This window comes from Gobio gobio, assembly GCF_949357685.1.
Source record: "Gobio gobio genome assembly, chromosome: 24".
Classification (NCBI taxonomy): domain Eukaryota; kingdom Metazoa; phylum Chordata; class Actinopteri; order Cypriniformes; family Gobionidae; genus Gobio; species Gobio gobio.
Genome location: NC_137120.1, coordinates 4421726 through 4493814, shown reverse-complemented (window position 1 = coordinate 4493814; position 72089 = coordinate 4421726). Strand labels below are relative to the sequence as shown.

Here is a 72089-nt window from a genome sequence, read left to right as displayed (position 1 = left end):
ATAATATTTCAAATATTAGAATTATTTTAAATCTCAATTTTATGTTTTTAATCTTAGAATTGGCTTACTTCTAGTTTTAAAGTAGTTTATAAGTATTTTAACATAAAAGTCTCTTTTTAAAGCTTCTCCAAAACAGAAAAAGGAACAATAAAACGAGGGTGTCATTGTTATATATTTATATATTTATGCCTTTTGGCAGACGCATTTATCCAAATCCAAATCCAAAGCGACCTTATTACAGGGACAATCCCCCTGGAGCAACATGGAGTAAAGTGCCTTGCTCAAGGACACACTGGTGGAGACCACTGGGATCGAACCAGCAACCTTCTGTGTATCAGTTCCATGGTTTAATCCACTGGTCTGGACCACCATCTCACAGTGTAAATATATATTTAAGTACTGGGTAATATTGATTATAGGGTTAGGGAAGGATTAGGGTTTGGTCGAGGGTTAGTTGCACACAATTATGCATAAATGGAGTGAACTAGTTAACTGAGGTTCGGGAGCGGGACTTCTCAAAACCTTCTTATTTCGGGCCGCCACTTACAGCACTGTTTGTCTCTCTCTCTCTCTCGAACCCTCCCTTCCCCTCCCTCTCTCATCCATTCAACCATATTTACCATCTTCCATTCGTATCGGGGGGGGGGGGGTCCTAATCACTCGGCCTACATTTAACTGAGATGATGCCCCCTCTCTGAGTCTCGCGGCCGCCTACACCAGACGATCCCTTTCTCTCTTCCCCTTCACCCTCTCCCTATTCATCCCTAACTTCTTCAAGAAATCGCATTCATGGTTGTGGCGTGGTCCTCGCTTGTGAATTCACTGTTATTACTATGGTAAGTACATCATATGTTACAAAGTGTTACCAGCTAGCCATGCTAGTGTCTCCCCATCTCTGAATATAATGTAGCGACCGCAGCCGGTGACCCTGACTGACCCGGCAGCTGTGATCCGAGCGCGCTCACGTTCTGCCACCGTTTCTGGAAGTGAGCATCGGTGTGTGGCGGCCTCGTATATACATCCAAGCCCCCTCGAGCGGCTGCGAGCGAGCGCCAGGTTTTAACCTGCCCTCGAGACACGAGGCTCTGCCGCACACCAGGTGGCCTGGAAAAGCGCCAGTGCGCCGATGTTACAGCCGAACACCCGGGGAAAGAGAGCGAGAGTGTGTGTCTTCGTCTGCGATGCAAAAAGCCACGAACTCTCTCCGCCACCAAACATGGCTGCCACCAAAACTCCACTAATTAGTCCCTTAATGACTTCCAGGCTTGGCATACACGCTGCTACAACTTCATCATAAATAAATTAGCAGATAAATAGTTAAGGAACTCATTATAGCTCAATAACATGATGTCGGGGCATCGCGGTCAGGCGGCCCAGCAGCCCCCCCTGGTGGTCAGTCAACGCACACCTGATCTGCATGCTAACTAACAGTTAAATGTCTGAAACCACAACTTTTACACCATCTTGGTGGATAAAATCAAGTCATCCAGACTTTATGTATAATATACAGAAATAGAGTGGTGCAGGTAAGACATCACTTTGTAGGCTGAAACGCGGAAGCGTTAGCATTTTAACACTTCCGGTTCCCTCGTCCCGAAGTCAATGGGTTTTGGTTAAATGGCTGAAATAAGACCTGTGGTGAACACAAGCTCGAGACACTTTCACGTTTTATTCTACGACATAAAAAACATCAGTATTGTCCCAGTTGTCATTTTTTTTAAGCTGTTTTTGAAAAAGGCGGTTGCTAGCAAGTGGTTAATGGGACTACAGAGGCTGCCATTAAACGCCATCACACCGAAGAGGAAACCGCTTTTACAGCCGCATTATGCTCATAAATGTGCTCTTATAAACTAGTCTAACTCAACCGTTCTGGGAAAATGTAGAGTTGTCGAAAGCTTAGTGATGTGACGTTGAAGTCTAGCGACCGCGGTGTAGTTTTGCGTTTCCCATATGAAACTTTACATTCGCTCAGAAGTTTTGTGTTCCCATTTGAAACTTTACGTTCGCTCAGAAGTTTTGCGTTCCCACATGAAACTTTACATTCTCTCGCAAGTTTTGCGTTCCCACAAGAAACTTTACGTTCTCTCACAAGTTTTGCATTCCCCCGAGAAACTTTGTTCGCTCAGAAGTTTTGCGTTCCCACAAGAAACTTTAAGTTCGCTCAGAAGTTTTGTGTTCCCACAAGAAACTTTACGTTCGCTCAGAAGTTTTGCGTTCCCACAAGAAACTTTACATTCTCTCGCAAGTTTTGCGTTCCCACAAGAAACTTTACGTTTGCTCAGAAGTTTTGCGTTCCCACAAGAAACTTTACGTTCGCTCAGAAGTTTTGCGTTCCCACAAGAAACTTTACGTTCGCTAAGAAGTTTTGCGTTCCTACATGAAACTTTACGTTCTCTCGCAAGTTTTGCCTTCCCACAAGAAACTTTACGTTTGCTCAGAAGTTTTGCGTTCCCACAAGAAACTTTACGTTCGCTCAGAAGTTTTGCGTTCCCACAAGAAACTTTACGTTCGCTCAGAAGTTTTGCGTTCCTACATGAAACTTTACGTTCTCTCGCAAGTTTTGCCTTCCCACAAGAAACTTTACGTTTGCTCAGAAGTTTTGCGTTCCCACAAGAAACTTTACGTTCGCTCAGAAGTTTTGCGTTCCCACAAGAAACTTTACGTTCGCTCAGAAGTTTTGCGTTCCTACATGAAACTTTACGTTCTCTCGCAAGTTTTGCGTTCCCTGAGAAACTTTACGTTCTCTCGCAAGTTTTGCGTTCCTACATGAAACTTTACGTTCTCTCGCAAGTTTTGCCTTCCCACAAGAAACTTTACGTTTGCTCAGAAGTTTTGCGTTCCCACAAGAAACTTTACGTTCGCTCAGAAGTTTTGCGTTCCCACAAGAAACTTTACGTTCGCTCAGAAGTTTTGCGTTCCTACATGAAACTTTACCTTCTCTCGCAAGTTTTGCGTTCCCTGAGAAACTTTACGTTCTCTCGCAAGTTTTGCGTTCCCACAAGAAGCTTTACGTTTGCTCAGAAGTTTTGCATTCCCACAAGAAACTTTACGTTCTCTTGCAAGTTTTGCGTTCCCACAAGAAACTTTACGTTCTCTCGCAAGTTTTGCATTCCCACAAGAAACTTTACGTTCGCTCAGAAGTTTTGCATTCCCACTTGAAACTTTACGTTCTCTCGCAAGTTTTGCGTTCCCACAATTTGATTTCTTGATTGACAAACCTGTAAGTATCATAAACTTGTGTTGATCATAGAGCTAGTTTTTAACGATAATCCAAAAGCCTATGGGAAAATCCTATTGGGGTTTTCTCAAGGGAACTAGGATGATGCTAACCGCCAGTTGGCCAACCAAGTGACGTCAAATGGGTTTTGATCACTACATCATGACTTTAATGAGAAAATACTGCATGATTTTGTTAGATTAGCATGATAGCAAGTAGCTAGCCGCCTTGTTGCGAACTCCAAGTCATCTTGGGACTAGCTGGCTTGACTAGTGTTGGGGTTTTATTAGCGCTAAACCCGTACACAAACCGCATGAACAACATAAACAGGCATCGCTGAGGCCATTTAGCGAACAGCTAAACACACCACTCGAAATGTTGGTGCTTGGAAATTGGATTGTTTTTTGAATGCTAATGCTAACTATAATCATTACGATTGATAGCAAGGAAGGGGACTAAGCTAATGCACTGATTAGCCTACGCTAACAATCGAAAACGGATGCTACATGCTAATGAGGTCAAAAAGAGTCTACAAGAAACGGCATTCGCAACTCAAACGCAAGAGGATTGTTAATTAGAAATCAAATGTAGACTTGATTTTTGATTTTTTTATGTTAAAATAATGCCTACTTGGCTAATTAGTTACTGGCTAACATTAACCATTAGCCTATCATCTTGACATAAACATGTAAAAACAAGTTAGCATTTGTACTTGTTAGCATAATAAGATAGCGGTGAGAACAAGTGTCTTAGAGAAGGTGTTTCAGCTGCTATGGGAGGTTTGATAAGCGTAGACTTTAATAACACACACGCTCATGGAACGGAGGACTGAGTGAGCGCTACATAATCATGATAGTCATTTACAGGCCAGACATGATGGGAGAAAAACGTTCCATGAACGATATATAGCCTAAATAATGTTTTTGCGCTAATGTTATTTACGCCAGATAACTTTGAACGCATGTTCTATTAATGTTACTGGAAGAACGTTTATTTATAACATTGAAAGAACCTTGCCACAATGTTAGCTAAAGACGTTCTGAGAACGTTCCCTGTTAGCTGGGAAGCCGCCACAATGCTAGGTCATCCAGAATAGTTGCTAATACATTGCTATGCTAACGTGCTCAAAGTGATTTTTATTAGCATGTTGCTATGTTGTAGATAGTTGTGAATTTATTACTTGCATGTTTTATCATCCACAAACTCTCAACTAATATGCGCATAAGCGATGCTAATCTAAGCAAGCACTTAGCACTTTGCTAACTTCCTGTCTGTGGAGTGAAATGACATCAGAGCTGATGATCAACATCAGAGCTAAACCCATCACGACAACATTCAAACGCACAGCTCCAGAATAAAAACCATCAGGTTTGTGTTTTCCTGGAAACAGGTCTGATTCTTTCGCACGGCGCTAACGTGATTATCTCGCGACTGCACGCTAGCATCACTGATTACTTTAGCATGACTATCACTCTGCTGCAGCTCAGACATCCTTTACAGATAACGCTAGTTCACATTCATCATGTGTATAATGTGATTGTACGCATTCTGAAGGCACACCATGTTTGTTTTAGTTTAGCAAGTGCGATAAGCTAATTTTTATGTTACACATGGCGGCTAACTTCCTGTTTTCCTGGTTAAGGCTTGTTGGTGGCTAACAAACAAATGACTTACTTCTTGAGAATATTCATTCACACGGATAGTTTAAAGATCACTTCCTCCATACAGGCTAGCAAAACAAACTGCTACTCGCAGATGAAACAGTAGCGGGAGATGCTAACACTAGCCTGGGCTAGAAAAACAAACTGTTACTCGCAGATGAAACCGTAGCGGGAGATGCTAACACTAGCCTGGGCTAGCAAAACAAACTGCTACTCGCAGATGAAACAGTAGCGGGGGATGCTAACACTAGCCTGGGCTAGCAAAACAAACGGCTACTCACAGATGAAACAGTAGCGGGAGATGCTAACACTAGCCTGGGCTAGAAAAACAAACTGCTACTCGCAGATGAAACAGTAGCGGGAGATGCTAACACTAGCCTGGGCTAGCAAAACAAACTGCTACTCGCAGATGAAACAGTAGCGGGAGATGCTAACACTAGCCTGGGCTAGCAAAACAAACTGCTACTCGCAGATGAAACAGTAGCGGGAGATGCTAACACTAGCCTGGGCTAACAAAACAAACTGCTACTCACAGATGAAACAGTAGCGGGAGATGCTAACACTAGCTTGGGCTAGCAAAACAAACTGCTACTCGCAGATGAAACAGTAGCGGGAGATGCTAACATTAGCCTGGGAAACCACCTTAAAAACAGTACGGTCAGTCAGTACATAAATTGTTATGTCACAACAAGCATAATTTATGGCTAATTGCAGTTAGCATCGAAGACGGCTACAGTGACTAGCATATGAGTTAGCAATTTTGGTAGCTAACTAAAACGGCAAATAGATTCTATCAAGAGTGTTTTAATTCCTAAACATTTTACCCTTGAGTTAATTTGTAGGTTCTGCTGTGTACTACATTGTGATTATAAAAGAGAGCGGCGCTGTAATTATTTTTCCCAGTTTCATTTCGTTCGCCGCGGGAGACGCGGATCATTTCACACAAGCAAAGCGCTTGAAAGGGAGTCTTGAAAGACTTTCTCTGCAAACTTTCAATGAAACGGCGGCAACAAGTGTTTATCAGCGCACAGCCGGGTTCAAAGGAAACCCTGTGTAATGTTTCCTCGCTTCTTCTGCTGAAATTATACACGATCGCTAACTGAACAAACAAGCTAATGCTGAGAAAAACTGACAGACGCTAGATAAACTACAGGCACGATAAATATGTGGATATCCTTATAAACAATGGAATAACATGGTCAAAAATACATGGTATTACTATTTTTGTACTCTCTCTCTCCCTGTCTCTCTCGGTGTGTGTGTGTGTGTGTGTGTGTTTGAAATTGACTCGTTTTCCAGATCGATACTGTGGCTTCCCTAATTGGACACTTTTTCTCAACCGAAACCAAATACCCACAACAGAGCAAAGCTGCCTCCCAAAAGCTCCTGCAGTAAAGCGTTCAGAGCGGCTGCTCGATCCACCGGAGGAAACACTCGCCCCAGGAAAGACAGTCTGGCTCGGACACCGCCAGCAATGTCAAACCGCTGCAGAAACGCTGCCAGAGCTATTTCAACGCCAAAGTCACCTGCTTGTGTGTGTGTGTGTGTGTGTGTGAGTGTCAAAGTCACCCGTGTGAGTTTCTCCCCCTGTGATGAACAGCACCTCCTGCTGTCGTCTGCCTACAGACACCAGACAGTCCTGTAATGATAGGAGCATGAAATGGGGAAGATTAGATTCGTCCATTTAATTTGAGTCGACTTCCACATATTAACCCTTAAACGCATCTCGTCACACACTCTCCTCCCGCTCTTCATTCAACCTTCTCAGTGTTCCTCAATCTGTTCATTATAAACAATATAACAAGAAAACAAAATAAATAAAAGAATGCATGTTTTCTGAAAAAAAGTTTTTGTAAAAAAAGTGTTTAGGGTCGCTGGTGACCCGAGGAATGTAATAGTGTATTTTTTTTTTCTGCATAACAATCATTTAATTTATATGAAAACTTGTTTCTGGCACGGATTAAAAATATTTTAAAGATAATTCTGACTTTGTATCTCACAATTCTGACTTTATATCTCACAATTCTGACTTTATAACACAAATCCTGACTTTATATCACACAATTCTGACTTTATATCACACAATTCTGACTTTATATCACACAAATTTGACTTTATATCTCACAATTCTGACTTTATATCACACAATTCTGACTTTATATCTCACAATTCTGACTTTATATCACACAATTCTGACTTTATATCTCACAATTCTGACTTTATATCTCACAATTCTGACTTTATATCACACAATTCTGACTTTATATCACACAAATTTGACTTTATATCTCACAATTCTGACTTTATATCACACAATTCTGACTTTATATCACATAATTCAGACTTTACATCACACAATTCTGACTTTATATCACACAATTCTGACTTTATATCACATAATTCTGACTTTATATCTCACAATTCTGACTTTATATCACACAAATCCTGACTTTATATCACACAATTCTGACTTTATATCTCACAATTCTGACTTTATATCTCACAATTCTGACTTTATATCTCACAATTCTGACTTTATATCTCTCAATTCTGACTTTATATCACACAAATTTGACTTTATATCTCACAATTCTGACTTTATATCTCACAATTCTGACTTTATATCTCACAATTCTGACTTTATATCACACAAATTTGACTTTATATCTCACAATTCTGACTTTATATCTCTCAATTCTGACTTTATATCTCACAATTCTGACTTTATATCTCTCAATTCTGACTTTATAACACAAATCCTGACCTTATATCACAAATCCTGACTTTATATCACACAATTCTGACTTTATATCTCTCAATTCTGACTTTATATCTCTCAATTCTGACTTTATATCTCACAATTCTGACTTTATATCTCTCAATTCTGACTTTATATCTCTCAATTCTGACTTTATATCACACAATTCTGACTTTATATCTCACAAATTTGACTTTATATCTCACAATTCTGACTTTATATCACACAATTCTGACTTTATATCTCACAATTCTGACTTTATATCTCACAATTCTGACTTTATATCACACAATTCTGACTTTATATCTCTCAATTCTGACTTTATATCACACAAATTTGACTTTATATCTCACAATTCTGACTTTATATCTCTCAATTCTGACTTTATATCTCTCAATTCTGACTTTATATCACACAAATTTGACTTTATATCTCACAATTCTGACTTTATATCTCACAAATTTGACTTTATATCTCACAATTCTGACTTTATATCTCTCAATTCTGACTTTATATCTCTCAATTCTGACTTTATATCTCACAATTCTGACTTTATATCTCTCAATTCTGACTTTATATCTCTCAATTCTGACTTTATATCTCTCAATTCTGACTTTATATCTCTCAATTCTGACTTTATATCACACAATTCTGACTTTATATCTCACAAATTTGACTTTATATCTCACAATCCTGACTTTATATCACACAATTCTGACTTTATATCTCACAATTCTGACTTTATATCTCACAATTCTGACTTTATATCACACAATTCTGACTTTATATCTCTCAATTCTGACTTTATATCACACAAATTTGACTTTATATCTCACAATTCTGACTTTATATCTCACAATTCTGACTTTATATCTCACAATTCTGACTTTATATCTCACAATTCTGACTTTATATCTCTCAATTCTGACTTTATATCTCACAATTCTGACTTTATATCTCACAATTCTGACTTTATAACACAAATCCTGACCTTATATCACAAATCCTGACTTTATATCACACAATTCTGACTTTATATCTCTCAATTCTGACTTTATATCTCTCAATTCTGACTTTATATCTCACAATTCTGACTTTATATCTCTCAATTCTGACTTTATATCTCTCAATTCTGACTTTATATCACACAATTCTGACTTTATATCTCACAAATTTGACTTTATATCTCGATTCTGACTTTATATCTCTCAATTCTGACTTTATATCTCTCAATTCTGACTTTATATCACACAATTCTGACTTTATATCTCACAAATTTTGACTTTATATCTCAATTCTGACTTTATATCTCTCAATTCTGACTTTATATCTCTCAATTCTGACTTTATATCTCACAATTCTGACTTTATATCTCACAAATTTGACTTTATATCTCTCAATTCTGACTTTATATCACACAATTCTGACTTTATAACACAAATCCTGACTTTATATCACAAATCCTGACTTTATATCACACAATTCTGACTTTATATCTCTCAATTCTGACTTTATATCACACAATTCTGACTTTATATCACACAATTCTGACTTTATATCACAAATCCTGACTTTATATCACACAATTCTGACTTTATATCTCTCAATTCTGACTTTATATCTCACAATTCTGACTTTATATCTCACAAATTTGACTTTATATCTCTCAATTCTGACTTTATATCACACAATTCTGACTTTATATCACACAATTCTGACTTTATATCACACAATTCTGACTTTATATCTCACAAATTTGACTTTATATCACACAATTCTGACTTTATATCACACAATTCTGACTTTATAACACAAATCCTGACTTTATATCACAAATCCTGACTTTATATCTCACAATTCTGACTTTATATCTCACAAATTTGACTTTATATCTCTCAATTCTGACTTTATATCACACAATTCTGACTTTATATCTCACAATTCTTACTTAAATCACAATTCTGACTTTATATCTCACAATTCTGACTTTATATCTCACAATTCTGACTTTATATCTTGCTATAGCGTTTAAATCACGCAATTCCGGCTTTAAAACACAATTGTGAGATAAAAAGTTGCAATTACCTTTTTTTTTATTCTGTGGCGGAAACAAGCTTTCATACTGATGACAAGTGTAATTCACCTTTATTCCTCAAGGTGGCGATGTGTGATGTTTCCCTCATAATTACCGCAGGCATAAAACAAAACAAAAACATATCTGCAAAACTTGCGATTTATTTCGTATGCATTCGAATATTAGTGTCGCTGTCACTTGATGATGGATCTGGAAAAGACATGCAAGATATTTTTTATGCATCTATGATGGTAGGGACTATTTCAGATAAACTCCACCCCTAAATGACATGTACAAACAAAGCTAACTCTGATTGGATGTTTTATATGTCATTCAAACTTTCCATTCTTGTCTAAGTTGGTATTTCTTTTCTGGAAAAAGCTGCAAAGTGAACCAGACTTTACTAGAACAAACAACAGCGCTGATGTAATGTTGATGTACAGTATGTGCTTAATTTGACTGAATTAATGAACTACATGATATGCAGATAAGTGTATTGATTGACAGCCCAAACTGTCGATGATGCTCATGTGTTCTGGTTTGGATCACCTGGATGACATTGATGATATTTCCCGTATGATTTCTGCTGGATTAATTGCTTTTAATGGTGATGAATGAATATTCAAAGGCCTCTTATATGCGAATCACATCTTAGAAACGGTGTGAAATAGTAGCAGAAAAACATCTGGCAAATATTACAGTCATAGATTTCAGATCAGTGTCGTCTCACATGAGCTTTAGTAAATCGCATTAGCATTAACATTAGCGTTTATTTAGTGTATATGTAGGTGTCGTAATTACAGTGCTAATTTATGTTTAGAGCCTTGTGTGGCTTTAATAAAAACAGCAATTAGATAAAACACACAAATTATTAATAATTAGACACATTTATGATGTTATTATTAAACAAAACGATGATAAAAATAAATATTATAGGAAATATATATTTTTAATTATTACAAATTATAAAAACTTAATTAGGTTTAATTATTGTTTTAATTAATATAGTATAATTTATATAATTATTAATTGTATTTATTATCTTCATATTTTTTATTTATCAATATTACTTATGTAAACAAAAATATTGATGAGTAAAATGATTAAAAAGACACAAATGATGAATACATATTTTCATAATTGTAAAGAAAAGGCAAAAATACAAAAAATAAATGCAAAAATATTATATTTGTATATTTTTTTATATTTATTTATATATTTGTCTATTTTGATTATTAAGTTACTGCTGTATATATAAATATATATATATACACCGATCAGGCATAACATTATGACGAATAACGTTCGTTATGATTATGAAGTGAATAACACTGATGATCTCTTCATCTCCTGTTAGTGGGTGGGATATATTAGGCAGCAAGTGAACATTTTGTCCTCAGAGCTGATGTGTTAGAAGCAGGAAAAATGGGCAAGCGTAAGGATTTGAGCGAGTTTGACAAGGGCCAGATTGTGACGGCTAGACGACTGGGTCAGAACTGGACCACGGAGCAATGGAAGAAGGTGGCCTGGTCTCAAAAGGGGGACCAACACAATATCATAATGTTCTGCCTAATCAGTATATATATATATTTTTTTCCATTTAGATTTGTATTTATATGGATGTAGCTTTGTATCTGTTTGAGCGTTAAGTTTAAACTGAACACTTTTTCCTGTTGAGCGTCTCACCGGAGCTCTAATGGCTTCAGCCATTATTGGAGGAAAGACACAAGTGGATTTGGCCTCATTAGTCGGTGGCCAGTTTGTTTTCCTAATGAGGGTTTTCTCTCGTTTGCCCTGAGGTGTTTGGCGGCGGCTTGGGGTCAGACGACGACGGACGAAACACAGACCTTCACCGGTCAGGCCGTGACCTCAACACAACAGACGAACGCTCGGCAACTACGTCGAAAACCAAACCAAGCACAGATATTTAACAGAGTTTATAAAAACAGAGAAAGAGAGAGAGAGATTGGAGGTGCTCTAATCCTATAATCTCACATACTAACCCGCACAGACAGGAAGTCTCTTAACCTGTTCATCTGTCCTCTCATCTTCTCTCTCACTGTTGCTCGCCCTCGTCTCGTGCTCGTCTCGTCCTCGCGTCTTCGCGTCTTCCTCGTCTCGCCCTCGTCTCGCCCTCGTCTCGCCCTCGTCTCGCCCTCGTCTCACGCTCGTCTCGCCCTCGTCTCGCCCTCATCTCGCCCTCGTCTCACGCTCGTCTCACGCTCGTCTCGCCCTCGTCTCGCCCTCGTCTCGCCCTCGTCTCGCCCTCGTCTCGCCCTCGTCTCGCGCTCGTCTCGCCCTCGTCTCGCCCTCATCTCGCCCTCGTCTCACGCTCGTCTCACGCTCGTCTCGCCCTCATCTCGCCCTCGTCTCGCCCTCGTCTCGCCCTCGTCTCGCCCTCGTCTCGCCCTCGTCTCGCCCTCGTCTCGCCCTCGTCTCGCCCTCGTCTCGCCCTCGTCTCGCCCTCGTCTCGCCCTCATCTCGTGCTCGTCTCATCCTCGCGTCTTCGCGTCTTCGCGTCTTCCTCGTCTCGCCCTCGTCTCGCCCTTATCTCGCCCTCGTCTCGCCCTCACCTCGCCCTCGTCTCGTCCTCGCGTCTTCCTCGTCTCGCCCTCATCTCGCCCTCGTCTCGCCCTCATCTCGCCCTCGTCTCGCCCTCGTCTCGCCCTCGTCTCGCCCTCATCTCGTGCTCGTCTCGTCCTCGCGTCTTCGCGTCTTCCTCATCTCGCCCTCGTCTCGCCCTCGTCTCGCCCTCGTCTCACGCTCGTCTCGCCCTCATCTCGCCCTCGTCTCGCCCTCGTCTCGCCCTCACCTCGCCCTCGTCTTGTCCTCGCGTCTTCCTCGTCTCGCCCTCATCTCGCCCTCGTCTCGCCCTCGTCTCGCCCTCGTCTCGCCCTCGTCTCGCCCTCGTCTCGCCCTCATCTCGTGCTCGTCTCGTCCTCGCGTCTTCGCGTCTTCCTCATCTCGCCCTCGTCTCGCCCTCGTCTCACGCTCGTCTCGCCCTCATCTCGCCCTCGTCTCGCCCTCACCTCGCCCTCGTCTCGTCCTCGCGTCTTCCTCATCTCGCCCTCGTCTCGCCCTCATCTCGCCCTCATCTCGCCCTCATCTCGCCCTCGTCTTGCCCTCGTCTCGCCCTCGTCTCGCCCTCGTCCTGCCCTCGTCTCTCGTCTCGCCCTTGCCTCGCCCTGCCCTCGTCTCTCGTCTCACCTCGTCCTGCCCTCGTCCTGCCCTCATCTCTCGTCTCGCCCTTGCCCTGCCCTCGTCTCGCCCTTGCCTCGCCCTCGTCCTGCCCTCATCTCTCGTCTCGCCCTTGCCCTGCCCTCGTCTCGCCCTTGCCTCGCCCTCGCCCTGCCCTCGTCTCTCATCTCACCGCGTCCTGCCCTCGTCCTGCCCTCATCTCTCGTCTCGCCCTTGCCCTGCCATCGTCTCTCGTCTCGCCCTCGCCCCATGCCCTCGCCCTCGTCTTCGCCTCGCCTCGCCTCGCCTCGCCTCTCCTCTCCTCTCGCCCTCGTCTCTCGTCTCACCTCGTCCTGCCCTCGCCTCGCCCTCGTCTTGCCCTCGTCTCTCGTCTCGCCCTCACCTCGCCTTGCCCTCGTCTCTCGCCTCGCCCTCATCCTGCCCTCGTCTCTCGTCTCGCCCTCACCTCGCCTTGCCCTCGTCTCTCGCCTCGCCCTCATCCTGCCCTCGTCTCTCGTCTCGCCCTCGCCCTCGTCTTCGCCTCGCCCTCATCCTGCCCTCGTCTCGCCCTCGTCTTCGCCTCGCCCTCGTCCTGCCCTCATCTCTCGTTTCGCCCTCGCCCTGCCCTCATCTCTCATCTCGCCCTGCCTTCGTCTCTCATCTCGCCCTCGCCCTGCCTTCGTCTCTCATCTCGCACTCGTCCTGCCCTCGTCTCTCATCTCGCCCTCGTCCTGCCCTCGTCTCTCGTCTCACCCTCACCCTCGCCTACTAAGCAATTGGGTTGTTTTAAGCAAACATTTAACCCAACTGCTGGGTTAAAACAACCCATTCACTGGGTTAAAACAACCCATACGCTGCATTTTTTAGAGTGTGAATAAAATGAAATGAAATAATTGGCTTCCAGTCGAGCTCAAAGTGAGCAGTGTTTTTGAACAACATGGCCGTCCTCTCCTCTGCTGAAGTTGGTTTGTTCAGTGTTGGTTTGACAAATACCTCTATATCTACAAATATACTACATTTATTGGAACTGTGATATATTTCCTTTCACCATTACACTCTAATTTAGGAAAAAAAAGACAAAAGGCTCATGAGAAGCGACCTCACAGATGAGCACGGCTATACGGGACGACACGTCCACTTCATCTTAAGCTCCACAGGGAGAGAAAGCTAGCAGAGGTCGACGTTTACCCGATAGATACGTTCCTCTCTCCCGCGCGCCGGATCCCAGCTCGGCAAACGCGGCCAGTCAGCGGGAGTTAAGCTCAAATGAACACCGAACCGTTTCTGAAAGGCGCCAAATCATAAAGAATGGAGGAGCCGCTGGCCAGGCGGGAAACAAACCCACAGTTAGAGCGCGTTCCCGATTTTGAAGGAATTGTTCACAATGAGTCATTATTTACTCGCCCTCGTGTGTTTTAAAAGTGTTCTGTGCTTGCTGGGATGTAATTGACTGAGTCTTTCTTCACCAGATAATCTTACCCCGTGTGTGTCATGTTTAAAACTCATAAATACAATCATCTGTACAGCAGAGACAGCGAAAGCCCATTTGTCTGTGAATTCATAATACATGGTGTGTGGTAAAAATCTATATATACCAGCCGTTGGCACGATTCTGCCACTCCTCTTCACGTATCATCTCTCGTCTTCTTCACAAATGCCTTTTGACGGCGGTTTACGGCCTGTTCACAGGCTCCTAGGTGCTAAAATGATAACTCAAATGAATCAAATCCACCCACCTTAGAGGAGCTAGAGATCCTTCGCCATCCTCTCGTTCTCTCTGGTCGTTTACGCGACACTCGAGATGTTCTCATTAGTTGTTAAGAGTCATTTGTGGTTTATACCCAATATAAAATATTCTGAAACTGTCAAAATCGGCAAAAAAATTGCTTTAAAAAACATCACTATTGTAATTTGACGACAAAAAACAAACGGCAACGTTTCTGGAACGTTTTGGTTGAAATTTAAATAAAATCTGTAGAATGAAATGCAATATTTAATAAAATGCACACTGAAAAGTATAGAAGTAGTTAAAGATGTTTTAAAACATTGCAAGAGGATGGGCTGACAACATTATAACGTTTCTGCAACGTTACAAACATTTTACATTAACTTGTGTATTTAAAATAGTGCTGTCAAATCGATGAATTGCGATTACATCGCATCTAACATAAAAGTGTTTGAAGGCACTAATATTTTTTTTAATTTTTTATAGCATTAAAACCAAGTGGGCCGCACACGAACTGAAACCAACACATTTCGATCGCCCCCTGGTGGCTGCAGTATAGGTCATAAGCCCCGCCCTCTCCTTGTAATCGAATAAGACCAAGCGGCAACCTCCCCCAGTTTATCTTGAAGCCGATACAGAAGTGACTTAAACTGCAATTCCTCAACTGGCCACTAGAGACAGACTCCAGAAGGAGCAGAATCTCATTGAGCTTATGTTAAAATGCCCAACTTAACAGCAGAAGAACACATGTTTACAGTCTGGGACAAATTGTGGTTTTGGTCTATACGGCTAATTTTGCCCTTCATGACAACTGTGAGGGGGGTGAATATTTTACATTATATAAAGCCTCTCTGCATAATTAAGGGTGTGGCCACTTTGAGTGACAGGTGGATTGCCGTTTGTCTGCTGTCAATTAGTCATCACGTCACCTCAGCTCCGCCCACGTCCCGAGTCTTTGCCCATTTTCTGTTATCCAGGAGTGACGCGCGATGACGTGCTGACAAGATGGCGACGGCCGACTTTTACGCTTCAAAAGTGAGTATGTCACGGACACTACATCCATATTTTTTACAGTCTATGAATAGGACACAAGCCAAACAAAAAAAATACATTGTTTTCGGTCATTTTAGGTAGTTCTTATCACGCCGAAGTATGTTCAAGTGTTAATTTTTCCAATAAGTTTCGTTTTCGTTAATTATTCAATGGTATAAAAACAAGGTGTGGCATCATGATTGACAGCTCTGTTGGTGATTGAGTTTGCGGGAGCAGAAATTTGGGCGGGGCCTTGATGCTCAGGAGGAGGAGCCATTCAAAGAGCCATTTCGGGGGTCATTTCACTACAGTGGAAGGAAATGGAGCCCCACCATCTTGTATCTAGTCCAATGTAACACACACAGTGTCATCTTACATTTCACACCCTTATCAAGTTCTTCATTAAGAGTCTTGAGTTCCTCTTCATGTTAAAACTCTACAGGTGCTGACAGCAAATCAACGGCAATTAACCTTCTTAAGTCCGGATGTGTTAAAAAACACTTCACTCCCAATCAAATTACGGCTGTGAGACGACATGAGAGCAGTTTGAGTTCAGCTAGTTGTTTTATATTGCCATCATTGTGAGGTGTTTCAAAATGACTACATTTAAGTTAAACTAAATTTGTTTATTACACTTTGGCTCACCATTTGAGCCACAGAAATGAATGAACACCCTGAAATGAACAGAAATCAACAGAAATGAAAGCAACTGCCTAGCAACGCCCTAGTAACCGTACAGAGCATTGTAGCAACTGCAAAGCAGCGCCTAGCAAACAACTATAAAACTCTACTGACTAGATAGCATTTCCTAGGCAACACCTTAGAAAGCACATAGTGATGCCCTAGCAATCATGCAGAATACTGTAGAAATCACACAGCAACACCCTAGCAACTGCATAGTCACGTGATGACAATCACCCAGAACTTCCAAACAACTTCTTAGCACCACCCAACTGCAAACCAATGCCTAGCAACCACCCATAAAACCCTAATAATTGCATAATTCATTAGCAACAGCACAGAATACCTTACAAACCACCTATGGTAGTGATACCCTAGCAACCACCCCAAACACCCTGCCAACTGCATAACAAAAAAATAATGCCCTGACAATACAGAACACACTGGCAACACCCTAGTTACCATGCCAAACATCACAGCAATCACATAGCAAAATACTCGCAACCATCCCAAACACCCCAGCAATCACTTAGCAACACTACATAAACACTAACTGCTTAGCAATTACTTGGCAACTATCCAGAACACCTTAGAAACCACCTAGTAATGCCATCGAAACCATGCAGAACAACATAGTAAACTCAAAGCAACCCCCTAACCCTAACAATGCCCTGACAACTAAAATACCCTAGCAACATCCTAACCATCATGCCAAATACAGTAGCTATCACAAAGCAACATCTTAGCAACCAACCTTGCAATCGCCTAGCAACCACGCACAAAACCCTACTCAGCAAATCCTTGGAAACAACCCAGAACCGCCTATGAATACTCTAACAACCATGCCGAACACCCTAGCAAACACTTCTAACACCTGCATAGCAGTGCCCTAGTAACTGCATAGCAATGCCCTGACAACAATAGAGAAGGCCCTAGCAACGCCCTAGCCATCATGCCAAACATTGCAGCCATCACATAACAGCAACTTTCCTGGCAGCCCCCTAGCAACCACCCATAAAACCTTACTGATTGCATAGCTATTCCATGGCAACAAGCAGAACACCTTGTAAATCTATTAGTAACACCTTAACAACTACTTTTAACACCCTACCAACTGATTATGCCCTGACAACTAAGAACACCCTAGCAACACCCTACCCTCAATGTAGCACTTGCACCCTAGCAACGTAATCGCTTAGAGACTGTTAAAAAACTGCCAACTGCATAGCAACACCAAACAATAGAAGAGAATCTAGCGACCACCTATGTAACAATACCCAAGAAACCAAACAGAACACCATAGCAATTGTATAGTAACACCTAATAAGTGCCCTGACAACAATGCAGAAGTTCCTAGCAACACCTTAGCCATCATGCCAAAAATTGCAGCAATCACATAACAGCAACCTCTCTGGAAGCCCCCTAGCAACCACCCTTAAAACTGATTGCATAGCTGTTCCATGGTGGCAAGCCAGAACACCTCAGAAATATCCTAGTAACACCTTAGGAACTACTTTAACACCCTAGCAACTGAATAGAAATGCCCTGACAACTAAGAACACCCTAGCCACAATTTAGTAATTACACCATAGCAACGACCCTAGTAATCGTCTAGTGGCCATTATAACAATTGCCAACTTTATAGCAACTACTTAGAAATCACCTAGTAGCACCTTAGCAACTACTTTTAACACCCTAGCAACTGAATAGCAATGCCCTGACAACTAAGAACACCCTAGCAACACCCTAGCCACAATTTAGCAATTACACCCTAGCAACGACCCTGGTAATCGTCTAGTGGCCATTATAACAATTGCCAACTTTATAGCAACTACTCAGAAATCACCTAGTAGCACCGTAGCAACTACTTTTAACACCCTAGCAACTGAATAGCAATGCCCTGACAACTAAGAACACCCTATCCACAATTTATAGCAACGACCCTAGTAATCGTCAAGTGACCATTATAACAATTGCCAACTTTATAGCAACTATTTAGAAATCACCTAGTAGCACCTTAGCAACTACTTTTAACACCCTAGCAACTGAATAGCAATGCCGTGACAATGAAGAACACCCTAGCAACAGCCAAGCCACAATGTAGCAACCACCTATGTAATAATAGCCTATAAACCAATCAAAACACCATAGCAATCCCTTGCAAAAATTAACCATTTTATTAGAGTAAAAATGTAGTAACCATAGTTTTTCAACAATACCATGTTTAAACTGTGGTTATTGTAGTAAAACACAAATGGTTAATTTGTGATTAACATTTTTTTTTGCAGTAAAACCATGGTTATGGCATAGCAACACCCTGGCAACCAAAGTTTAAATAGACGGGGGGAAATTCTACATATTAAATCTAGTTTCTATCTAAAATAAGTGCAGTAAATAGTAAATTTAACAGCTAAAACTGTGGCGTTTGAGGCAGAACACGTGCGGTGCATAAGTGGTTCTTCTCCAGAGGTCAGAGATGACAATGTGAACCTCCTGATGAGAGAAACTGAAGATGTGATTTGGGCTGGGAAATCTTCAGGATTTCTCAGGAACTGTTGGCCCGTGGCGAGCAGCGGGGAGTGTGTGTGTGTTTACTCGCCAGCGTGTTCATCTTCCCTACCTCTCGTCGAGCTAATGGCCGCTGGAATCCCGCTGCAAGCACTCAGGCCTCCGAGAGCGAGGAATAATCCTGCTGGGAGGAAAGACGAGGAGAGAGAGGGACCCTCGCTGTTTGAAACAAGAGGGCAAAGGAGGTGAGCCAAAACACGCCGGCAAAACCTGTTTATATTCCTCCCGAAGCGCCACGGTGTCACACAGCCAAAAAGAGCCTTACGTGCTGGAATCTCTCTTCATTTTCATTACCAAGAACAATATTTCAGCGGCGCTCACACCGGCCCCATGAGGTGGAAAATTACGCGATTTAGTTTTATCATCTGAAACACAAGTTTAATTTTCTGAGAGACAGTGAAGCGATGGAGGGAGACCTTTAAAAGACACAACGCCTATTTTTTTCGGCTTTACATTGTCTTGCATACTGTTAGGACAAAAGAGAACTGCAAGTGTTATTTCATTTTTTAATGTTTACACATTTAAACTTATAAAAGCTTTTACACTAGTAATTAGTGGAGTTACAACTTGAAAAAAATGCATGAAAATGTATATTTATAGGACATTTTCTTCTAAAATAAAAGCATGTTTTGGTCACACAAGCAGCTGGTGTGGCCAAATATGGAGAAAGGCAGTTGATTGGAGGAAACTCTTCAAAGATTTTTGTCACTGTAGCTCCGCTCATTTCAACAGATTGTCTGCTCAAACTTTAGTTTCTGCAAAGTAATGTCATAAAGATTAAGTGAGAACAATATGTATGGCCACTGAAACAGCATGTGACCAATCCCAAATCCCAAATTCATGGAATTATACATTGAAATTGTAAAAACAGCTAATTCTGCAAATCTCTTCATCTAAAATGTTGCTTGAAGACAAACATTTGGCTTTGACTGTTTTTGAACATATAGCTTTTAAAGCGTACACTCAAATTCGTTAACTATTGTCAGTTGCCTTAAATCAGTCAATTATTAACAATATGTCGATTGAAGACATTTTGGAGCAAGTTAACACTAGCAAGTTTATCATCAAAAGTTTTTCATCAGCCAGAAATGTATCATCAGTCAGAGATTGTGGAATGCGTTACCCTTAAGTATTAGGTCTGCACCGTCCATATCTGTTTTTAAATCTAGGCTAAAAACTTACCTTTTTGAACAAGCATATAGCCAATAGTATATTGTATTGTATTTGGGATTCTATTGTGTTGGTACTACGTATGTGATTATGTACATTGTTGTAAAGCACACTGTTTAGTTGCGCTATAGAAATAAACGTGACATTGACATGTAGCTGCAGTAATTCAGTAGTTCGGAATCATTTCCAGTTGTGATTTTAACATTAGTGAGGCATTGACTCTATTTAGGCTTTCCTGTAGCTCAAACAATAGAGCAATGGCGCTAGCAATGCCAAGGTCATGGGTTCGATTCCCAGGGAAAGCAAGAACTGACAAAATGTAAAAAATGTGTACCTTGAATGCAATCTAAGTCACTTTGGATAAAAGCGTCTGCCAAATGCATAGATGTAAATGTAAATTTAAGTCCACCTTACTGGAATTTCAATCAAATGCGTTAAAATAATCACTGTAAAACAAAACTTGTGAATGATTGTGTCATTACTCAGCACATTCCTATACGGAGCCCTAAAGGGACATGATCAAAATATGAGATAGGAGGAAAACGTTTATTTCAATGTTTTATGTTTCCCCGAGAAACGTTACATTCTCTTGCAAGTTTTGTGTTCCCACAAGAAACGTTACGCTCACTCGCAAGTTTTGCGTTCCCCTGAAAAACATTATGTTCACTTGCAAGTTTTGCATTCCCCGAGAAACTTTACGTTCGCTCAGAAGTTTTGTGTTCCCCGAGAAACTTTACGTTCTCTCGCAAATTTTGCGTTCCCACAAGAAACTTTATGTTCGCTCAAAGTTTTGCGTTTCCACAAGAAACTTTACGTTCTCTCACAAGTTTTGCGTTCCCACAAGAAACTTTACGTTCGCTCAGAAGTTTTGCGTCCCCACAAGAAACTTTACGTTCTCTCGCAAGTTTTGCGTTCCCACAAGAAACTTTACGTTCTCTCGCAAGTTTTGCGTTCCCCGAGAAACTTTACGTTCGCTCAGAAGTTTTGCGTTCCCACATGAAACTTTACGTTCGCTCAGAAGTTTTGCGTTCCCACAAGAAACTTTACGTTCGTTCAGAAGTTTTGCGTTCCCACAAGAAACTTTACATTCTCTCGCAAGTTTTGCGTTCCCCGAGAAACGTTACGTTCTCTCACAAGTTTTGCGTTCCCACAAGAAACTTTGTTCGCTCAGAAGTTTTGCATTCCCCAAGAAACTTTACGTTCTCTCGCAAGTTTTGCGTTCCCACAAGAAACTTTACGTTCGCTCAGAAGTTTTGCGTTCCCCGAGAAACTTTACGTTCGCTCAGAAGTTTTGCGTTCTCACATGAAACTTTACGCTCTCTCGCAAGTGTTGCATTCCCAGAAGAAACTTTACATTCGCTCGCAAGATTTGCGCCGTTCTTTAACAAGCATCCTCCCATATGTTTTCCTATCACCATGCCCCTTTAGGTGCCCCTTACATTCCCAACATACTTCAGCTGATGGAGCCACTAGAATGAAAAATAAGAGCAGTTCAGAGAAAAGAAATGTCAGCGTATACTTACTTGCTTCATACGGACTACAGTGCAAAAATGAATACTCCCATCACACACAGAAGTATATGTATGATTCTGAAGGTCCTTAAAATACAAAAAAATGTTAGATTGAATCAATTAAAAAAATGAATATTAAATTACAAACAATCTAAATGATAGTTACAAATATTGTCTTGGCACCTACAGTAACTGAAATAGGTTTAAGTTATTCCACCAATGTCCACTCATTACATTCATGAGAACAAACACTGCAATGAATAACAAATAAATGAATTACAACTAAAATTTTGGTCTGTCTCTCAAACAAAGCTATCATTTGATTTCGGAAGACTAAAAATACGCTGTAGGGCATCCATAGCATCCAAAACATCCATAGGACTGCAGCACAGGAAGAAGGTAAACCAAAATAAGTTAACAAAATGCAAATGAAACATGAAAACACTTAATATAGAAAAAAAGTGCATTCATAATCTGGGCTCATTTGTTCGCCTGTATATTGTATGCATCATAAATAAGTTATTGAATTTGATCTTTTAATATCACAGTCTTCTACATTAGGACTTGGTACAAACTTGGTTTGTTGACTGGCGGTGGAAGGAAAGCCTAGTTTTGTCCACCGGGTGGGCAGTCCTATATGAGTGGGATGTCAGGTGAAAACCATGTTAAAATGGCATAACCATAAAAACATTATACTGTACTATTGAACAACTTACTGTAATTAGTCTTGATCTCATAGTCAGTCAGAATCTTCCGGATGGTTTTATCCTGGTGCTTCACCACACAAGCATACCGGTTCTGCTTCCATTCGCCTGGAGTAACACGAAGGGTAGATGTCTTCTGGAAGGTCCCATCCTCATTTGGCAGTGTCTCTCCAAGATCCACATCCCTTATAGTGACTCCATTTCTTAACCAGGTGATAATCACTTCTGATGGGTAGAAACCTGTGGCACGACACGTTACTGGAGAGGAGGGATCCTTCTGTAACAGATACACTTCAGGAGCTAAAAAAGATAGAGAGAAACATGAGGAAAATATTGAATACTTCAGATCAGATAAATGTACGCATAAAACTACATTTTGTTTTAATGAAGCCACCTTGAGAAAACAGAGAGAAACAATGACTCATTATTAGAGATGCACAGATGTATCAGCTGCCGATATGGAGTGATATAAAACCGTCAGCTAATCGGCTATAGCATGAAAAAGGTCAATATAAAACGATGCAAAGGTTTTGCAAGAGAACGCAAGAGCATTGACATATTTTTTCCTCATGTTTCTCAGTAAAATGTATTCAATGAAAATTATTTGATGATCAAAATTTTGATGAATGAATCAAAAGCAGGTCAGCACTTTTAAATCAAATCGCAATATAGACTAGTGTCTGTGAATATTAAACCACTTTTTTTTAAATATGAATCCTGCATTTTCTGAGTGTCTCTGTGTGGATGAATGGTGCAGATGCGCTGTTTCATTTACCACACACACAAACACTAAAGCATGCATGACACTCGCAGTGTTTTCAGCCTCTGCCGTGTCACTATATGATGTCATGAACGATGAACTAGTGGTGTCCCATTTCTTAGGGGAATATTTTTCACCCCTATCTCTTGAAACTTTACATTCGCTTAGAAGTTTTGCGTTCCCACAAGAAACTTTACGTTCGCTCAGAAGTTTTGCATTCCCCGAGAAACTTTACGTTCGCTCAGAAGTTTTGCATTCCCACATGAAACTTTACGTTCTCTCACAAGTTTTGCGTTCCCACATGAAACTTTACGTTCGCTCAGAAGTTTTGCGTTCCCACATAAAACTTTACGTTCTCTCACAAGCTTTGCGTTCCCACAAGAAACTTTACGTTCGCTCAGAAGTATTGTGTTCCCCGAGAAACTTTACGTTCGCTCAGAAGTTTTGCGTTCCCACAAGAAACTTTACATTCTCTCGCAAGTTATGCGTTCCCACAAGAAACTTTACGTTCTCTCACAAGCTTTGCCTTCCCACAAGAAACTTTACGTTTGCTCAGAAGTTTTGTGTTCCCCGAGAAACTTTACGTTCGCTCAGAAGTTTTGCATTCCCCGAGAAACTTTACATTCTCTCTCAAGTTTTGCGTTCCCACAAGAAACTTTACGTTCGCTCAGAAGTTTTGTTCCCACAAGAAACTTTACGTTCTCTCGCAAGTTTTGCGTTCCCACAAGAAACTTTACGTTCGCTCAGAAGTTTTGTTCCCACATGAAACTTTACGTTCGCTCAGAAGTTTTGCGTTCCCACATGAAACTTAATGTTCTCTCACAAGCTTTACGTTCCCACAAGAAACGTTACATTCACTCAGAAGTTTTGCATTCCCACATGAAACTCTACGTTCGCTCAGAAGTTTTGCGTTCCCACATGAAACTTTACGTTCTCTCACAAGCTTTGCGTTCCCAGAAGAAACTTTACGTTCGCTCAGAAGTTTTGCATTCCCACATGAAACTTTACGTTCTCTTAGAAGTTTTGCGTTCCCACATGAAACTTTACGTTCTCTCGCAAGTTTTGCGTTCCCACAAGAAACTTTATGTTGGCTCAGAAGTTTTGTGTTTCCCCAAAAGAAACTTTACGTTCGCTCAGAAGTTTTGCGTTCCCACAAGAAACTTTATGATGTCATGAACGGTGTACTAGTGGTGTCCCATTTCTTAGGGGAATATTTTCACCCCTATCTCTTGCCACTCTCATTCAAAAGGCAAGGGGATGGGGAAGGATGTAAAATAGAATTGGGATTGGGCCTAAAAGATCTACTTGTTGAACAAAGCAAATGTTTGAGCCACAAAGTACCTATTCTCTGTACTTCTGCTTTCCTTAAGGCCAGGAACTTATTCAGCCAGTAAACGCACTCGTGATTGTAGTATTGGTTCAGAAATTTAAGCTGATCTTGGTCATTATTCCACTTCCTCATTAGGGGAAATCCCTGTGCTACAGCTGTGATGTATCTGAGCTCCTTCAGGTCCAGTGAGATGAAGTTCTCTCCATCATAAGCGTGCTGATCAAACCCATGTGAGTCTTCAGTCTCATCATCATAATTACATCCATACATCCTCTGATACGTGTGAACACCTGAGGAGAAAAGAGGCGCCATAAGATCTGCTCTTTTTTATTGTGCACGAGGTCATCTTTGACATGTAGTATGTAGTATCAAGCATTTTAACTCACCATATGTGTGATGGAATTGCTCCATTAGAACATGAACGTTGATTTTGTAGATCTGCTGAACTTGTTTTCTGATCTCAGTGTATTTCTTCCACAGTTCTTCCGATGCAAACTCCTCCATCCAGTCCTGTTTGGGAATCAGCTTCATTGTGTCACTGTCATAATAATCGATCTGTTGTCCATCCAGTGAAGTTACAGCAGAAAACTCTGGGGTTTCTTCAGTCATCTTTCCATTTATTTCAGTGTATTCGGTGATGAAGGTGTGCAACTCTGACAACACAAAGACATAAAGCTCTCAAACACGGTTAAACACCACATACAGTGTCCTGAATGAAATTACTGTTCAAGTCATTCGGTTTGTTTTCTTTTAATTTTGAATCAGATATTTTAGTAATCATCATAAATAGGAAACTTTTCGGACAAAAGAGATTTGGTTTTGGAGGGACAAAATCAATAATGAAACTACGCTAGCTCTGGATTGACAATATGAATTACTTGATTTGAATCTGTAATGGTATGTTTTCTTGAATCTAAAATCTTTATAGTTTGTGCTGGTTTCTTTTGATGCGTGAACAAATGATCACTAAACATTTGAAGCGCCTGCCATTCAAAAAGCTTTGATACTTCAACTTTAAAATTCTGTCGATTTTATTACAAAATTCAAACAATACTTGTGGTTTTGGCGCTCTTTAATGCACTCGGACAGATTAGCATATGGATAAAGCACAGATCTTCTCTTCCTCTTTACTAGTTACAGCAGGACCGTTGAAAGAAGGCTCTATTTAACCTAACATTTACCTCAGGAAAGCTATTCAATGTCCATAAACTCAATAGATAACTCTAAAGAGTATTTTGCTACATATATGCACTGTATTACATATTCATTAGGGCCCGAACACTGATGGTGTGAGGACACTATTGTAATTTTTCAGTCTATTCTTCTTCTTCTCCCAAATGAATTGCAATTTTTGAGGGGCTAAACATACTCGAAAAATTTGCACACGCGTCAGAAGATTTACGTCTGTTATGGGTTTCAGAATTAGGAGTGGCAAAATTGCTCGATTGCGCCACCTACAAAATTTAAATTAAGCGTCATTCACGCTACTTTTCACGTACAAGTATGAAATTCGGTACACACATGTAACAGCCCAATACCTACAAAAAAAGTCCCTGGGAGCAAAATCTGAAACCCAACAGGAAGTGAGATATTTCGAATTTTCACTGCAACATTTTTTTCCGTTTTTGCCATTTCCAGACATTGTATTTTAACGAACTCCTCCTAGAGATTTAATCAGATCATCATTATATTTGTTCAGTCTAATCTTAAGGCCTTGGTGATGTTAAATTGAGAAGATCTTGAGTTTTCGCTGAAGGCCGTGTCCGTGGCGGCCTCACAAAGTTCGATGTTTTGCCATGAAACAGGAAGTTGTTGTAACTCAAGCATACAATGTCCGATCTGCCCCAAACGTCACATGTTTGATAAGTGCCCTGGCCTGAACACATCTATATGCCAAAATTGAGTTATAGTCATAATACCACCAGCTGGCAGCAGGAAGTGCAGCATATACAAATGACTGATATAGTCCTCCTTTTTTTATATACTTAAATGCATATTGCCCACGAGCTTGCAGCTTTATTTGTATTTCTACTTTTACATAATTAGTTTTCATGACAGATTTATTCAAACATCCTTCCAGAGAAATTTTAACCAGGACAGAGGTGTTTTATTAGATGGTGAGCGACTGTTTGGATACATTCATCGAAATTCATCGAAAACTAATCATTGTTATACAGCTCAACACAGTAAGTCTTATTGTTTAAATCTGGTTTTCTTGATTTACCGTAGGTTTTACATGCCTAATATCAATCTAGCTCACTGCAGTGTGCAACACGTATCTCATAGCATCCGCCGTTAATACATTCGCTCATCCATGAATATGATTTCTGCCCGAGTCCCGTCGGATATTTTTCCACCGGCTGTAGAGGTGAAGACAACAACTCCCATGATTCCACAAAATCAAGGCGTCATCAAGCTATGCCTATTGAATAAGCGACATCTAGTGGCGAAAATTACATATTGTGCCTTTAAATGTTTGTAGAACTCAGTTTTAGCTTTTATGAGAGTTGATCATAATATTATAAATTTTAACATTTTAGCGGCTCAATTTTTGTGATGTCAACTTCAAATTTGGAACAAAACACGTGGCTTTGATTTTATAGCAATTTTAGAGTAAAAATTCTATTGTAAAACATTTTGTATAAAATATTTTTGTTTTAGTTCAGTACGTTTGCTTTACAGTAAATATAAATTTAAACTTTTCACAATGGAAATAGCAAGCACTAAATCTAACTAGTTAACTAATTTAGCCTGGATGTTACAAAAAATAAAAGGAAATATTACATCAGATTAAAAATGCCTCATGATTTTCTGTCAATTCAACAACTAGTTGAAGTAACTGAACTAAATAAAATGTAAATATTAATTGAACAACTTAGACTAAACGAAAGTTAGAAATGTTGTCTTGGCAATAAACTAAATTAAGTGTATGTTGCTAAAATGATTACCTAAATAAAAAAATAAAAAAAAGATCTGAAATAAAAATAAATCAAACCTAAACAGAAATATCAAAAAAGCAATAAATGACAAAAACAAACAAACACATAAACTAAAAAATATAAAAATAAAAGCCAATTCAAAATAGAGTAACACAGAGTTCAACATACGGAAGTAGCTGAGCAAGCAAGGCCTTGCAGAGAATTCATCGTTTAAATGACTTTACAAAATTAATCTCACCTGAGCAAACCAAAGGTACATAGATGAAGAAAATGATGAACTTCATTGTGGACGGAAATCCTTGTATTTGACTGATTATGTGTAGTCGTCGAAGAGCGCTGTAAAAACTCTTTAATCTTCACATCTGAATGGACAGGAAGAAGCGGTTTCTAAAGGAAACCACAGAACAGAAGTCACTGATGCTTTAGATAAACACTTTCACTAGGGAAGTTGGACAAGCTTTTACTCAAATCAATGCACACAGCCAGCTAGCGTTGGGTCCCCGAACTCTGTACTTTTTAAGGGCACCCACCGAATTATGTCGGTACTACAGAGTACCGATTCACATGAAATCAATCGGTGCCAAATTTCTGTACATGAGAACACATCTGGTGATATAGTGTCTGTGAATATTAAACCACCCCCCCCACACCCCACCACACACACACACACTGAAGCGTGATGCTCGCCAATGTCCGAATATGGTGCTAATTTGGAGCGCGTTAAGTAGAGCCGCGATATCAAAACCCCGCCCACACTCCCGCAGTATCTGGTAAGGAATAATTGACGTTGGGCCGTTGAATTATTCGAAATATAATGCACACCCAAGGTGGTGAAGCGGTCAGGATGCCAACACGTTTCTGTGCGAGTGTGTGTCCATAGCCTGTATGTGTGTGTGTTTGAGTGGGAGAGCAGAGAGAGCGGGAGAAAGAGTATGCATTTTGTACACAATTACACATAATTTTGTGGGGAAAACATGGACATATTAATTGGTGTTTTTTTATCCTGTTGTTTACTATATTAATTTGCTTGGTCAGTGTCGCTGTGGGTTTTGGTTTTTTTTTGCTGTTGAATTTTAAAAAATGATTGTGATTTTAACGGTAAAATACTGTAAAAATGTTACAGTTGAAACCGGTTAACTGGTGAACAGAAAGTGTCCATACTATATACAGTGAATAACTGTAATAGATCTAACCTTATTAAATGTAATTTTACGGTAAAATACTGTTACATTTACAGTTTTTGGAAGTGAAAAATAACGTAATTGTGTGATTTACAGTGAAAACCCGTAAATTGACATTCCCAGAATTCCCAGCGTGTAACGGTTTCTTCTTAGTTTTTTCTAATCAGTTATGTACATTAGGGTTTTATGTTACATCTAATGTTGTTAAACTAATGTTATTATTCATGACGTGTTACCGTGATTGTGTGAATGACTACATATGAGTATTGTCCTCCATAAAGCTTTGATTGATCATGTGACTCTCATTTCCGCTGTGATTGGTGGTTGTCAGTATATATCAAAGGCACACAGATATTAGTATTTCAATAGGGTGGTAATTTAACATTATTTCAGTTAATGAAATACGTTTTATTACCGTAATTTTTTTTATAGTGTACACGTAAATTATTACAATATAAACCTTTAAATTATACGGTTTTGAACTGTAAAATAAACGTTTTTTAAACCTTTAAATTATATGGTGCTGTCCCGTAAAACCTAAAACATTACTGTCGTATTTTTTTACGGTAAAGTTCTGGCAACCACAGCTGCCGTTTTTTTACCGTAAAGTTTACTGTGACGTTTTTTACAGTGTGACATGCATCCAATTTAATTTGTCAACTGCTTACATTCGGTTAAGACACAGCCGACTGTGTTATTTATAATACTCGCTATTTTTTGGCATACATTTATGCGTATTTGTCAGTTCAAGTGCAAGACGAGCTCTCTGTACGCGCGCTATGGATGAAACGCCATATGCCGCACATTTGTTCAATGCAAAACAGTGAATCTAATCACCATACAAGCAAAAATGTTCAGTTCAAGAATGAAAAAAGGGTTTTGCTGTAAGACTGCACAAATGTAAACAGAAAGGGCAATCTATATCTTTCCATAAGCACAGATTTTACACAGAAAGAAAAATACTGAAAAATGCCTATACACACTCTTCAGTTTAGGGTGAAGTCATTATACATTAACGTTTTGAAACAAATTGTGTCGTTTAACGGAAAACAATGTGAATGGCGTGCCAAGATTTTGAACAACTCTGCGCTCATGCACGACCCCCTTTATTCTTAACCGTCTGTTTGGCAACTAATGTTAATATTCTCTTTATATTCATGATACATGAACAATGTCAAAATAAATGCTTATTTCAATAGGAGGTGAAATGGAAGTAGCAATCTAAATTTTGGGGTGGCACACCCTGACTGCACCTGACCAGCAATTGGGTTGTTTTAACCCAGCGGTTGGGTTAAATGTTTGCTTAAAACAACCCAATTACTGGGTTAGTCCATTTAGAGTGTGGTCAGTGGCTATGCCGCCCCGTACACAACAAACTGAGATGCTCTGTGTATTTTGACACTTTTCTATCAGAACCAGCATTAACTTCATGAGCAGTTTGAGCTCTAGTAGCTCGTCTGTTTGATCGGACCACACGGGCCAGCCTTCGCTCCCCACATGCATCAATGAGCCTTGGCTGCCCATGACCCTGTGGCCGGTTCTCCACTGTTCCTTCCTTGGAGCACCAACAAATGCATTATGTGGTGTCGTGTAGATATTATTTATGTCAGTCCAGTTTGGATTTTTAAAAGTTTTCTACAACCCCAAATCAGAAAAAGTTGGGACAGTATGGAAAACGCAAATAAATAAAAAAAGAAGTGATTTCTAAATTTACTTTGACTTGTATTTCAAGGCAGACAATATGAACACAAAATATTTCATGTTTTGTCTGGTCAACTTCATGTCATTTGTAAATATGCATCCTTTCCTATCATTCAGACCTGCAACACATTTAAAAAAAAGTTGGGACAGGAGCAATTTAGGGCTAGTAATGAGGTACAATGGTTAAATAATGATGTGATTTGAAACAGGTGATGTCAACAGGTGATTGTAATTATGATTTGGTACAAAAGCAGCATCCAAGAAAGGTCTAATCCTTTAGGAGCAAAGATGGGCAGAGGATCGCCAGTTTGCCAACAAATACGTGAGAAAATGATTGAAATGTTTAAAAACAATGTTCCTCAAAGAAAGTTAGGAAGAGATTTGGATATTTCACATTCAACAGTGCATAACATAATTAAAAGATTCAAGGAATCTGGAGGAATTTCAGTGCGTAAAGGACAAGGGCGCAAGCCTAAGCTGAACAACCGTGATCTCCGATCCCTCAGGCGGCACTGCATCAAGAATCGTCATTCATCTAGAAGCGATATCACCACATGGGCTCAGGACTACTTTGGCAAACCTTTGTCAAGTACCACAATACGTAGTTACATCCACAAATGCCAGTTAAAACTGTACTGTGCCAAAAGGAAGCCCTATGTTAACAGTGTCCAGAAGCGCCGTCAACTTCTCTGGGCTCGGAGGAATCTGGGATGGACCATCACACAGTGGAAACGTGTACTGTGGTCAGATGAATCAGTATTTCAGGTATTTTTTGGGAGGAATGGATGCCGTGCCTCCGGACCAAAGAAGAAAAGGATCATCCAGACTGTTACCAGCAACAAGTCCAAAAGCCAGGGTCTGTCATGGTATGGGGTTGTGTCAGTGCCCTTGGCAAAGGTAACTTGCACTTCTGTGAAGGCTCCATTAATGCTGAAAAGTACATTTTGGAGCATAATATGCTGCCTTCAAGAAGACATCTTTTCCAGGGACGTCCATGCATATTTCAACAAGACAATGCAAAAGCACATTCTGCACACATTACAAAGTCCTGGCTGCGGAGGAAGAGGGTTCGGGTACTTGACTGGCCTGCCTGCAGTCCCGACCTGTCTCCAATAGAGAATGTGTGGCAACGAAGACCCCGTACTGTTGCCCAACTTAAGACTTGTTTGCAGGAAGAATGGGACAAAATTACACCTGAAACACTTCATCACTTGGTGTCTTCAGTCCCTAAACGTCTTTTAAGTGTTGTGAAAAGGAATGGCAACATTACAAAGTGGTAAATGCTTTACTGTCCCAACTTTTTTTTAAATGTGTTGCAGGTCTGAATGACAGGAAAGGATGCATATTTACAAATGACATGAAGTTGACCAGACAAAACATGAAATATTTTGTGTTCATATTGTCTGCAATGAAATACAAGTCAAAGTAAATGTAGATATCACTTCTTTTTTTCTTTTTCTTTTGCGTTTTCCATACTGTCCCAACCTTTTCTGATTTGGGGTTGTAGGTAAAAGGCAAATACAACAATATATCTGACATTATCAACAAGAAAACTATAACACCATATTTTTAATAAATACAACTTTAAGTGCATGGAAAAGACTTGGGACTCGTATAAACCCAGTATAAATAACAGTATATACCCATAAACCGTAATCTGCATAATACATTCATGCCGTGGTGCATTCTGGGAATTGTCTGGCTATCACCAAACCAAGCTCAATTTAAGATTGAACATTGGTCTGGGGAGTCTGCTCTGTATTTTCTACTGCACAAGAGGCGTGATAAACGAGCATAATTCAAATGACTTTATAAGCAATTGGATAGTCCTTCAACCAATCAGACCCCAAGAGGCGTGATCAACGGGCAACAACCTATCACTTCTCTATCCGTCATCGTGATAAACCCGCCAATAGCGCGCCAGGTGGATAAGCCAGTCTGTGATTGGTTCCCGTTAAAGTGTAACAGAAGCAGTAGAAATTAATGTACAGGTTTCCAGACTGAGTTGCAGGGCGAAATCAAATCGCTGGCAGATCAGGCTGGATTTACCCAGTCTATTCTGGGAACTTTTCTATTCTGGAAACCCATTTATTGCACCTGTCACAAGATAAGACTAATAACGAACTCACATACTGAAAACATAGGCCTACTTGAAAAATTTTTGTAAATGCACACTATTTACAACTTTGTTTATAAAAGGAGAACTGCACGTTTTCTTTAACGTTCGGTTGTTAATTCCAATTTGAAACTCACAAAAATGCTATAGCTGTCAAACTATTAGTAATCAGTGAACTTACAACTTGAAAATAAATAGTGTATTTACAAAAAAGAAGTGACTTTTCATTTAAAGTACATACAAATCACACGCAGCAGAACATCCAAGATGCCCATTACAGCTGATATTAACATTAGTTTCATATTCAGACAGTCTCTGGATGTTTTGAGCTGATTTGCATTCGCACTAATACATCAGTGTGTTTTTATAGACTCAACACCACACTGTTAGAAAGTGTTCTTTTTCTTTGTTTGCTTGGGCATGTCGTATCTTGTTTGGGAAAACAGGTCCATGACGTCCATACTCGTGAATATTATTCAACATTAAACATGTTTTGGTCACACAAGCATGCTGGAAATCATCTGATCTCCCACATCCTGAAGATCAACAACCAGACTGAAATCTGGAGGAAGTCCAGACGATTGGAGAAACTCTTCAAGAACCTTTGTTGATGTAAATATTCTCTTTACTTTCACTGGGTACCGGCTCATGCTTTGGTTTCTGCAAAGTAATGTAATAAAGATAAATTAAATAAGGTTATTTTAATTACACTATATGACCACTGAAATTTTTGCTAATAATAATTGTTGTTAGTTGCATCAAATGCCCAATTGACATGGTTAGACTCTTTTTATTTAGACTAGCCTGAATAAGAGTGGACTATTGTTGTCCATATAATTTCAATTACTGAAAACTAGATTAAGCATCCAAGTGCTTGGTTGAATTAACAATGTCTAATTTCTTGACATTTGAAGACGTTTTGGAGTCAGTTCACACTAGCTTTCTAAAGTCTGTTATCACATGTAAGTTTGATAGTGATGGCTATTGATGATAAGGCTGTGCAGTTCATAACATTCAAAAATAATAGTCATTTTTTAATATTAGTGAAGCATTAGCTCTGTTTCTATCAAACACATTAAAATGTCGGTGTAAATCCAAACGTTTGAATGCTTGTCATTGCTCAGGACATTCTCATCATCCTACAGCTGATAAAAAAACACCTGAATGAGAAATAAGAGCAGAAAAAAAAGACATGTAATCATATACTTACTTTGTAAATAATAAAGAATACAGTACCAATAGCCAGGGCTATGACTAATCCCATCAAACACCACAGTGTAATACGCAAGTATGCGTTTATAGGTCCTTCATAAACAACAACAAAAAAAAAACACATAAAAAATACAATAATATACAGAAACAGTGATACAAGGCTTAAACAGCTAACTGATGAAATAATAACCAATATTAATAACAAGTTATTAATTAGTTAGGTCCAGGATTAATATCATTAACAAAAAAGGTTAATTGAAATCAATCTGAAATCAAATAAAATATAAATATATGATGAAAAACAAACTAACAAACTTTTTGCTGTATGCTATGCTTTATGATCTACAGAAGAGAGTCGCACAGATTTAGACCGACATGAGGGTGATTAAATGATGACAGAATGATCATTTTCAGGAGCACTATCCCGTTCAACCTGTTAAAGGGTTAGTTCAGCAAAAACTAAAAAAGTTCTATCATCATGTACTCACCCTCATCTCATTCCAAACCGGTAAGACTTTCCTTCATCTTTGAAACACATTATATTTTTTAAGGAAATCGGAGAAATATCTGTCCCTCCATTCAGATCAAATGACCTATTAGCTAAATGTGGTAAAGATAAGATCAACTTTGTAGCAAGTATATTTTAAAACCATAAACACTACACTTAACAACTTACTGTAGTTAGTCTTGATCTCATCTTCAGTCAGAATCTTCTGGATGGTTTTTCCCATGTGCTCCACCTCACAAGCGTACTGGCTCTGCTTCCATTCGTCTGGAAGTTTGAGGCTAAGGTTCCTCTGGAAGGTCCCGTCCTCATTTGGCAGTGTCTCTCCAAGATCCACATTCCTTATATTGACTCCATTTCTTAACCAGGTGATAGTCACTCCTGATGGGTAGAAACCTGTGGCAAGACACGTTACTGGAGAGGAGGGATGCTTCTGTAACAGAGACACTTCAGGAGCTAAAAAAGATGGAGAGAAACATGAGAACATTTTTTAATACTTCAGATCAGTGATTGAGTTATGCTAATTTGTTATGTTTTATGTTTAATGAAGCAATGCATAAGAAAAGAAAGAGTTGCATTTGTATAATAATATACTCAATATAATAATAATAATAATAATAAAAAATGATCTACTTGTTGAACAAAGTGAACTTCTCAAAGCCAACATACCTCTCCTTTCTAAATCATATTTCCTTAACTTCATGAGCTCTTTCAGCCAGTAAACGCACTCATGTTTGTAGTATTGTTTCAGATATTCTAGCTGTGTTTTGTCATTATTCCACATCTCCACTGTTTGCATTGCCTGTACTACAGGTGTGATGTATCTGAGCTCCTTCAGGTCCAGTGAGATGAAGTTCTCTCCATCATAAGCGTACAGATCAAACCCTCGTGATTCTCCAGTCACATCATCCCAATCACATCCATACATCCTCTGATACGTGTGAACACCTGAGGAGAAAAGAGGGTGCCATAAGATCTGCTCTTTTTTATTGTGCACAAGGTAATCTTTTGACATTTAAAATGTAGTATAAAGCATTTTAACTCACCGTGTGACTGATTGAATCGCTCCATTAGAAGAGGAATGTTGATGTTGTAGATCTTCTGCACATATTGTCTAATATCGTTGTCTTCTGTCCACAGTTCTTCAGATACAAACTCCTCCATCCAGTCCTGTTTGGGAATCAGCTTCATTGTGATACTGTCATAATAATCGATCTGTTGTCCATCCAGTGAAGTTACAGCAACAAACTCTGGGATTCCTGCAATCGTCCGGCCTCTTATTCCAGTGTATGTGGTCATAAATCTGTGTAACTCTGAAAAAAAACATAACCAACAACACAAAGACATCAAGCACTCAAACATGATTAAGCATTTTATAGTGTCAAATCAAATAACAATGAAATACCACTATCCAAATTAATATGAATTGAATTTGAGACACTTATCCCACTGAAATTCATAGTTTACTTTTTTTTAATCTATTCTACTAAAAAATCTCGTGATTTTCTGTCTGTTGAACACACGGAAGAAGCCAAAGGCCTTGCTGACAGAGAATTCATCATTTAAATGACTTTACAAAATGAGTCTCACCTGAGTAAACCAAAGGTACATAGATGAAGAAAATGATGAACTTCATTGCAGATGAAAATCCATGTATATGACACAAATCTTTGTGCAGTTGTCAAAGAGCGATATAAAACTCTTTAGCTTTAGCCACATCTGAATGGACAGGAAGAACCGGTTACTGAACTAAAGTTACGTCAACTTGTGAGTAAAAGGTTCCGCCCTAAACTTCCGTATTGAGGCGGTTTCTCTAGAGCTCTGTTTTGTGACCTGTGGCTAAAGCTAAAGAGTTTTACAGCGCTCTTTGACGACTACACAAATAATTGTGTGTGTCATATTCATGGATTTTCATCTGCAATGAAGTTCTTCATTTTCTTCATCTACATACCTTTGGTTTCCTCAGGTGAGATTTATTTCGTAACGTCGTTTAAAAGATGAATTCTCTGTCAACAAGGCCTTCGGCTACTTCCGTGAGTTCAACACAGAAAATAAAACGTTTCAAATCTGATACGTAATATTTTCTCAAACATCTTTTATAATAGCCAGGATAACAGAACTAGTTGTTGCCGTTTTTTTTGTGGGCTGAAAAGCAGGATTCAGTTTTGTTGAAGCTGCACTGAAATCCTTTCAGTATTTCCCAATGATGTGCTTTTGCCTCAGTCAGGCAGGTCTATTTAAAACATAAAACTATAACACGACTGAGAATAGTCCTATATGAATGACTAAAGTTATGCACATTTTAATGTAAATGAAAGAATATGATTCCTGTGCAGGTGTGTATGATTTGAAATGAAAGGTGCGCTAATCTTTTCTTCCCTGTTGTTGGTATGTACACAAGTATATCTGGAACAAGAACTAATGTAGGGTGATTAAAGATTATGAGGCATTATGTTTTGAGATGTGAAAAGATACATTATTAATTTATAACAAATACTGCAATATTCCACTAAAAAAAGTTTTGATTTTCATGGTGATTTAAAAAAAAACTGAATGATTTGTCTTGGTATCGAATAGTAATTTGATTTATGACACTACATTTATATGTATTTGCCAGTTTAAGAGCTTTGTTTTTGTGTTGTTTGTGTTGTTGAATGTGTGTTTAATATTTCATGACCACATACAATAGATTGAAAGATGACTAAAATATCTGTGTAAAAGTACTGATTTGAAATTAAAAGAAAACAAACTGAATGACTAGAACAGTAATTTGATTTATGACACTGTATGCCAGGGGTCGGATTCCCAAAAATTTGCCACTAGATGGGGGGTCAGAACATAGTCAAGGGATAATTTGATAAATTAATTGATGAAAAATGCGAGGCATGGTACCTTTTTTTTGCTGGTTGTCTTGTCAATATTTTTGATAATAAGGAAGCTGAATTTGATTTGTTATTGTTCACGTGTTGGTGCTGAGGCCCCGTGTTATAAGCAAACATTTCAATGGTTCACTGTTCGTTTTTTTCATACCGCACATTTCATGACGGCTATTAGAGGTGTGTCTAGCGATCCATTCCACAAACTCTTTTGAATGTCTTTCAGAACGTTTACAATTTAAAGCTCTCAATTTATTCCAAAATAAAACATTGCTGCAAAAACATTCTCATACTTTTTTTGAAGGCAAAATAACTAAAGACAAATGTATTATGAGCAACTGTTGTTGTTGTAATCTCTCCGTTTCGCACCACCCGCTCCAAGCGGTGCTCGAACCCGAGTAGGACGCTCTAACAAGGAGGCTAAAGGCTGTGACTTCTAGTGCCAGTCACTAGAGCGTCTCTTGACATCAGGGGATTAACCTGCACAGCTCTCAGCTCTCCGTTACACTATCATGACAGATCTATTTCAGAAAAAGCCGCTATTAAAATAGCTATCAAAATTTTGGCCCGCAGGCCGCCAGTTGCCGACCACTGCTGTATGTTTGAGAACTTTATGTCTTTGTGTTGTTTGTTCAGAGTTGCACACCTTCATCACCACATACACTGGAATACATGGAAAGACGGCTGCAGAAACCCCAGAGTTTGTTGCTGTATCTTCACTAGATGGTCATCAGATTGATTATTATGACAGTAACACAATGAAGCTGATTCCCAAACAGCCCTGGATGGAGGAGTTTGCATCTGAAGAACTGTGGAAAGAAGACACTGAGATTAGACAATATGTGCAGAAGATCTACAACATCAACATTCCTCTTCTAATGCAGAGATTGAGCCAGACATATGGTGAGTTAAAATACAGTATAACATGGATCTCTGAAATGCTTGATTCTGATTGGTCAGTCGTGACATTCCGAGGTCAATTATACCCCGATAACAACGCTGTAAAGAACGCAACAGTCGCAGGATGTTATTCAATGATATTTGCTTATGTTGAAGACGTCAGCACGCATTATTTCATCTTATTTTCAGCTTAAAATATTTGTATAAAGTCGCCCTGTAGTCAATAATTTTATCCCTTAAAACTCATGAAATGACATATTTAAAAAAAATTATATATAAATTGTATATGCGGATTCATGAATATGCACATTCTCTAGCTCAGAGTTACACTCGCTCAACTTTTCAACATTGGACACATAACGGTAATTAATATGATTAGCCTTTGGCTTGACTAAGTTATCAAACAGCTAATAATGTGTTGCTAATGTTACACAAAGTCTCGGTTACATATGTAACCCTCGTTCCCTGAAGGAAGGGAACGGAGGCATTACGTCAGTTACTGACGGAATGGGGGTTTCGTTTAGAAGCCAATTGCCTTCGAGATCTACAAAATGAGCCAATGCCATGACAATGCCATGGGTCTGCGGCCTGCTGAGGAGCCGAGGCGGAGCGTCCCGACCGTATCAGCTATACAGTGGTTGTGGCATGTGGGGATGTGGGGATGCATGGGGGTTACATACGTAACCGAGACGTTCCCTTTCAGTCAGTACACTACGAGTTACGTCAGTTACTGATGGAATGGGGGTCCCAATTCAATCTCGCCACAGCGGCTGTCTTCCAGCGTCCTGCGCTGACCTGATATCCCTGCCGTGAGTCTTAGCACAAACGAGGGGCTAGGCTAAACGCCAATACCAAGGCACACTGGGAAGCATATCCCACGTGGAGACATGCAACACAATGCCTGCCCGAAGGGAGGACTTAAGAATACACATATGACCCCTGTAGGGACTGCATATGGAGCACTCTGGGGTATCCAGCCGCAGGTGGAATGTTTCAACCTAAGGAGTGGCTAGGTGTCTTGCCAAGGGAAGGCACATGCTCGAAGAGACTTACCGTGGAATACACATGTGGGGGTTGCCCAACGGGGAACCATGCACATGGAGGCACCTAGCCTAACACGAGGGCTGACCAATCGGGCATGCACTCTGGTGTCGGCATCAACAGTGCTAAAGGAGCTTAGGGCTTACTGAGAATCTCACCTGAGTAAAATGCGCATGCATCCAGTTCTTGGAGTGGAAAGGCACAGCAAGTGATGACACCTGAGCCTGTCCAGTTACTGGCCACTTGGGGTGAGTACACGAGAGGATATTCTGAGATTATGAAATCGTGCGAATGTGTTGGGTGTTTTGCCAGCCTGCAGCTCTACAAATGTCTGTTAGCGAGGCGCCATGCGCTAAATCCTCACACTTCTTAGGAACCTGTGGACCAGGTTGTGCTGTCCTATCGTTTTTGAGTCCACCAGGTCCTGGTGAGCCGATATTGCAGTCACATAAACCTTCAGGGTGGAGGGAGACAGCCTTCGCTCCAACCCTTCTTGGAGGAAGGAGAGCACGGACCCAATCAAGCATTTCGTGGGGTCTTCTCGCCGTGAAGAAGGACCATCTTGTCGGTTGAGGTACTCTACCTTCGCCGTGTTGTCTGAACGGACCAGTACGTGTATGTCCTTGAGCAGGGCTTGAAAGTGGTGCAGGGCAAGACGTTCAGCCAGAAACTCGAGGCAATTGACATGCCATAGGCACTGGGGTCCTTGGCAGCATGTTCATTGCACATGGCACCCCAGTCCGTGGCAGAGGCATCTGTTGATACAACAACATGCCTGGAAACTCGTAAGGGAACTCTGGCCTGTAGAAAAGTGAGGTTTGACCACAGGGTGAAGGTCTGATGGCAGGCCCGAGTCACTGGGACCCGGAGCGTGCCCTGTTGCCATGCCCATCTCAGGACTCGATCGCAAAGCCAGTGCTGAAGCGGTCTCATATGAAGCAGTCCAAGGGGCGTTACCACGGCTGCGGATGCCATATGTCCCAGGAACCTCTCAAATAACTTCAGTGGAACCGCACTCTTGCCCTCGAACTGGTGAAGAAAAGTCAGGCAGTGACTGCGCCCGCTCGTAAGCAGTGCATACATGGCAACGAGTCGATTTCCATACAGAGAAAAGAGATCCTCTGCACGGGGGAAAGTTTGCCAGTTTTTCCCAGTTGACCTAAAGGCCCAAACGGGCGAGGTGCTGGAGCACTGGTCCCTGTGTTAGCAACACCTGATCTCAAGAGTGACTCAGAATCAGCCAGTCATCGAGAGGATGCGAACCCTGTGTTGCTTGAGCGGCACAAGGGCTGCCTCAACGACTTTCGTGAAGATGTGAGGAGACAGGGCTAACCCGAATGGGAGAACCGTGTACTGGTATGCCTGTCCCTCGAAGGCAAACCGTAGAAACGGTCTGTGTCAAGGAAGAATGGAGACATGAAAATATGCGTCCTTCAGGTCGATCGCTGCAAACCAAGCCGATGGACGTACACATTCGAAAATGTGTTTGGCTGTCAAAATCTTGAATGGAAGCCTTTGAAGGGTTCGGTTCAAGACGCGCAGGTCCAGGATTGGTCGTAACCCACCTCTTTCCTTGGGTACAATGAAGTAAGGGCTGTAGAAGCCAGACTTCATCTCGGCTGGAGGGACGACCTCGACCACACCCTTCGCCAGTAGGGTGTTGATCTCCGCACGCATGACAAGGGCGTTGTCACCCACCATGGTATAGCGGACTCCCCGAAATATGGTATAGCTTCTCCCCCTTCGGGGAGGAGACCATGCGAACTAAATCGCATAGCTGAGCCTGATGGTGCAAGCAAGCCAGCTGGACAGATTGGGAAGCACTAGCCAGGCTCCCAAAAACTGAACCAGCGGGGTCGAATTCCGCGCCCTGACAGAGGAGACCAGGGAAGGCCAAGCGCTCCACTGGGGTCTTGTCTGACAGGGGGCTGGCGACAGAGGAGGCTGAGAGTGGTGAGGCTGTGTCGCACACTGCCAGCCGCGCCCTCTTGGGGCTCGGAGGTGAATATGTCAGTTCTTTCTTTAACCATGTATAGGGTACAGCCGGCCATGAGGCCAGCAGCAGAAGGGGAAAACAAAAGGATTTAGGCCCACTCCTCCATACAGACCTTCTCCAGATCCTTCAGGTATCGGGGCTGTTGCTGGGCAATACGGACTTTCAGCTCCCTCCAAAGATTTTCTATTGGGTTCAGGTCTGGACACTGTCTAGGCCACTCCAGGACCTTGAGATGCTTCTTATGGAGCCACTGCTTAGTTGCCCTGGCTGTGTGTTGCGGGTCGTTGTCATGCTGGAAGACCCAGCCACGACACATCTTCAATGCTCTTACTGAGGGAAGGAGGTTGTTGGGGTTGTTACACAGAGGTTATTACACAGAGGAAAAACAAATGTTTTGGCTCTTCAATGTGTTTTTATTGCTATATTTCTTCAATGTTTTTGATTTGATTATGTTGTTATCGCAGAATAAACCCTGGCAGGGTGATCAGGAGGGGTCTTGTATTAAGGTGTTTATTTGTACATCATCCCTTATTTACACTACATTTATAAACATCAAAAGATTAGCTTGTGAATTAAAAAAATTAAGTAGTGCAGTAGAGTATCCCACTATCTCTCTTTCAGGTGTTCACACATATCAGAGGATGTATGGATGTGATTATGATGATGAGACTGAAGAATCACATGGATTTGATCTGTACGCTTATGATGGAGAGGACTTCATCTCACTGGACCTGACGGAGCTCAGATACACTGCACAAGTACAGCAGGGAATGCCCACAATGATGAAGTGGAATAATGACAAAACACAGCTTGAAATCTTACAACAATACTTTAGATATGAGTGCATTTTCTGGCTGAAGAAGCTCTTACATTTATCTAAAGCTGCTTTTAAGAAAACAGGTACAGTATAGTATTAACAGTTGATTATTTCTTTCTTTCATGTATAGATCCCAGATAAATCATGTTTAAACAGAGAGCCTGATAAATCTATTCAGGTCAACATTAAATTCGAGATAACTGTGAGAAGTCGAAGTGCATGTGTTTATTTCTCTGTTCTCAGTTTTGTTCCCTTTTCTCTTTATTTACTTTTAGATCCTCTTAAAGTGTCTCTGCTGCAGAAGGACCCAGACTATTATACGTGTCATGTCACAGGTTTTCTCTTCAGAAACACAACCATTTCATGGAGGAAGAATGGACGAGATGTTAGTGATTCCAATAAATTGGAGACTGGAGAGACACTACCAAATGGGGACGGGACCTTCCAGAGGACACTTACCCTCCATGTCCTTCCAGACAAATGGAAGAAGAGCCAGTACACTTGTGAGGTGGAGCACCAGAGTTTGACTGAGACCATCCAGAAGATTCTGACTGTGAATCAGATTGAGAGTAACGGTAAATTTAAACCTGGTTAATTTTTCTACATGTACATTTTACTTTTTACAGGCCAATAACTAATAATGAGAATGGCTTTTTCTGTTGTTGTTGTTTTCTGCAGTATTATTCATTGTGTAATGTGCATATGTTTCTCTGTGTTCTAGAACCTGGATCAGATGCTGTATATCTGGTGGTTTTCCTGCTCATTATCCCTGTTGTTGTACTGGTTGGACTGTATGTACTTTTGAAACTCAAAGCTCGTAAGTACTGATGAGCTGTTGTATATAATTCCCATCATAAGTGCAGATGATTCCACATGTGTTTCTGTGTGTGGCAGTACAATGAAGAAGTGTGTGTTGAATGAGAACCATCTTGTCTTAGTTTTTCTCTAAAATGACCAAACTATAACTATTCTGAGATTCTGTTTCTGGTGTGTGTGAAATTATATGTGAATCCCTTGATAATTTTTTAAAAAATTTCATTACAGTACATTACACCTCTGTTTATCTCTTCACAGGCAACAAGAAGATGTATATCTATGTCAAAACTCAAAGTCCAGAACTTGCACACCCTCTTATCTCCACTCACTCCAAAAAATTTCATCCCCTCCAGAAAGACTGTGAATCATGAGTGAGCGGCGTCTCATGGTACCTTCACAGAGACACACAAAATCCCTTTCCAGAACCTTCACCTTTACAGTTTGTCACCGGTGGAACGATCTTCCCAACAACGAAGTCTTTTTATAAAGTTCAAGAAACATCTAAAGACTTTTAGGGCCCGATCATACACCCATTTTTGCTAGTTTCAGCCCAACGCAGTTATTTTCACTCCAGCCACGTTGTTTAAATATCAAATGCACTGGCGCATCTGTTCACCCATGGGTGTCTGGTCTGAACCCCAGGTGTGTTCAGGAGCATTGTTGGAGCGTTGCTACTGTGAGGAACTGAAAACCACTGACCATTGACCAACACACACCTGCTCTAAAGTCAATACCGCAGTATTTGTGTGTTATTTAAAGGGTGTGTTAGTAATATGAGCCTATAGGTGGAGCACAACGCACATACACTCTTATTACACACACAGGGATGCGCAGCAGCAGCACACACACATTTTTAAATATTAAAAATAAAAGATTCCTCTCTGGAGAAGCGTTCAGTCTTTCCACTTACAGTGAATCCGCCATGGTGTGAGCGCAACTGTCTTTTAAAGGGAAAGGGAGATGAGACTCTGATTGGTTTATTGCACGTTACGCCCAAAACACACCCATGACTCAGTAAGAGACGAGTGACAACCCTTTTGGACCATGACTGTTTTTTCCGTTGTTAAACTAGCAGAAATGGATTCGGACAAGTCCTAAGTGCATCTGCCTTTTCTTCCATCTCTAATCTTGAAATTTTAGCATTTCTTCAGAATGAATCCGGCCAAACCGTTTTCTTTGCTCAACCATTCCATTCCATGTCGATCCGGCCCAGCCGGGGCGGATATGGTTTAATTTTCCACTGTTGGACTGATAAACAGAGCTCTGTGGAGTTTACAGACCTTACGAGATGTAAATAGCGACCGATCGGATGATGATTGTGTTTACTCTGCTCAAATGGCCGGCTACAGAGAAACTGGCAGCCAGACGACAGACAATTGACCAATCCCGAGTGGCAACACTTCACGCATTCTACCAGCCCGGTCATCAGTGTTATTCACTTCACCTGTATAATGTTATAATGTAATGCATAATGTTATGCCTGATCGGTGTATATATGGCTTGTTTCCTGTGGAAATATATGTATATATTTCTTTCTGTGTTCTGGAGTCAATGATCAGTTTAAGTTTGGTCCGTCTGATGGTTCTCATTGGAAAGTACTTAAGCCGGGTGCACACTGTGCAATTTTGGCCACGATTTGTCTGTCTGAGACAAATTTTGCAAATCCTAAAATATTCCTCTGATCCTAGGCTAAAATCTGAAGTCTTTGATTGTTATTTTGACATGTCCACCGGCAGCCAATTAATGACCGCTGCGATAAAATTTGATCTCAGACGAAATTCTGGCAGTGTCAGAAGATTTGGAAGTCCTGCAGTGCGACTTTTTATACGACGACCGTCAAATTATGATATAAAACTCTGCTCAAGTTTTCTCGCGTGTCCGTTTTTAGCGCGCCTTGACCATCGTACAGACTGACATTAATGACAACTGAGATCTTACAGTGTGACATGGCTTACAGCGGGATCATGTTCGTACAGTCTGACAAGGAACAATCGTGAAGGACTATTATAAATCTATTAAGTGTGCACCCGGCTTAACAGAACAGCAAAAATGTTTTGGTAATTCTTTGTCTTTCTTGTCTCATTTTGTGATTAAATAACAAACTCCTATACTGTTGTCCTTTTTTTTGTTTTTTTTTAATGGAACTTTTGTGAATGAATCATTTAGGCCAGATTCATTGAAAAGATCCAATTCAAAAGAACGATTCGTTCATGACATCTCTCCTGAATTATGTCAGTTAATATTAAAAACTAAAAAGCCTCCAAAAACGCCTTAGTTTACAGAAGAAAGTTATTCAGGACTGAACACGTGTAAACCATGACCATAAGTTCATTTGTTGGTGAATTATCCCTCTAAATGTCAAAAATGTTTTATTGGTAATTTGGCTCTAAATGTATACTATGATGTTATGATGAACTATATGCCTTTCTCCACCTCCCCACGTTCTATCAACTTTCAAAGTGTTTCTAAGGAACAGGAACGTGCTATCATTAGCAAACACATTATTAGCTTTTTGATAACGTTGTTACGTTCAGCCAAATTGGTTGGGTCACAATAATTAAAATGGGGTCATATTTTACTGTGTGTTAGGTGTTAAAAGAAGGAGACATAATACAGAGATAAGAATTGAGAAGAGATGGTGTATTTACAATATATGCCTAAGACTTTAAAACAACAGAGTAAAACCAGGAAAACTCAGGGTGTTAAAAGCATAGAGTCCAATGTACCTTACCCTAAAACAGTCCAAGCATCCTAGTGTGCTGATAAATCCCAATGTGAGCATCGTCCAGTGTGTACACGATCCAAGAAAAGAGATAATCCAAAAGTTTGCAGTTGTGTCTGAAATGGTGAGTCGTTGGATCCTCCACAATCCAGAAGATACTATTTAGTGACTGTTAGTGATCGCCCGTTTTTCTTCTTCTTGTTTAATGGTGATTAATTGCCCATTTATTTGTCATGCTGCTTTCTTTATACAGATGCATTTCCTACTTCAACCATTCATTACTTGAAGACATATACACACTTAATATGGTAAGAGAAATAAAATGGACTAAGAAAACATGTAAACCAATTAAAACTCTATTATACATAAAATCATTGTATTAAATGGAGCGGTAAATCTCTCTTGTGGAAATGTATATGTAATTTTTAATGTTGGTGATCACAGATGAGTTTTAAGGGATACACTTATTGACTACAGGGGGACTTTAGTTATGTGTTTGTGATTTAGTTCATCTAAACTTACACTGTGGCACCATGAGAGGTTCAGGATCTTTGACTTGTGTAGTTTCCCAGAAAAACGCCACTTCTACAGTCTCTTCAGTATGCAGGTGTGTATTTTTTAATCATTAAACATAAAGAGTATCAACTTAAATATCGTCAGGCTCACGGTCGACTCCTCTCACAGCCACACACATGATTATATCCTGTTCCTGGTCTGATTAGCCTCAGCTGCTCTCTCAGGCAGTCTGGGTTTTGTAGTCCTTAACAGGCAGCCATCTTGCCCCCTAGTGTCCACGTGGGGTAACCTGGGAAGGGTAGTTCTTACAAGATGTCCTCTTGCTCCAGCCAAAACTAGAGTAATGATGTTCCAGAAACGCTCCAGATCTCAGGGACCAACACACACGTTCACACTATCACACAGAACCATTGAGATTTACACTTACCTCAGCCTGAAAATAACTCCAACTGGTAACTTTACTCTGGCTGTGAATGAACTCAAAGAGAAAGCTCTTGACATCCCAATCCAAATCTGGCTCAAACCTTTCAAATCAATAATTGAACCGCCTATATAATTTCAGTTCTTACATTGAGAAAAACATCTGATTGAAACTTTACATTTGGATTTCTGTAAAAGAATACGTCAAACAGCAGATACAGGGCAGAATTAGACCAATAGGTCCTTCTAAACATCCAAAAAAAGAGCCATCAAATTCTGGAAACACCTAAAGACAAGCGTCCCCAACACATACATTACAAACCCTAAAACACCAAGAGCTGAACGTATGAAGAGTGCCGTCTGACTGACTGACCTCAGACCTGCAGAGATCTAGCCTCAGGACAAACACACCCAAAACACACACCGCATTATTATAGACATCAGTCAGCATCTGTCAAAAGATAAGACTAATAACAAAGAAAGTACATATTGAACACATACTCATATATACATGCCAACATACTCATATAATGAGAAAACAGTGACTTAGCAGCAAAGAACTGAAGATATGAGCCTGTAAACAAATATGCCTGTGTAGATTAGTGATTACAAAGATAAATGCATGTTTCGTTGTTTTTTTTATCTGTGACAAAAAGTCTAAATTGTGAGATATAAAGCAACAAATAAATATTTACTAAATAAAATACATCTGCAATTTTGCTTTCATAAGCAAGATATTACATATTTTTTTAAGAAAATTTAAATTAGAGGTTAAAAATGTCACAATTGTAAGTTTTCTCTATTTTTACACTATTATTTACTATTCTTATTGTTGAATAAAAGGAGAAGTGCACATGTTCTTAAAAGTGTTTATTGTTTTTTCCATTTGAAACTCACAAAAGCTGTCAATCTAGTAATCAGTTAACTTACAACTTGAAAATAAATAAACCATATTTACATGAAAAAGTTTCCTTTTCATTTAAAGTATATACAAATGCGAGAGGTGAAAGGTCACACACAGCAGTATCTAAAGTGCCCATTACACCTGATGTTAACATAAGCTTCATATTCAGACAGTCTCTGGATGCTCTTCAGCTGATTTGCATCTGCACTAATACATCAACACGTCTCACACACACTGTTAGAAAGTCTTCTTTTTCTTTGTTTGTTTGGTCATGTCGTATCGTGTTTGGGAAAACAGGTCCATGACGTCCATACTCGTGAATATTATTCAACATTAAACATGTTTTGGTGCTGGAAATCATCTGATCTCCCACATCCTGAAGATCAACAACCAGACTGAAATCTGGAGGAAGTCCAGACGATTGGAGAAACTCTTCAAAGACCTTTGTCGATGTAAAGCGCCTCATCGCTATCACTGGGTACCAGATTAAACTTGCGCCTTTGTTTCTGCAAAGTAATGTCGTAAATATAAATTAAATTAGGATATTTTAATAATGCAATTTGTATGAGCACTGAAACAACATGTGACTAATTCCAAATCACAGTTTTTTGCGATTACACACTGAAATTGTAAATCAGCAAATCCTGCAAATCTCCTTCTCTAAAATGTTCTTTGAAGACAAACATTTGGCTTTGATTTTTTTTGTGAACATAGCTTTTAAAACTTAAATTCAATGTTTTAAATTGTTGTCAGTTGCATTAAATCTATATATGTGTGTATAGTATATAACAAATCAAGAACCAAGAATTATCTTTTTCAATAGTTATAGAAAATAGTTTGAATCCAAATGAAATCTCTTTCAGATCTGGCCCGTTTATTCCAACTGATGTGGTTAGATGAGACTCTTTTTATTTAGACTAGTGTGGTCCATGTAAATGCAGCTACTGACTGGATTTAGCTGCAGTTTGATAACAATAATTAAAACATAACAGTGATTTTGAACATTAGTGATGCATTAGCTCTGTAAACTCCACCTTACTTAAAATTCAATCAAATGCATTAAAATGTCTGTGCAAATCCAAACGTTTGAATGCTAGTGTGAATGCTGAGGACATTCCCATCATCCTACAGTTGATGAAACCACTTGAATGAGAAATAAGAGCAAAGACATGTAAACATATACTTACTCGCTTCCTTTGTACTAAAGCACAAATAACCAGGACTATGACAATGAGGACTCCCATCACACACAGTGTTTTGGAGTATGCCTTTGTAGTTCCTTAAAAATAAAACAAACACTTGTTAAAAAACACAACAAAAAACAATAATATACAGAAACAACAATAATGTTACAAGCACGCCAGGCTCCACCCCCTCACTACCACAATGATCCCAATCACCAGAGTACTGAGCACACACAACTGCACGTCACCACCACAGCAATCACCACCTGCACTTAAACCCCACGCTCACACTCAGTCACTGTCCGGTATCGTTTGCACATGACCCTACATGCTTGCTTCTTCGGACTCACCTGATTACCTACCTGATATCCTACGAACCCTGAGTGTCTCCTCGTCTCGTCCTTGTCTCCTTCGATCCATTGTTCCTGTGTTCAAGATTCAAAGACGTATCGTATCATCTACATATCCAGCATTACCAGAAACTCACACTCTGACTCTCACCGCACCTGCTCACTTCCTGGTATAGAAATAAACTCTGCTTTCACCTGCCTTTGTTCTCCGTGTCACCTCTGTTTGTAACAGAATACCGGACCAACACAGCGCACCAGAATGAGCACCCCAGATCCTTTCCAAGAGCTCGTCGACGCCGTTCGGCGAGCTCTTCCCACCAGCGCACCTGCACCTTCACCGGCGAGCACTTCCGGGATCCACACAACCACTTCTTCGCCCCCCGAGTACGCCAGTCCCATGGCCAGACCGCCGCCCTTCTCTGGTTCGGCGGAGGATTGCAACGGATTCCTTCTGCAATGTTCACTGGTCCTGGAGATGCAGCCGCGCCTGTACCCCAACGATCGCGCTAAGGTAGCGTTCATCACATCTCAACTCTCCGGTAAAGCGCTCCGTTGGGCGGAATCCATGTGGTCCACAGACAGTCCAGTGATCCAGACCCTGTCAGGGTTCATGTCTCACTTTAAGGAGGTCTTTGGGAAACCATCATGGGATTCGTCGATCGGAGAACAGTTATATCATCTGAAACAAGGTACCTCCACAGTTAATGAGTATGCTCTACAGTTTCGAACCCTCGCTGCTGCTAGTGGATGGAACGAGCAGTCCTTGATTACGACCTACCGACAGGGTCTGGATCCTCGGGTGCGGCTGCATCTCGCTGCATACGAGGATTGTGTTTGTTGACTTCAGCAGCGCTTTTAACACGATCCAACCACACCTGATGGTGAGAAAATTGATGCATTTGGGAGTAAATCCCCAATTGATCTTATGGATCTATGACTTTTTTATTGATCGTAGTCAGCAAGTCAGATTTAATTCATGTATATCATCTTCGAAAATAATAAATACAGGGGCACCACAAGGGTGCGTTCTGTCGCCCATCCTATACACATTATACACTAACAACTGTCAAGCTTCTTCTTCAGCCCACACTTATTTTAAATATGCTGACGACACAGCACTTGTTGGTTTTTTAAAATCTGACATCTCGTCTGTGAGTGGATTTGAGAGGGAGTTGCAGGGCTTCACACAATGGTGTTCTGAAAATTTTCTTGAAATCAATGTGAAGAAAACAAAAGAGATGGTCATAGATTTCAGAAGAAACAGAATGATCGTTCCTCCCTCTACGATCAATGGCGAATTAGTAGAGAGGGTCTCAACCTTTAAATATTTGGGAGTTGAAATTGATTCCAAACTAACTTTTAATGAATGTGCATTGAACAAAACTAAAAAATTGCACCAGCGGATGTATTTCCTTAGGAAATTGCATCATTTTAGATTGGATAAACACATTCTTGAAATGTTTTATAAAAGTCTCCTTCAGAGTGTCTTGTCCTTTGGCCTTATCTGCGTGTTTGGTAACATACATGTTAAGGACCAAAAGAGACTGCAGCGCATGATTAAGATGGCCGGTAAGATCATTGGACTTGACCAGGTGTCGGCAGTCCAGCTGTACAATGAGCTTATCTTAAAGAAGACTGACCAAATTCTCAATGATCCTACGCATCCTATTTATATAAATTTAGAAAAAGCAACAGGTCAACTGGTAGAATTTTACAACGAAGAATTAGAACGGAAAGGTACAATAAATCATTTGTACCTACAGCGATCAGATTATACAATGATCAAGTACATCGCAAACTATTTAACTTTTAATTAGATGATCATATTTAGTTTTTTTTTTTTTTTTTACATCAGATGTGTGATGTTTGATTGTTACTGTCAATTCCTGTTATCATCTTTAAAACTGTTTATTGAATGTTATATTTATCTTATTTATGTTTATTGGTTTTTTTAGAGAATAAGTTGTGACAAGGGCGCGTTATGAATGACCACATGAATTTCCCCTTGTGGGATAATAAAGTTCACCTTGATGACCTTGATGATACCATCGGGCTAGAACGCTTCATCCAACTCTCCATTCGCTTCGCCACTCGTATACAGTCATGCATTGAAGAACACCATGGCCAGTCGTCATTGTTCCTCTGCCGAACAGGTGATGTCAGCACTCCAGAACCCAACCCCGAGCCCATGCAACTGGAGAACACCCGACTGACATCGGCTGAACGGAACTGATCCAGAATCTCTGCCTCTACTGCGGTCTACCTGGGCATTACATTTCCTCCTCGACCCATGGTGAGTGCAATCATCCCCTCTCTCTCTAAGATGAAGCCACTCACCACAACTGTGAACCTTACTGCTGCTGGAATTTCCCTTTCAGTTACTGCCCTCCTCGATTCTGGGTCAGCCGAGAACTTCATCTCGGGAACCCTCTGCCGTCAGCCCAAGCTCCGTCTTCTGTCCCCAACGGGCCTCCAAGCTGCCTCCCCATCGGCCATGGGACTGCGCCATTGATCTGCTGCCAGGTGAACCAGTGCCCAGGGGGAAAATCCATCCCCTTTCTCTTCCGGAGGAGAAGGCCATGGAGGAGTACATCAAGGAGGCGCTGGAGCAAGGCTACATCTGTCCATCTACCTCCCCTGCTGCTTCGAGCTTCTTCTTCGTGGCAAAGAAGGACGGAGGCTTGCGGCCTTGTATCGACTACCGGTCATTAAACAACATTACAGTCAAGTTCCGTTACCCCCCTTCCTCTCGTCCCAGCTGCCCTGGAACATCTCCGTGGTGCCACTGTGTTCACGAAGTTGGACCTCCGCAGCGCTTACAACCTCATCCGGATATGTGAGGGGGACGAGTGGAAGACCGCCTTTGTCACGCCCACTGGTCACTACGAGTATCTTGTGATGCCATATGGACTCGCCAACGCCCCCTCCGTATTCCAGGACTTCATCCACGAGGTGCTCCGGGAGTGTCTCCACAGGTTCGTGCTGGTATACATAGATGACATCTTGATCTACTCCCGGAGCATGGTCGACCATCTCCGTCACGTTGTGGAGGTCCTACAACGCCTGAGGAACTACCAGCTCTACCTCAAGGCCGAGAAATGCTCCTTCCACCAGCCCTCTGTGCAGTTCCTCGGGTACAACATTGATCACAGTGGCATCCAGATGGATGAGAGGAAGGTGGAAGCCATCCGGTCTTGGCCAACTCCCACTTCTGTGAAGGAACTGCAACGATTTCTGGGTTTCGCAAATTTCTATCGACGCTTCATTCAAAACTACAGCTCCATCGCCAGTCCCCTCACCAGCCTTCTCCGCAACAAGCCCAAGTCTCTGTCCTGGACCCCATCCGCCACCCAAGCCTTCCAGACCCTGAAGGACACCTTCACGACAGCTCCCCTCCTGGTCCATCCTGATCCCGAGATTCCCTTTGTCGTGGAGGTGGACGCCTCCACCACCGGGGTGGGTGGGGTTCTATCTCAGCAGCAGGGGAACCCCAGCCGTCTCTATCTATGTGCCTTCTTCTCCCGCAAGCTCAGCCCGGCGGAGGTTAACTATGACATCGGCAACCGAGAGCTCCTTGCCATCATTGCACTGGAGGAGTGGAGGCACTGGCTTGAGGGCTCCAAACATCCGTTCCTAGTCTTGACTGATCATAAAAACCTGGGGTATCTCCGAGAGGCAAGACGACCCAACCCCCGACAGGCTCGCTGGGCACTCTTCTTCATGAGGTTCGACTTCCACATTTCCTACCGGCCAGGGGCCAAGAACATCAAGGCGGATGCCCTTTCCCGCATCCACGGCCCAGAGGAACGTTCCGAGGAAGAAGAGGAACCCATTCTCCCCATCAAGCTCTTCCTCAGTCCCATCACATGGTCAGAAGAGACCCTGCCCTCTACCAATGCCTCCACCAACGTGCCGCCGGGCTGTCCTCCGGGCTTGCAATACATCACTCGAGCACAACGCATCCCTCTGATTCACTCCTCGCACACATCACTGGGCACTGGTCACCCTGGGGTCAATTAAACCCTCTCGCTGCTACGCCAGCGCTTCTGGTGGCCACACATGCCAGCTGATGTCAGAAGGTACGTGCGAGGATGCCGGGAATGCGCCATGGCTAAAAGCCCTCGACACCTGCCAGCTGGGAAACTCCTGCCTCTGCCCGTTCCCAACCGTCCGTGGTCACACCAAGGGGTGGACTTCATTACAGACCTGCCCAATTGTATCCTCGGTGGATCGCTTCTCGAAGTCCTGCCGGCTGCTCCCACTACGAGGACTTCCCACAGCCCTAGAGACCGCGGAAGCCATGTTTAACCACGTCTTCCGGTATTATGGCATTCCCGAAGACATCGTATCTGACAGAGGTCCTCAATTCATTTCCAAGGTATGGAAGGCCTTCTTCGCACTCCTAGGTGTGACCGTCAGCCTCACGTCCGGATACCATCCTCAGACGAATGGGCAGACTGAAAGAAAGATCCAGGAGATTGGCCGTTTCCTCCGTACCTTCTGTCACGGCCACCAGGACTCCTGGAACCAGTTCCTAGGATGGGCCGAGTACGCACAGAACTCACTTCGACAACCCACCACCGGCCTGACACCCTTCCAGTGCGTACTCGGCTATCAACCGCCCCTCTTCCCCTGGTCTGGGGAACCCTCCGACGTCCCTGCAGTTGATTACTGGTTCCGGGAGAGTGAGAGGGTCTGGGACTCAGCCCATCACCAACTACAACGGGCACTCTGCAGACGCAGGTTGACAGCCGACCTTCACCGCTCCGATGCTCCGACGTTCCAGGTGGGGCATAAGGTCTGGCTGTCCACCCGGGACATCAGACTGCGTCTGCAGTGTAAAAAGTTGAGTCCCAGGTTCATTGGCCCCTTCGAGATCCTGCAGCAGATCAATCCAGTGACGTACAAACTCCAACTACCCCCTCAGTACCGGATTCACCCCACTTTCCACGTGTCTCTCCTGAAACCTCACTACCCCTCTGTTTCTGTTTCCCAAGAGCCTGGCGTTAGTCCGGAGCCTCCCCCTCCACTTCTCGTTGACAACGGCGCAGCATATCAGGTCCAGGACATCTTGGACTCCCAGCGTCGTGGTGGTCAACTCCAGTACCTGGAAGACTGGGAGGGGTACGGCCCTGAAGAAAGATCGTGGGTACCCAGGCATGACATCCTTGACCCAAATCTACTAGAGACATTCCACGCTACCCGTCCTGATCGACCGGCACCGCGGGGTAGAGGTCGACCACCACGGCGTCGGGGTCCTCTGCCCTCAGGAGATGGCCGTGGAGGGGGGGGGGTGATGTTACAAGCACGCCAGGCTCCACCCCCTCACTACCACAATGATCCCAATCACCAGAGTACTGAGCACACACAACTGCACGTCATCACCACAGCAATCACCACCTGCACTTAAACCCCACGCTCACACTCAGTCACTGTCCGGTATCGTTTGCACATGACCCTACATGCTTGCTTCTTCGGACTCACCTGATTACCTACCTGATATCCTACGAACCCTGAGTGTCTCCTCGTCTCGTCCTTGTCTCCTTCGATCCATTGTTCCTGTGTTCAAGATTCAAAGACGTATCGTATCATCTACATATCCAGCATTACCAGAAACTCACACTCTGACTCTCACCGCACCTGCTCACTTCCTGGTATAGAAATAAACACTGCTTTCACCTGCCTTTGTTCTCCGTGTCACCTCTGTTTGTAACAAATATAAGCTTAAACAAACACCACTGATGAAATAATGATCAACAATAATAAATAACAAGTTATTCATTACTTAGGTCCATGATTATTATCATTAACAAAAAACAAAAACAATTCTTAAAATAAATTAGACTTGCATGTAAATGCTTCGTTTGAGGAACAGCGCAAAACTCATTCAAACTTTATATACATGAGAACTCATAAATAACATAAAATTAGTTCTTAAATGCACAATAAACTGTGAATCAGTACTGACATGCAGCTTTCTGTGGCACACACAAGTGCCGAATTTAGTAAATTTTTGCGGCTTATTGCACTTGAACTGTAAATTAAACACATTTATGTGTCAATTTAAAAAAATGTATGCCCAGTGTGACTTTTAAAAGTTAGTTCAGCCAAAAAAATTTATTCATTCAACCTTTGAAAAATTAGTAACAATGAAGATATTTTTAATAAAATCAGTGAGATTTTTGTCCCTCCATTAAGATCAAATGACCTATTAGTCAAATGTGGTAAGGATAGGATCAAATTTGTAGCAAATATAAAATATAGCTGCAAGCAGCCATTAACGGGGCCAAGCGCAACAAAAGCAAACAAGGAAGCTAGTAGCAGACCAACAAAAAAATGAGTGAAGACATTTGAAGCAAAAAACGTTAAAACACCACATTAAAACATTGAGTTGTATAGAGCCAATGTCATGTTTTGTTCTATTATAGTGCCACCAAGAGACACAATCCTACAATCTTTTTTATGTGTCCTCGGAGTGAGCCCATACATGTGTGTGTCAATTTTGATGAAAATATCTCATTTCGTTTTGGAGTTATAGACATTTATATGAAAAAAACATATAAAAATGACTGACACCTGACTTTGATTGGATTTTACTACCCCTTACTATCAATATTTTGACATTTGGGCATTGGCATATAGCTATCGACCTATGTTTTTGATTTTCTGGCGCTGGTTTCGTCTCGATCAGACTAGCGGTTTCGAAGATATCAGCTAACGTTTTTAAGCACTAAATTACCATGCTGCACAAACCATACGCTGACACCTGGTAAGTCTGCTATCGTTGGACTCGGCAAGGATTCAGGAGACTAAAAAATTTAGTCCCATGAAAATAAGTCAACCACACCCAAAGTTATAAGCGTTTGGGAAAAAAATTCTCCACTAGGTGGCGCTGTTTCTAAACTTCTCAGGCTACTTCAGGGCATCGTGCTGATGACCCATAACAAGTTTCGTAACAATCCGTTCATGTGTTTATAAAATACAGAATTTTAGCACATAATTCAAAATGGCTGGTAAAATATATCAGATATCAGACGACTCGGCATGCCGTCCTGAATCTAACGAGACCACTTTTATGATTTTTGGACAAACGGTTCAGAAGTTATAAGCAAAAATAGCATTTTTCGTATCTCCGGATCAGTAGGAAACGCTGCATGTTGCCTCAGGTCATGCTTGTGATGACTTGTACCAAGTTTGGTTTGAATACGATAAAGCGTTGCGGAGATATAGCCTTAAGTGTATTTTCGCAACCGCTACGTAAAATTTGTTTGCGCGTTTATAAAAATCAATTTAACGAATCAACTTGAATTCCATGTTGTTTTGTCAGCCTGGTCTGAAGATGATCTGGTTCAATTTTCGTGTAAATCGGACCAACGGCCCGATTTTTTAGATATTCCTAGGATATCTAAATCCACTAAAGGAGGGAGGGCATTTTCACATTTAGCTCCTAAACTCTGGAATAGTCTTCCTGATATTGTTCGAGATTCAGACTCGCTGTCCCAGTTTAAAACTAGATTAAAGACGCATCTCTTTAGCCAAGCATTCACATTATAAATACGTTTTATACTACAGTTAAATCGGATCAAAAGCATTAATATTCTGAACAGCAGCTATGCTAATTATTTCCCATCTGCTTTTCTGTTGTTATCTTGGGACACTAGTCCCGAGGTAACTAGTTTGTCAGCTCCAGTTTGTATCCAGCCTCTCATGGAGACTTCAGATGCCCCAACACCTGTGATGAGACGACTCAACGCCTGTAAAGAGACGACTCAACGCCAGCGTTGTTATGGCCTAAATTAATACATGATTGATTAACTTATTCTAACATTTTTCTTTAACATTCTCTTTCTAACATGTTTCAATGTACATTTATGAAATGCACTTTCTGTAAAGCTGCTTTGAAACAATGTGTATTGTGAAAAGCGCTATACAAATAAATTTGAATTGAATTGAATTGAACGGCCTAGGAGGAGTTCGAAAAAGTTGGTTTTCAGTTAATTAAAATGACGGAAATGACGTCATAGGGTGCAATCAAATCGACTTGAGCCAAGGAATCAGAGGAAAAAAGATTTTTTAAAAAGAGTTTCTATCCCTTAGGGTTCAAAAGTTATTAGCATAAACATGAGTCAAACTTTGGACAGGTGGTTGCGCTAGAGGGATTGAGTTAGAGACTCCAAAATTGGTGTGGTTACTATTGATAATAACTTCTATCAGTGTACCAAATTTCATAATTTTCCCGCAAACGGTTATATGGGCTGCCATAGACTTCCATGGCGGAATAATAATAATAAGAAGAAATCTAACTATTTCAAGAGGGGCTCCGCACCTTCGGTGCTTGGCCCCTAAAAAAACATAACCATAAATCACTACCGCACTATTAACAACTTACTGTTGTTACTCTTGATCTCATCGTCAGTCAGAATCGTCTGGATGGTCTCTGTCTTGTGCTCCACCACACAAGCATACTGGTTCTTCTTCCAGTCGTCTAGAGGGACATAGAGGATCGCGGATTTCTGGAAGGTCCCATCCTCATTTATTAGTGTATCTCCATACACCACATCTTCATTGTGATTCACTCCATTTTTTAACCAGGTAATAATTACCTTTGATGGATAGAAACCTGTGGCATGACACTTTACTGGAGAGGAGGGAAGCTTCTGTAACAGTGACACTTCAGGACCTAAAAAAAGATTGAGAGATTTTTGAGAAAATTTTATTTTTATTTATTTAGTTTAATATTTCAGGTTCCCCTTCAAATGGGAACTCACACTGCAACCTCTAGAGGACATTATAACCGGTGTCTGAAGCATGTGTTTAAACACGACAATGTCATTGGCTGACGACAGTCCGTATCTCTTCATCAAGCAAACGCACAAACTACCGTAAGTAGAGTTGCAGGTGCTCAACATACAATCATATTCATTAAAAATAAAGAAACTGAATGATCTGACCAGTGCTGTTGCCGCGCACTCTCCTATTGCGGTCTTTGATTTTGAAATTAGGCAATAGGAGAGCGCGCGGCTCAATGGTCATCAATAAAATGCAGCTCATATCTGTTGTTTTCGGTGACGTGAATTCCAATAAATCTGCATATAGTGCAGGAAATGTAGATCGGATTTATATCCATTTTGCAGAGATACATTTATGTGCCCAAGTGTAAATGAAATTGTTTTGATAAATCAGATAGCTTTGACTTACACACAACGCATGTGTTCTCCAGGTTGTGCTTACCAGGTTGTTCATAAAAGCCCAAATGTGCCCAGATGTCGTCTTTTAAAGTAGTTAGAGCATTTACTCTCACTTGTGTCTCCCTCTGCCATCTTATGCTACCGCGACAAAGCACGTCCGTGACAAATGACGTCAGAAAAGAATCAGTACATTATAATCGGTTATGGTCTATTACTGAACCGATACCGAATTTAAACACATGCTTCAGACACTGGTCATGCTGGAGGCATTCCCCATAGTATCCTCTAGAGGACTCAGTGTCTCGTTCCCCGTCTCAGGGAACCGTGAGACGTTTTCAGATCAGTTACATTTATCCATAAGATTAACTCCAACATAAAAAGTTTTTACGTTTGAATGAATCTGCTTGAAAGCTTGAAGTTATCTAAGACAAGATACCTCTTCTCTTGAAACCTGCTTTTCTTAACTTCAAGAAATATATCAACCAGTAAACACACTCATGGTCGTAGTATCGTTTCAGAGATCCAAGCTGTGCTGTGTTATCGCTCCACTTCTGCACAGTGGGCTTTGCCTGCAGTACAGATTCAGTGTATCTGCGCTCCTTCACACCCAGTGAGATGAAGTCCTCTCCATCATAAGCGTACTCATCAAACCCATGTGATTCTTCAGTCTTAGCATCCCAAACACATCCATACCTCCTCTGATACGTATGAACACCTGAAACAGAAAACATCTGCTTGTTATGTTTAATGCACAAGGTTATACTTTGACGTTTAAAGATGCAGCAAAAAGCATTTTAACTCACCATGTGACTGACTGAATCGCTCCATTAGAACATCAATGTTGTTTTTGTACACCAGCTGCACATATTGTCTAATATCAGTGTCTTCTTTCCACATGTCTTTAGATGCAAACTCCTGCATCCAGGGCTGTTTGGGAATAAGCTCCATTGTGATACTGTCATAATAATCAATCTGTTGTCCATCCAGTGAAGTTACAGCAGAAAACTCTGGGATTCCTGCAGCCGTCATTCCATGTATTCCAGTGTATGTGGTGATGAAGCTGTGTAACTCTGAAAAAAACACTGAATCAAACATTACAAAGACATAAAGCACTCAAACAGTCGTGGCCTAATGGTTAGAGAGTCAGACTGGTAACCCGAAGGTTGCAGGTTTAATTCTCATTACCAGCAGGAAAAGACTGAGGTGCCCTTGAGCAAGGTACCTGACCCTCAATAGCTCCCTGCGAGCTACTGCAACAAAAAAAAAAAAAAAAAAGGCTGCCCACTGTTCCGGGTGTGTGTGCACTAACTTGGATGGGTTAAATGCGGAGCACAAATTCCGAGTACCATTATTGGCCGTCACTTCCACTTTCACTTTAACATGGTTAAGCGTCTGAGTGTCAAATCAAATAACTATAAAATACCTTTATCCAAATGAATATTAATTGAATTTGAGACCTTAATCTTGGCAACTAAACCAGATCTATTCTAATAAAAACATCTTGTGATATTCAGTCCAATCACCACACGGAAGTAGCCAAAGGCCTTGTTGACACAGAATTCATCTTTTAAATGATGACACAAAATTAATCTCACCTGAGTAAACAAAAGGTACATAGATGAAGAAAATGATGAACTTCATTGCAGATGAAAATCCATGTATATGACACACAATTCTTTGTGTAGTCGTCGAGGAGCTCTGTAAAAACTCTTTAGCCTTTGCTAAACCTGAATCGACAGCAACAACCAGTTACTGAGCAGGTTACGTCAACCTGTGAGTAAAAGGTTCCACCTTAAACCCACCCTTTTGCAGTGACGTCAGTCCTGTAACCTGTTTTTCCTGATTCAGATGTAGCAAAGGCTAAAGACTTCTTACAGCGCTCCTCGATGACTACACATAAAGAATTGTGTGTCAAATTCATGGATTTTCATCTGCAATGAAGTTCATCATTTACTTCATCTGCCTACCTTTTGTTTACTCAGGTGAGACTCATTTTGTAAAGTTGTTTAGATGATGAATACTCTGTCAGCGAGGCCTTCGGCCACTTCCGGGAGTTGAACGGACAGAAAATCACAAGCTGTTTTTAATCTGATATGTTATTTCTTCTCTTCTTACATACGTTATAATATCCAGGCTAATAGAACTAGTTAACAGATTTAGTGATTACAGTTTCCATTGTGGGTCCGAAAGCAGGATTTCGTTTTGTTGAAGCTGCACTGAAATGTTTCAGTATTTCCCAATGATGTGTATTTGTCTCAGTCAGGCAGGTCTATTTAAAACATAAAACTATAACAAGACTGAGAATAGTCCTGTATGAATGACTGGAGTTATGCACATTTTAGTGTAAATGAAAGAACAGAAGAACAGGCTTGCTGTGCTGGTGTGTCTGCATGCCATACCACAGTTCTGTGAAGGATATTTATCTATGTAAAAAGTATTGATTTTAAAATATAGCCAACATGAAACAGAATAAACTGTTCTGGAACAAGAACAAATGTAGGGCAGGCTTGATTTTGTCCGTGGGGAATTGATTGGATGGTTGTGGTTTGTTATTGATGGATCTCATGTGAGTGACAGGTGGCCAAGAGATGAAGTTATTCTGATTCAAGATTACCAGGAACATGAATTTAACAAAAAAATAATGATAATTTATAATAAATACTGCAATATTAAAATGTAATTTTTTTTTAAAGTATACAGGAATAAACCCGCTGGCCCCGCTGGGAGAACCCGCTGGCCCCTCCCATGGGTGGCCAGCGGAGGGCGAGTTTCAGTCCTCGGAGGATGAAGGTTCGGCTGTACTGCCTCCCTCTGGGAGAGTGGCAACGGCCGCACCGGACCGCGAAATGACTTCTATGCTTTGCCGGGCCGCCGAAAGGGTCATGCTTGTGTGGAGCCCTCCACCATGTCCCGAACCCTCTAGGTTGGATGATTGGTTTCTCGGGGAGGGTCACGCTGGTTCTCAGCATCCCGCCCCGGTGCCTTTCTTCCCGGAGGTGCATGAGGAGCTCACAAGGTCGTGGACGGCACCTTTTTCTGCCAGAAACCGACTGAGTGACTCCTCCCCCCTCACTACCCTTGACGGCGGGCCAGCCAAGGGACACGTGGGGATCCCGCCAGTGGAGCGGGCCGTCGTGATGCAACTGTGTCCGGCGACCGCCTCCAACTGGCGCGGTGACCCGCGTCTCCCGTCCCGGGCCTGTAAGTTCTCTTCCAGTCTGACTGGGAAGGCTTACAAGGCCTGTGGACAGGCTGCGTCCGCCTTGCATGCCATGGCGTTGCTTCAGGTCCACCAGGCCCAGGCACTCATGGATATGCACGAGGGTAGGCCTGACCCAGAGCTCCTCCGGGAGCTACAGATGGTGATGGACCTCGCCCTCCGGGCAACGAAAGTCACCGCCCTTTCCATCGGTCAGTGGTCCAGGAATTGTGGTCAATTCGGGCCTGGTAACTCTCATGTGATCATGAGACCCCAGCCTGGATATGTGCCCAAAGTTCCCACTACTCCCTTCCGAGACCAAGTGGTGAGCCTAGCAAGCGCTGCCTTCGGAGGAGGCAGACCCAGCCCTAGCTTTTCTCTGTCCCGTCCGTGCTCTCCGGACTTACATGGACAGAACGCAAAGCTTCAGGACCTCAGAGCAGCTCTTCGTCTGTTACGGAGGACAGCAGAAGGGAAAGGCTGTCTCCAAGCAGAGGATGGCCCACTGGATAGTGGATGCCATCGTCTTGGCGTATGAGTCCCAAGACGTGCCCTGCCCGCTCGGGTTAAGAGCTCACTCCACCAGGGGTGTAGCTTCTTCCTGGGCGCTGGCTCGTGGCGCCTCGCTGACAGACATTTGCAGAGCTGCGGGCTGGGCGACACCTAACACATTCGCTAGATTCTAGAGCCTCTGTGTAAAGCCGGTATCTTCCTGTGTGCTCACTTCCTACAGTCAGTAACACCGAAGTGCCCGTTCTTGTGTCGGCTTGCTACGCCATTCCCCTCCTTAAGGACCGGATGCGTGCGCTAACCGCTCCAGTTGAGTTCCCCAGAACGGCGACCCCTGTTGAGTCCTCCGTTACCCGCGGCAGTCGGATGTGGTGGAGCGTCCGACGCCAGGTCTAACACTCGTATGTATTGGTGGAACGGGTGTTAGGCTGGGTTCCATATGTTGTGACCCCCACGGCGGTCCCATATGTGTATTTTCCACGGTTCAGCTCCCTACGGCGAGCCCGTGTCTTTCCCTTGGCAGAGTACACTCTGCTGTCTCAGTAAGGTGTTGTCCCCCGCCTCTAATTAGCCAGGGCCACCCCTGGGACTTCCGTATGTTGTGCTGCCCACGGCAAGCCCATGCATGTATTTCTCCACATGGTAACTCCCTCCGGGCATGATGTGGCTTCCGCAGCTGCCTTCACGGGCACACTTTCCCAGCGTTATCCAATAAAGTCAGCTGAATGGGTCTTGCGGAACAGCAGCTTTTTGACTCTCCCTGCGTGAATTTCCCTGCCCGCTAACAGACGGGGTCTGAGGGGCTCATCGCTGGGCGCTGGAAGTGGTAGTAACTGTGGCGTTTTCCAAAGGGATCCCAATTCGTCAGTGACGTTCGACGTATGTCGAACGTGACCTACTGAAAGGGAACGTCTCGGTTACGTATGGTAACCCTCGTTCCCTGAAGGAGGGAACGGAGACGTACGTCCCGTCGCCACAGTTGCTGTACCATCACTGCAGGTTGAGCCACTAAGTTCGGCTCCTCAGTGAAAAACAGCGTGCATTCGCTCTCGCTTCCTGTTTATACCCGCAGAGCAGGGAGGAGCGCGAGATGCAAATCTCGCACGCCAATGTTCATTGGCCGGTTTTATATAGCTCGAAGCTGATAGGGGCTCCCAGAAGTGATCCCAATTCGTCGGTGACGTCCGACGTACGTCTCCGTTCCCTCCTTCAGGGAACGAAGGTTACCATACGTAACCGAGACGTTTCTCCAGCATTGTGAATGTGAGCGTGTTTGGAAACGGAGTCATCTTGGCAGGGCCGGCCCAAGCCCTTATGGGGCCCTAAGCAGAATTTTATTTGGGGGCCCCTCGGTGCCACCAATACGATTGACTATTGTCAATTCTTGATAATTAGTATCAAAGTTAGTAGTTGTAGCTGTGTTGCTTACATCATGTCTGCCTGTCATGTTTTTAACTTTATACGGTTTTTAATTGTAACAGTAGCAAACCCACAAGTGTCACATGCTTTTCTGTTGTTGTCATCCTGTTCCATGTCACATGTTCCTTTGTTCTAGTTTTCCCGCCACTCGACTGTCGTCATGGTCACCGTCATCATTAGTTCATTACGTTCCAGCTGTGTGTTATCATCCTCGTCTGTGTTCCCTATTTAAGTTCCATTTCTGTCACTCCTTGTCCGGTATTGTAAGTCTTTCATTGTGTAATGTTGTGTGTACCTGTTTCGGAGAGTAAACTCCTTTTTGCACTTCATGCTTCTCCCATCGTCTTCCTACCTGTACACAGCCCTGACAACAAGATTGGTCAGGTGTTAATATTTAAAGTCTTACAGTACTACATTTCAGACTGGGATATGTACTTTTTTTTTTTTTTTTTAAGTAGTCTCTTATGCTGAATATGCTCACTTTTCCCCAGGATTCTTTGATGCATAGAAGGTTCAAAAGAACAGAAATTCTTTGAAATAGAGAGCTTTCAAAAAATCCTACAAACATTGTACAGTGTTTTCAACACTGATAATCATAAATGTTTGTTGAGCATCAGATCCTCATATGAGAATGATTAGTGAAAGATCATGTGACACTGAAGACTGGAGTAATGATGATAAATTCAGCTTTGATCACAGGAATAAATTACACTTTACTATATATTCACATAGAGAGCAGCTGATTTACATTATAATAATATTTCACAATATTACTTTTTTAACAGTATTTTTGATCAAATAAACGCCTTGGTGAGCAGAAGAGACTTCTTTTAAAAACAAGAAATGTTGATGTCTCTCAAACATTAAACAGAGCTTTTATTTTGGCGGAAATTCAATTAAAAAATTTTGCATTCCATTCGACTGTGTAGAAAGAACCTTTTTATTTTCTAAATAAAAACTTCCAAAATGTAGGCTACACAACTTATTATTCCGAGGGGACGATATAGTGCTTGCAGAAAAACATTAACTGAGAAACTGAAAGCTGTACTCCGTCCAAAACATGCAGTCAGACAAGATATTCGCACTAAACCATAGCGCATTCTCAAATCCATCCATTCATAAAAAGGTTACCGGGCAACTGACGAGTAACGTTTTAGCACCGATTTTCTCGCACTTTGGACTTTGAACCCTGGCTAACAATCGAATAGTTTCTGGCCAATGGTGCCGCGAGGTTGTGCAGTGCTGTCAGAAACAATCCGTGCATATATTAGAAAACTTAACATTTCGCAGTTTATTTAGTAATTGTTTAAGGCCATTTCGCGATTTCAATCATCATGAAATAACATAGCCTACAGCAAAAAGTAATTGAATGTGCTCTTGGGGGCCCCCTGGCTCTGCATCTTGGCAAACGCTTCTAGTCAGATTCAGGCCTTCAGCCGCTCTGTTGCTCTTCCTCGTCCACAGTACTGTCTCTCCAATCTCATTACACAGCAATATATATTTAAAAAAAAGAATTTTGATTTCATAGTGACTTTAAAAGGAAAAAACTGATTTACTTTTCTTAGTTGGTGTCAAACAGTAATTTGATTTATGACACTGTATGTGGTGTTGAATCGTGTTTGAGTGCTTTATGTCTTTGTAATGTTTGATTCAATGTTTTTTTCAGAGTTACACAGCTTCATCACCACATACACTGGAATACATGGAATGACGGCTGCAGGAATCCCAGAGTTTTCTGCTGTAACTTCACTGGATGGACAACAGATTGATTATTATGACAGTGACATAATGAAGCTGATTCCCAAACAGGACTGGATGAAGGAGTTTGCATCTGAAGAACTGTGGAAAGAAGACAATGAGATCAGAGAACAAGTACAGCAGATGAGGACGGGACCTTCCAGAGGACTGTTGCCCTCTATGTCCATCCTGATGAATGGAAGAAGAGCCAGTACACTTGTGTGGTGAAGCACCAGAGTTTGACTGAGACCATCCAGAAGATTCTGACTGTGAATGAGATCAAGAGTAACAGTAAGAAACCTGGTTAATTTTCTACATGTACATTTGACTTTTTAAAGGCCAAACACTGACAATGAGAAAGGCTTTCCTTTTTTCTGATGTAGTTTTTAGGTTTGTTTGTTTAGTTGTTGTTTAGGTTTTTCTGTCATATTACTCATTGTTTATTGTGCATATGTTTCTCTGTGTGTTCTAGAATCTGCATCAGATGCTTCATATAACATGCATCCAGCTTTACCGTGCATTATTGTCATAGTTATTGCTGTACTGATTGGACTGTATGTACTTTGGAAACTCAGGAAGGTACTGATGAGCTGTTGTGAGATATAATTCCCATCATAAGTGTAGATGTTTACACGTGTTTCTGTGTGTGTCAGTACAATCAAGAAGTGTGCAGTGAATGTCAACCTGTTAGTGTTTTATCCGTTACATCCGTTTTTTTAATTGTCTAAAATGACAAAACTATAACTGTTCTGTGAATTATGTTGGTGTGTGTGAAATGATATGTGAATCCCTTGATATTGTTTTTTTTTTTCATTTCATTACAGCACATTACACCTCTGTTTTTCTGTCTTCACAGGCAACAAGAATACAAATGTGTATGGCAAAAATTCAGAATCAGAACCTGCACGATCTCTTCTCCCCCCTCAATCTGAAAAAATGTCACCCCTCCAGAAGCCTGTGATTCGTGAGTGAGCGGCGTCTCATGGTACCTTCGCAGAGATTCACAATATCACTTTCCAGAACATTCACCTTCACAGTTTGTCACCGGTGGAACGATCTTCCCAACAAACGAGTTCTTTTATAAAGTTCAAGAAACATCTAAAGACTTAAAGGGCTCGATCATACACCCATTTGTGCTAGTTTCAGCCCGACGCAGTTCTCATGTTCACGTTGTTTAAATATCAAATGCACTGGCGCATCTGTTCATCCATAGGCGTCTGGTCTGAACACCAGGTGTGTTCAGGAGCATTGTTGGAGCGTTGCTACTGTGAGGAACTGAAAACCACTGACCATTGACCAACACACACCTGCTCTAAAGTCAATACCGCAGTATTTGTGTGTTATTTAAAGAGCATTTTAGTAATATGAGCCTATAGGTGGAGCACAACGCGCATACACTCTTATTACACACACAGGGATGCGCAGCAGCACACACACACATTTTTAAATATTAAAAATAAAAGAATTCCTCTCTGGAGAAATGTTCAGTCTTTCCACTTACAGTGAATCCGCCATGGTGCGAGCACAATTGTCTTTTAAAGGGAAAGGGAGATGAAACTCTGATTGGTTTATTGCACGTTACGCCCAAAACACACCCATGACTGAGTAAGAGACGAGTGACAACCCTTTTGGACCATGACTGTTTTTTCCGTTGTTTAACTAGCAAAAGTGGATTCGGACAAGCCCTAAATGCATCTGCCTTTCAGACCATGAGCTCAGATCGGTAAAACAGGGCCCATAAAGACTTTTACCTTTTCTTCCATCTCTAATCTTGAAATTTTAGCATTTCTTCAGAATGAATCGGGTCAAACCGTTTTCTTTCCTCAACCGTTCCATTCCTTGCTGATCCGGCCCAGCCGGTGCAGATATGGTTTCATTTTCCACTGTGGGACTGAACTGCTCTTTGGAGTTTACAGACCTTACGAGATGTAAATAGCGACCGATCGGATGATGATTGTGTTTACTCTGCTCAAACTGGCAGCCAGGAGATAGACAATTGACCAATCCCGAGTGGCAACACTTCACGCATTCTACCAGCCCGGTCACCAGTGTTATTCACTTCACCTGTAATGTTATGTTACAGGTTCTGGAGAAGGTTGCAGCTTTGGAAAATGGTGGCGCTGGAGACTAAAGGGTTCCTGATGGTTTCACCCTTAATTCTTCACCTTAATTCTTAATTCTTTTGCGGTTAACATCTGTCTTTTCTTCACCACCTGTTTTTGTCAGATCCTGCTGACCCAACGAGTATTTCACTGTCCAATGGTCACGCCTTAACTGCAATGTCTAGTATTGCATTAGTATTGCATCCTTCTCATGGGCATTTAATACTTTTTGACTTTTCAGTCTGAGTTAAATCTCTTTTTTGGCTCAATTTATCTGTAAAAGAAAACATGCCTAATAATTCTGCACACCTGAATAAAAGGTGTTTTCATTTCCAGCCTTCATGAACAATTATATATCACTTATACATTATTAAATACTAAATCAATAGTAGTTATTAGGATTACTGTGGTTTGGAATTGGTCAAATGTGCCTGGAAAAAAAATATGATCAGAAAATCAACGTGCCTAATAATTCTGCACTCCCTGTATATGGCTTGTTTCCTGTGGAAATATATGTATATATTTCTTTCTGTGTTCTGGAGTCAATGATCAGTTTAAGTTTGGTCCGTCTGATGGTTCTCATTGGAAAGTACTTAAGCCGGGTGCACACTGTGCAATTTTGGCCACGATTTGGCTGTCTGAGACAAATTTTGCAAATCCTAAAATATTCCTCTGATCCTAGGCTAAAATCTGAAGTCTGTGATTGTTAGTTTGACATGTCCACCGGCAGCCAATTAATGACCACTGCGATAAAATTTGATCTCAGACGAAATTCTGGCAGTGTCAGAAGATTTGGAAGTCCTGCAGTGCGACTTTTTATACGACGACCGTCAAATTATGATATAAAACTCTGCTCAAGTTTTCTCGCGTGTCCGTTTTTAGCGCGCCTTGACCATCGTACAGACTGACATTAATGACAACTGAGATCTTACAGTGTGACATGGCTTACAGCGGGATCATGTTCGTACAGTCTGACAAGGAACAATCGTGAAGGACTATTATAAATCTATTAAGTGTGCACCCGGCTTAACAGAACAGCAAAAAATTTTTGGTAATTCTTTGTCTTTCTTGTCTCATTTTGTGATTAAATAACAAACTCCTATACTGTTGTCCTTTTTTTTTTTTTTTTTTTTAAGTGGAACTTTTGTGAATGATTAATTTAGGCCAGATTCATTGAAAATTTCCGATTCAAAAGAACGATTCGTTCATGACTTCTCTCCTGAATTATGTCAGTTAATTACGACTTAAATTTTGACTTATGAATATACTGTGCGGACACTTTTATTATACTTTTGCGATGCTTTTCTGAAGTTCTTGTCCAAGGGTAATCAAAAACGAAAAAGCCTCCAAAAACTCCTTAGTTTACAGAAGAAAGTTATTCAGGACTGAACACGTGTAAACCATGACCATAAGTTCATTTGTTGGTGAATTATCCCTCTAAATGTCAAAAATGTTTTATTGGTAATTTGGCTCTAAATGTATACTATGATGTTATGATGAACTATATGCCTTTCTCCACCTCCCCACGTTCTATCAACGTTCAAAGTGTTTCTAAGGAACAGGAACGTGCTAACATTATTAAACACATTATTAGCTTTTTGATAACGTTGTAACGTTCAGCCAAATTGGTTGGGTTACAATAATTAAAATGGGGTCATATTTTACTGTGTGTTAGGTGTTAAAAGAAGGAGACATAATACAGAGATAAGAATTGAGAAGAGATGGTGTATTTACAATGTTTGCCTACAACTTTAAAACAGAGTAAAACCAGGAAAACTCAGGCTGTTAAAAGCATAGAGTCCAATGTACCTTACCCTAAAACAGTCCAAGCATCCTAGTGTGCTGATAAATCCCAATGTGAGCATCGTCCAGTGTGTACACGATCCAAGAAAAGAGAAAATCCAAAAGTTTCTAAGAGTCTATGGATTGGATTATCCACAATCCAGAAGGTACTATTTAGTGACTGCTAGTGATTGCCCATTTTTCTTCTTCTTGTTTAATGGTGATTGATTGCCCATTTATTTGTCATGCTGCTTTCTTTATACAGATGCATTCCCTACTTCCTGTCATGTGACTGGTCACATTCATTACTTGAAGACAAACACACTTACTATGGTAAGAGAAATAAAATGGACTAAGAAAACATGTAAACCAATTAAAACTCTATTATACATAAAAGCATTCTATTAAATGGAGCGGTAAATCATGTCTCAGGAAGAAAGAAAGACATCTTGGATGAGATGGGGGTGAGTAAATTATTAAGACAGGAAAAAATGTATATGTAATTTGTAATTTTGGTGATCAAAGATGAGTTTTAAGGGATACACTTATTGACTACAGGGGGACTTTAGTTATGTGTTTGTGATTTAGTTCATCTAAACTTACACTGTGGCACCATGAGAGGTTCAGGATCTTTGACTTGTGTAGTTTCCCAGAAAAACACAACTTCAGCAGTCTCTTCAGTTTGCAGGTGTGTATTTTTTAATCATTAAACATAAAGAGTATCAACTTAAATATCTTCAGGCTCACGGTCGACTCCTCTCACAGCCACACACACGATTATATCCTGTTCCTGGTCTGATTAGCCTCAGCTGCTCTCTCAGGCAGCCTGGGTTTTGTAGTCCTTAACAGGCAGCCATCTTGCCCCCTAGTGTCCACGTGGGGTAACCTGGGAAGGGTAGTTCTTACAAGATGTCCTCTTGCTCCAGCCATCTAGAGCAATGTATCTGCCTTCTAGAACACGCCCTCTTATGATGCCACAACACACACACACACACACAATCACGCATACATGGGTAAAATGGAAAGTGAAAGTGAATGAAGCTGAAACAGGGGAATGAAGCTGTGGAAACATAACCACACATAACAGACAGTTAACCATCCAGCAGAACCGTCAGCACCTCAGACACAAGGGGTTACAGCTTAACCTCTGTTTAGTCTGTTAAATGTATGATATACTGGCAATGCCTTGTGTAAATGTCAAATTGGCTTTCACCCAAAATATTGCACAGCTGATCGCATTTTTACATTACAAACACTAATTGATAAATATGTACATCAAAACAAAAGGCACATTTTAGCTTGTTTCATTGATTTCAAGAAAGCATTTGGTTCAATCTGACATGAAGGATTATACTTAAAATTTATAGACATTGGAATAGATTAAATCAATGCACACGGCCAGCCAATGTGCCAATTTTTCCCCCAGGGGCGTGACTTCAGTTTAAGTCCCACCATCTTCAACATGTACATCAACTGATTGGCCAATATATTAGAACATTGTCCCATTCAAGGTCTCACATGACAGAAATCAAGTGAGCCGGTTCTCTTGTTGTCCACTAAAGAGGGTCTTCAGGAGAGCCTGAATCTGCTGGAGGATTACCGTCATTACCGTGACTGACAGTCAACCTCCACAAAACTAGTCTTATGAGTCCCAGATCTCAGGGACCAACACACACGTTCACACTATCACACAGAGCCATTGAGATATACATTGAGATTTACACTTACCTCAGCCTGAAAATAACTCCAACTGGTAACTTTACTCTGGCTGTGAATGAACTCAAAGAGAAAGCTCTTGACTTCCCAATCCAAATCTGGCTCAAACCTTTCAAATCAATAATTTAACCAATTGTTTTATAGGGCAGTGAAGTGTGGGGTCCTCCATATCATTTCAGTTCTTACATTGGGAAAAACATCTGATTGAAACTTTACATTTGGATTTCTATAAAAGAATACGCCAAACAGCAGATACAGGGCAGAATTAGGCCAATAAACATCCAAAAACGAGCCAATTCTGGAAACACCTAAAGACAAGCGTCCCCAACACATACATTACAAACCCTAAAACACCAAGAGCTGAAGAGTGCCGTCTGACTGACTGACCTCAGACCTGCAGAGATCTAGCCTCAGGACAAACACACCCAAAACACACACCGCATTATTATAGACATCAGTCAGCATCTGTCAAAAGATAAGACTAATAACAAAGAAAGTACATATTGAACACATACTCATATATACATGCCAACATACTCATATAATGAGAAAACAGTGACTTAGCAGCAAAGAACTGAAGATATGAGCCTGTAAGCAAAGATGCCTGTGTACACTCGCCTAAAGGATTATTAGGAACACATACTAATACTGTGTTTGACCCCCTTTCGCCTTCAGAACTGCCTTAATTCTACGTGGCATTGATTCAACAAGGTGCTGAAAGCATTCTTTAGAAATGTTGGCCCATATTGATAGGATAGCATCTTGCAGTTGATGGAGATTTGTGGGATGCACGTCCAGGGCACGAAGCTCCCGTTCCACCACATCCCAAAGATGCTCTATTGGGTTGAGATCTGATGACTGTGGGCCATTTTAGTCCAGTGAACTCATTGCCATGTTCAAGAAACCAATTTGAAATGATTCGAGCTTTGTGACATGGAGCATTATCCTGCTGGAAGTAGCCATCAGAGGATGGGGACATGGTGGTCATAAAGGGATGGACATGGTCAGAAACAATGCTCAGGTAGGCCGTGGCATTTAAACGATGCCCAATTGGCACTAAGGGGCCTAAAGTGTGCCAAGAAAACATCCCCCACACCATTACACCACCACCACCAGCCTGCACAGTGGTAACAAGACATGATGGATCCATGTTCTCATTCTGTTTACGCCAAATTCTGACTCTACCATCTGAATGTCTCAACAGAAATCGAGACTCATCAGACCAGGCAACATTTTTCCAGTCTTCAACTGTCCAATTTTGGTGAGCTCGTGCAAATTGTAGCCTCTTTTTCCTATTTGTAGTGGAGATGAGTGGTACCCGGTGGGGTCTTCTGCTGTTGTAGCCCATCCGCCTCAAGGTTGTGTGTGTTGTGGCTTCACAAATGCTTTGCTGCAGACCTCGGTTGTAACGAGTGGTTATTTCAGTCAAAGTTGTTCTTCGATCAGCTTGAATCAGTCGGCCCATTCTCCTCTGACCTCCAGCATCAACAAGGCATTTTCGCCCACAGGACTGCCGCATACTGGATGTTTTTCCCCTTTCACACCATTCTTTGTAAACCCTAGAAATGGTTGTGCGTGAAAATCCCAGTAACTGAGCAGATTGTGAAATACTCAGACCGGCCCGTCTGGCACCAACAACCATGCCACGCTCAAAATTGCTTAAATCACCTTTCTTTCCCATTCTGACATTCAGTTTGGAGTTCAGGAGATTGTCTTGACCAGGACCACACCCCTAAATGCATTGAAGCAACTGCCATGTGATTGGTTGATTAGATAACTGCATTAATGAGAAATTGAACAGGTGTTCCTAATAATCCTTTAGGTGAGTGTATTTTAGTGATTACAAAGATAAATGCATGTTTCGTTGTTGT

General features: G+C 41.3%; 4 protein-coding genes across 10 annotated transcripts; 2 read left to right on the top strand and 2 right to left on the bottom strand.

The window, feature by feature from the left end:
• Positions 1-19547: 19547 nt before the first annotated feature.
• LOC307120816 (uncharacterized protein) lies at positions 19548-35754 on the bottom strand. The gene is made up of 12 exons (XM_079807991.1): positions 35614-35754; positions 35070-35336; positions 34693-34971; positions 34195-34479; positions 33517-33611; positions 32909-32966; positions 24756-25022; positions 24381-24659; positions 22292-22579; positions 22151-22208; positions 21588-21662; positions 19548-19649 (listed from the first exon to the last, which is right to left on the bottom strand). Exons 1-11 carry the CDS (start codon positions 35657-35659, stop codon positions 21602-21604), a joined length of 1983 nt encoding a protein of 660 aa, XP_079664117.1. The 5' UTR covers positions 35660-35754; the 3' UTR covers positions 19548-19649; positions 21588-21601.
• Positions 35755-35819: 65 nt separating this feature from the next.
• LOC307120714 (major histocompatibility complex class I-related gene protein-like) lies at positions 35820-44576 on the top strand. Of its 4 annotated transcripts, XM_079807855.1 has the most exons (7): positions 35831-35989; positions 37536-37802; positions 41458-41736; positions 41929-42228; positions 42375-42470; positions 42728-42857; positions 44509-44576. In XM_079807855.1, exons 1-6 carry the CDS (start codon positions 35944-35946, stop codon positions 42838-42840), a joined length of 1101 nt encoding a protein of 366 aa, XP_079663981.1. In that variant the 5' UTR covers positions 35831-35943; the 3' UTR covers positions 42841-42857; positions 44509-44576. The 4 variants fall into 4 exon arrangements, with proteins under 4 accessions (XP_079663983.1, XP_079663981.1, XP_079663980.1 ...); XM_079807857.1 differs by lacking the exon at positions 41458-41736 and having other exon boundaries at positions 35820-35989; XM_079807854.1 differs by having other exon boundaries at positions 42728-44576.
• A 2404-nt stretch (positions 44577-46980) lies between these two features.
• On the bottom strand, positions 46981-59511 carry LOC307120716 (major histocompatibility complex class I-related gene protein-like). Of its 4 annotated transcripts, none has more exons than XM_079807862.1 (7): positions 59349-59511; positions 58557-58823; positions 58190-58468; positions 57169-57245; positions 56955-57078; positions 48219-48310; positions 46981-47537 (listed from the first exon to the last, which is right to left on the bottom strand). In XM_079807862.1, exons 1-7 carry the CDS (start codon positions 59392-59394, stop codon positions 47466-47468), a joined length of 957 nt encoding a protein of 318 aa, XP_079663988.1. In that variant the 5' UTR covers positions 59395-59511; the 3' UTR covers positions 46981-47465. The 4 variants fall into 4 exon arrangements, with proteins under 4 accessions (XP_079663988.1, XP_079663987.1, XP_079663986.1 ...); XM_079807861.1 differs by having other exon boundaries at positions 58557-58835; positions 59349-59501; XM_079807860.1 differs by having other exon boundaries at positions 56955-57245.
• A 61-nt stretch (positions 59512-59572) lies between these two features.
• Positions 59573-67821, top strand: LOC307120718 (uncharacterized protein). Its single transcript, XM_079807864.1, has 4 exons — positions 59573-59735; positions 64548-64909; positions 65091-65197; positions 65475-67821. Exons 1-2 carry the CDS (start codon positions 59690-59692, stop codon positions 64844-64846), a joined length of 345 nt encoding a protein of 114 aa, XP_079663990.1. The 5' UTR covers positions 59573-59689; the 3' UTR covers positions 64847-64909; positions 65091-65197; positions 65475-67821.
• The last annotated feature ends 4268 nt before the right edge of the window (positions 67822-72089 follow it).

What these genes read in the sequence shown, in the direction of transcription:
- LOC307120816 (XM_079807991.1), bottom strand. Translation starts at nt 35,659, where the DNA reads ATGAAGTTCATCATTTTCTTCATCTATGTACCTTTGGTTTACTCAG. An exon ending in GCGATTCAATCAGTCACACG is followed by an intron (nt 34,972 to 35,069) that starts GTGAGTTAAAAT and finishes TTTTCTCCTCAG; the next exon opens with GTGTTCACACGTATCAGAGG. An exon ending in AGCAGAAGTACAGAGAATAG is followed by an intron (nt 22,580 to 24,380) that starts GTACTTTGTGGC and finishes TATCTTTTTTAG; the next exon opens with CTCCTGAAGTGTATCTGTTA.
- LOC307120714 (XM_079807855.1), top strand. Translation starts at nt 35,944, where the DNA reads ATGAAGTTCTTCATTTTCTTCATCTACATACCTTTGGTTTCCTCAG. An exon ending in CATACCTTTGGTTTCCTCAG is followed by an intron (nt 35,990 to 37,535) that starts GTGAGATTTATT and finishes TTGTTTGTTCAG; the next exon opens with AGTTGCACACCTTCATCACC. An exon ending in AGCTGCTTTTAAGAAAACAG is followed by an intron (nt 41,737 to 41,928) that starts GTACAGTATAGT and finishes ATTTACTTTTAG; the next exon opens with ATCCTCTTAAAGTGTCTCTG.
- LOC307120716 (XM_079807859.1), bottom strand. Translation starts at nt 59,394, where the DNA reads ATGAAGTTCATCATTTTCTTCATCTATGTACCTTTTGTTTACTCAG. An exon ending in AGCAGGTTTCAAGAGAAGAG is followed by an intron (nt 57,246 to 58,189) that starts GTATCTTGTCTT and finishes ATCTTTTTTTAG; the next exon opens with GTCCTGAAGTGTCACTGTTA. An exon ending in TGAGATCAAGAGTAACAACA is followed by an intron (nt 48,311 to 56,954) that starts GTAAGTTGTTAA and finishes TTTATTTTTAAG; the next exon opens with GAACTACAAAGGCATACTCC.
- LOC307120718 (XM_079807864.1), top strand. Translation starts at nt 59,690, where the DNA reads ATGAAGTTCATCATTTACTTCATCTGCCTACCTTTTGTTTACTCAG. An exon ending in CCTACCTTTTGTTTACTCAG is followed by an intron (nt 59,736 to 64,547) that starts GTGAGACTCATT and finishes TGTTTTTTTCAG; the next exon opens with AGTTACACAGCTTCATCACC.